This window comes from Simochromis diagramma, unplaced genomic scaffold, assembly GCF_900408965.1.
Source record: "Simochromis diagramma unplaced genomic scaffold, fSimDia1.1 OVJJ01000431.1, whole genome shotgun sequence".
In the NCBI taxonomy this organism is placed as follows: domain Eukaryota; kingdom Metazoa; phylum Chordata; class Actinopteri; order Cichliformes; family Cichlidae; genus Simochromis; species Simochromis diagramma.
In genome coordinates, this window is record NW_024387259.1 from 28,446 (window position 1) to 100,534 (window position 72,089).

Sequence of the window (72,089 nt, forward strand, 5' to 3'; positions counted from 1 at the left end):
TGAAAAGGTCCATTTTTTCAGTTTTGATGATCAAGGCTTATTGATCATAAAAAGAGTATATTTGAGTGTAAGTACATGATTATTCAAACAGTAAAAATACTGAACATCTCTTGTTCTAGATTACGGAGACGTTAACATGGGGAGGACAGCTGACTTTAATTGGCCCAGGAGAAGATCATTCACATCCTCTACAAAGAGGATAAACCACAGCTCTTTGGTGAAAAGCATTTTCATGGAAAGTTGAGTGGAACAGGAAAGTGGAACTCCGGGGATGGCCACAGGCTTCAAGTGAGTTCAGTTCAAGTTTGGTTATAAAGCACCAAATCGTAACAACAGTAGCCTCTGAATTCAGGTGTTTTCAGTCCCATTGCTACAGCTGGTTTGAACCATTAGAATGACTCACTGAGCCACAAATATTTGTGAAAGGCTAGATGGCTAAGTAGCTGAATGGTACGTTAACAGGATGGCACTGCTACATCAAATCAAGTGTAAGTGGTGAGCTCCAAACCTCCTCTAACATTAACAGTCAGTAGAAAAAACTTCATGGCAGGAGTTTCCATGGTAGCAGCTCCTGATGGTGTGCTATGTGACCCAGATCGTTGGGCACAGTATTTGTCCATACACTCTGTTAGACTGGCTTTTGTTGAAAACAGGAATCTGATGTAAACCTCGATCTTTTTGAAAATACTTGTTGTTATTTAAATACCTAAATTGTAACGATGTATTCGGTAGATAATGTGGCCATGAGGTGTACCGTGTCATTTTGCATGATCTACTGTAGACGTCCAGCTCAAACTAAACGCCTTCACTTCATTTTATTCAATGGTTTTGTATTTACAGCAGGTATGTGTGCTAAACAAAATATGGATAGTTTTGTGAAACAGAAATGTAAAGTGTAAAGTTGAATCACTGCTAACAATGAAAACCTCCACAGAAACAACAAAAATCACAGTGAGGAAAAAGTCATTTATATTTTTAACCCAGAATGAAAGAAAAACTTCTGCTGACAACAAGTGTTGATATGGGAAATGTGACAGAAACAGGTACGGTTTCCTGGGGTTCATGAGTCCAGAGAGTGCAGGCTGAAAGACCGTCATGAAGAAAGCAAAGGTGATTGCACACAGGAGTCAGACTGTTTCACTAATAAAACAGATGTGTATTGATGGTGGGGCTCAGTCTTCCTGTTAGTCATGTGATTTATTACAGTTACCATCTGATTTATTGACTCTTTGGTCAGTGGTTGGAGCGCTCTGAGGGAGTTTAAGATCACACACCAAGATTCTGTTGGCCTGTACAACACCTGTCATCAAAACAATTGTGATTCAAATGAAAACAATACTAAATACATTTGCAAATTAATCAAAACTTCTAATTAAAAATGGAAGCAACAGCAAAACACTGGAACCAGGTTCAGCTCTCTGTGAAGACTGGTGCCACTGGATCAACATCCTGTCATCTACCAAACAGTGCGGGGATTAGGGTTATGGTTAATATCATTCGTTTTACATGGAATTCCTCTGGGTTAGGGTTGACTTCTTTTTGGACATCATAAATACTTTGTCCTTCCATTGTTCACACTGCTGAATACACTGAGTCGTATCAGGCCCAGTCATGTGTTTGTTGGAGGAAGACACACTCCAGCCACGTCTTCACATTGCCAATCGCTGTTTGTTTTCTGTCTCTGCGTGGCTCACACTACAGCTCTTCTTTCCCCTGTAAAATGCAAAGTGTAGCATCACATACACTGGAGAGCGTTACGAGTTCATTCGTTTTCCACATAGTAACAGTATTCACAGTGAACTCAGGTCCTTTGTGTTGGTGCGATTGCCTGCTGCTATGATTGATTGAGGGTAATTTTAAAAAGCTATGGGATGTAACTTTGTATCTACACCAGCAACAGTTCCACAGCCTTCAGAACTCATCCATTGTTTTTCCACTTCTGTGACCTCTACTGTTGAACCTCCCTGCAATATTAACATATTTACCTTATTAACTTTATTTGTTTCCAGCCTCACTGTGCAGATCTCAAGAGCCTACTTACTGCAGAACACACGCTTTGTCAGCATGCATAATCAAGTTTAGAAATCATATTTTATGCAGCTGCTGAAGCTGATTTATTTTCTGTCTGCACAGAGTGGCACTAATTCTTGCTTTTTTTCCTTTTAAGTCACACTTTTGCCTCATCCATCACTTCTCTGTGAGACTGCTGCATCTGTCCTGTTTCTTTAGTTCTGCAGACACTCCCAATCACTTCTGCCAGACTATCATGAAGTTTGGAAAAGAAGAATCAGGAAGTAAATAACTATACCAAATATACATCCATCTTGTCCAATTCTGGGTCTTGGGTGGTGGTGCCTAACTCAGCTACAACAGGGTAAGAGGCAGGTACCCTGACAGATTGCCAGTTTGTGGCAGGATAACACAGAGCTAATGAAAAAAAAAAAAATCCAAAAATGACAAGTGATGTCTATTCTTCCTTCAAAGCTCTGCAATAGAGCAAACACCATTCCAAAATAAAAGCACAGGCACCAAAACAAACAGGAGGTTTAGATACTATAGCAGAAAATACACTTTTAACATTGGAATTTTGTAATGATTTTACTTTTTGCGGTGTAAATAGTGTAGCCCACCACATCCACTAAGCCATCATGAATGTTTTGTGGTTCCTTTTTTAAATTGTCATATTTTTTTGTGAAATGCAATGCTTTTATTTTGAAAAGAGAAAGTAGTACAAAAAATATGGTGTGTTGGAAGGACAGAAGAAGAACATCATGGTGAAAAAGGATCTTCCAAACAAAAGAAAGTTAGACACTTTTATTGCCATTATCACATCACTCATTCAAACATAACATTATGCTTTTATATCATATTGCGAACAACACTAAGTAACATTAACAAGCTTTAAGTGAGACTGTGTAAGCCAGCAAATAACTGCACAGGCGCTAGCCTAATAGCCTAATAATAGCTTCACAAAAAACATTAGATGAGTTAAAGTTACATTTCACATGTGATCAACTTATGGAACATTGTATTAATTACCTGTTTTCAGCTGTATTTATTTTAGTTTGAATGTTGTGGTGCATTTTATGACACGTGGGTTATTTATATATTTATTCTTATCTTTTTTTAATATTTTTGACAGAGATGTACTTAATGTAAGAGCAGGTTTAACAGTGTTTTCTCCCTATTTGACGACCTTACAGTCATTCAGTGTTTTGCAAACCTCACTCTTGCCTGTTGATGGGGACAGAGACTTGATTTGTTTACTGTGGATCCATAGAGCACAAAGGGAGTTCATGTTGGCCTCAGACTTGTGCTGCTTTTACTGACTGGATTCGATTATGTTTTTTTTTCTTCAGGTGGTTAAAAAGAGTTATAGACTGTGATCAGCCCACCCGTGCACACAGGCTTTACTCCATATGCTCATGAAGTGGACCTTTGCATTTTAAGCTAGTGCAATGCCGGGTGTGTGTTGGGCTTGTAACCCAAAAAATCCAAAATGTTGTTTTAGCGCCTATAACAATCATTTTTTAACACGTAAAATAAATGTTTAAAAAAATAAAAGCCCTCAGGACTCAGTTAAATTACTGGCATTTAAGATGAGCTAGCAGCAAGACAGCCTCACCAATTCTTCGTTTCAAACGATTTATGCTAACAGTGCTGTTACATGGATTTTATTGATGCATGTACACCCTGCACCACAAACAGACACTGAAGCCAACAAAATAACATGTTGTCTTTGTTTTGGACACATCTTATGTAGATGCCACTGAACCTTTGTAGATATATTATGATGTGACAAACACGATACATACAAAAGAATCATTTTGCTTTTGAATGTGTGATGTTTGTCTCAACAGATATTTGAGATTCCATTTGCATGTACGGTTCTCCCAAAGTAAAGCTGGGATTAGGGTTAGGGTGATGGCTTTGATGTCCGGGAGATAATCACATTATTACTCCTTCAAACCAACACGTATCCAGCTAACAACATTGTTTGGTACACTTTTGTTTTGACAATCAGAAGCAGAATTATCTTTATTTGACCAGGTTTGTGCTAACGAGGGATTTGACTCTGATTCACTGTGCTCTCTTCATTCATCTAGTCTCTTAAGTTTTATAGTCTTTATTATTTGGTAGAATAATTTATGAACGGCTGAGCTTTAAAAGCTATTAATGCTGTACATATAAAGATGATCTTATTCCAATGTCCACATTTAGCAGACACAGAAGAATAGCATTAACCTAGAATACTGTCTCTGGCCAACTAACGAATTTAAAGACTCTGCTTTGAGTAGGTTTCATTTATTTATTTGATTTCTTGACTCCTTAACAGTGTTTTGTGTGAGGTTCTTGAATTGATTCATTTTTGTATGTCAAATAATGAGAATCACTGAAGCTTTAAGTCAAGAAAGTCTTTTGTGTATTGTTTTCTTATCTGCACCAAAGTTCATCTTTTGTTTTGGAACTTTTTTGCAAAAAAAACCTCATAAAACTAATTAAAACTAATTAAATATAAAACTCATTATAATTTATCACATTATTAAAGGTTAATCAAAAGCATCTGAACAATACTTATATTCAATTAAAAACTGAAAGGATAAAAAAGCCTTTGCTAAAAATGTAGAGATGTATGTCTGTCTGAATGTAGCTGAAAAGTAAAACAACCGTTCTCATTCTGACAACCAACTAAACTTTGGTTCACCCCCACCATCCCACGGCAGCATGTGAACAATCACGTTCTTGGAGGTTCTTCAGTTTTAAACCAAATAACTCAATAACTCAATGACTGACTGGACAAAACATCCACTGAGGTCTGGCGCTGCTACCAAACCTCGGACATGTCACAATCCGTGTTTTTCTTTGTTTGATTCTTTGGTAGGTTTTGGATTTTCATTATTCTAGACTTTAGCTTATATTACGATTCTAGGCGAAGTTTTCTTATTGTTGGTTTCTGTGACTCACTATGACTATTACACTCATTTTGCTCTCTGCAGTCTTCTGTCCTGAGTTCTCCATGGCTGAGTTATTGCCTGTTTTATGTTATTCGGTTAGTGTCTCATGTTTTGTTTGTGTTGTGCTCTTAGTGTTACTTCTTTTATTGTTTTAATTAGTTTGTGTTGTGATCTTTTTTCTTCAGTGTGGACTGCACTTTGTTTTTTTCTTGGACTTCTGCCTTCAGCCAAATAAAAGTTTGTTGTTTTTCCTTACCCCTTCCTTATGTCAAATGACAGGATAATTCCAATTCTGATTTTGTTTTTCAATCTGGACTTTGCAATTCATTGCTTTCTTCTTTCTTAGGTTTAAGGCTTTTATGTTAGCATATTCTAATAGATATTTTAAACCAATCTGCCATGTGATAAAAGACAAATATTCTACTTGTGCACTGACTAAAGCCAATGACTCCGACAAACTCTTTCACCTGACAGTTGATTTACATCATGCACATTTACTGCAAGCAGGAATGATTCCTGTGTTCTGCTGTTTAAAAATACAGTGAAGCCTCTTACTTTTTCAGAGAAGTTAACTATCGTATAAAAGCTTGGTTTGGGTTTGTTTTGTTAAAATGGTGGAACATGGTGAGTAAAGCCTTATGATTATTATTGGATCATAATGTATTGTAACTCAGACCAGGTGCACTGAAGGGCAGAACATGACTCACCACAGCACACAGTTGTGTTCAGACGTTTACATACGCTCATCATTGACGTGCACGTCATTGTAATTTGAGCTTTTAGTGATTTCTTTGAACTGATGTGTTTGCATGCTGTATGGCAGATGTTTTTAACAACTTGGATTGGGTCAAAACTATACGTACAGGTTCAAATACGTGCTTACACCCCCACTAATATCTGATTAAATGTCACTGTAGCTCATTTACTAGCTCTGTGAATCTTGTAAACAAACATCACATGCTTCGCTTATCCAAGTTCGCTTTACTGACAAATGTTATATTTGCAGAGTTTGTACCCATTGCCACAATGAAACTAATTCACTATGAATTTTGACTGTTTTACTGTTTTTGATTATTGAGGAAGTGCTGGACTATTTGCTGGAACAGGGCTTAAGCTAGAAAAACTGAGATTGCCCATGTGAAGAAAGAAGTCATGTAACTTTAATAAAAGTAAAACGTTGATCTGTCTCGATGTCTCTGCTAAAATGATGGTTACAGAACAGCAGAAATAAGTCAGTAAAATATACATATTCGGCGTTGGATAACAAAACCTTTGTTTTCATCGTGGTTCTTCCCAACAGTCAATAGGTGCTTCAGTTGTTTTAAATGATTGACAGTTGTGTTTTTAGGTTTGGGGAAGAGTTATATATTTTTCACAGCAGACTGTGTGAGATTACATTGAAATGACCGATTTGTTTGGCTTCTAAACTGCGGCATTCACCTCATCCCCCAAGTTTTGATGTCATCCAGTTGCATCAGAAGAAAGGATGTGCCAGCTGTTGTGTCACCATGTTTATGGAAGTGAGGGAGCCACCCGGTCAAAAGTAAGATGTTCCCCTTGGAAATGGGTTAGCTGTCATCATAGCTGGTCTGTTGTTCACGTTACTTTAGGATGTGATGAGGATGTGGATGCTTCCTCCAAGATGAGCACATGATCATGCTCTGCAGGTTCCTGCTGCAGATAGTACACACTTCTAACTCAGTTCTTGGGTAATGCTATATCCATCTATTGGTGTCCTGGGCTGACAGAATTTAAGAAAACCTCCTTTGATGTTTGTGCTTCAGTAATTTTTCACTCCAGCTTCTTATGTCATATTACTGCAGCAGCTGCCAGAAAGGGGCTTTCACTTCTCAGCCTTCTCTTTGCAGCACTCACTTGGCAATGAAACGATGGCGAGAAACCTATAAGCCGGGCCCTTCGGCACTTTGAGCTACCAGTTCACTGCTCACATCCACTACAGAGCAATTCTGCTCGGACGATTTCCACTGAAAGCTACAGTTCAGGACACACATTTTCTTCTAGGTGAAAGCATTAGGAAGGATCCCACGCCATTTTCCGTGCCTGCTGTGTTGGAATAGTTTATTGAACTGAACACATCTCTGCTTCTACTTGGGTGGCTGCAGCTCACGCCCCATTGAAACTCGTGTCGTGGTTGAACTCATTGGGGTAAATGCAGATACGAGAGCGAATTGTACAAACATTTCTCGGGGGCAAACTCATTCCAGAGGCAGAAGTAATCTCATTAAGTGTACTGAAGCTCAGTGGTAAAAACCAAAGACGTTTTTGTGACTAAATACTGTAAAATAACACAGAAAACATTACAGCAAGCAGCAGAAAAAATGCTGTTTTATTTCATTTCATTTAGCCTGACTCTATTCAATTCAATTCAATTCAATTCAATTCAATTTTATTTATATAGCGCCAAATCACAACAAAAGTCGCCTCAAGGCGCTTCATAGATACAGAGAAAAACCCAACAATCATATGACCCCCTATGAGCAAGCACTTTGGCGACAGTGGGAAGGAAAAACTCCCTTTTAACAGGAAGAAACCTCCGGCAGAACCAGGCTCAGGGAGGGGCGGCCATCTGCTGCGACCGGTTGGGGTGAGAGAAGGAAGACAGGATAAAAGACATGCTGTGGAAGAGAGACAGAGGTTAATAACAGATATGATTCAATGCAGAGAGGTCTATTAATACATAGTGAGTGAGAAAGGTGACTGGAAAGGAAAAACTCAATGCATCATGGGAATCCCCCGGCAGCCTACGTCTATTGCAGCATAACCAAGGGAGGATTCAGGGTCACCTGGTCCAGCCCTAACTATATGCTTTAGCAAAAAGGAAAGTTTGAAGCCTAATCTTGAAAGTAGAGATAGTGTCTGTCTCCCAAATCCAAACTGGAAGCTGGTTCCACAGAAGAGGGGCCTGAAAACTGAAGGCTCTCCCTCCCATTCTACTTTTAAATACTCTAGGAACAACAAGTAGGCCTGCAGAGCAAGAGCGAAGTGCTCTAATAGGGTGATATGGTACTACAAGGTCATTAAGATAAGATGGGGCCTGATTATTTAAGACCTTGTATGTGAGGAGCAGGATTTTGAATTCAATTCTGGATTTAACAGGAAGCCAATGAAGGGAAGCCAAAACAGGAGAAATATGCTCTCTCTTTCTAGTCCCTGTCAGTACTCTTGCTGCAGCATTTTTGATTAGCTGAAGGCTTTTCAGTGAGTTTTTTGGACATCCTGATAATAATGAATTACAGTAGTCCAGCCTGGAAGTAATAAATGCATGAACTAGTTTTTCAGCGTCACTCTGAGACAGGATATTTCTAATTTTAGAGATGTTGCGCAAATGGAAGAACGCAGTCTTACATATTTGTTTAATATGTGCATTGAAGGACATGTCCTGGTCAAAAATGACTCCAAGGTTCCTCACAGTGTTACTGGAGGCCAAGGTAATGCCATCCAGAGTAAGAATCTGGTTAGATACCATATTTCTAAGGTTCTCAGGGCCGAGTACAATAACCTCAGTTTTATCTGAATTAAGAAGCAGAAAGTTAGCGGCCATCCGGGTCTTCATGTCTTTAAGACATTCCTGCAGTTTAACTAATTGGTGTGTGTTATCTGGCTTCATGGACAGATAGAGCTGGGTGTCATCTGCATAGCAGTGAAAATGTATGCTATGTCTTCTAATGATGCTGCCTAAGGGAAGCTTGTATAATGTAAACAGAATTGGTCCTAGCACTGAACCCTGTGGAACTCCATAATTAACCTCAGTGTGTGAAGAGGACTCTCCATTTACATGTACAAACTGGAGTCTATTAGATAGATATGATACAAACCACTGCAGTGCAGTACCTGTAATACCTACAGCATGTTCTAATCGCTCTAATAGGATATTATGGTCAACAGTATCGAATGCTGCACTAAAGTCTAGCAGGACAAGCACAGAGACGAGTCCACTGTCAGAGGCCATAAGAAGATCATTTGTAACCTTCACTAAAGCTGTTTCTGTGCTGTGATGAGCTCTGAAACCTGACTGAAACTCTTCAAATAAACCATTCCTCTGCAGATGGTTAGCTGTTTGACAACTACTCTTTCAAGGATTTTTGATATGAAAGGAAGGTTGGAGATTGGCCTATAATTAGCTAAGACTGCTGGGTCTAGAGATGGCTTTTTGAGTAAAGGTTTAACTACAGCCAGCTTGAAGGCCTGTGGTACATAGCCGATTATTAGAGATAGGTTGATCATATTTAAGATCGAAGAATTAATTAATGGCAGGATTTCTTTGAGCAGTTTTGTAGGAATGGGGTCTAAAAGACACGTTGATGGTTTGGAGGAAGTAATTATTGAAGTTAACTCAGAAAGATCAATTGGAGAAAAAGAGTCTAACTTAACATCAATGGTACTAAGAGTAGCTGTAGATAATATTACATCTGTGGGATGATTCTTGGTAATTTTTTCTCTAATGATAAAAATTTTATTTGTGAAGAAGTTCATGAAGTCATTACAAGTTAACGTTAAAGGGATGGTTGGCTCAAAAGTGCTCTGACTTTTTGTCAGCCTGGCTACAGTGCTGAAGAGAAACCTGGGGTTGTTCTTATTTTCTTCAATCAGTGATGAATAGTAAGATGTTCTGGCTTTGCGGAGGGCTTTCTTATAAAGCAGCAAACAATTTCTCCAGGCTAAATGATGATCCTTTAAATTTGTGACATTTTCCTCTCCAGATTACGAGTCATCTGCTTTAGGGTACGTGTTTGAGAATTATACCACGGAGTCAGGTACTTCTGATTAGAGACCTTAGTTTTCACAGGAGCTACAGTATCCAGAGTCGTACGTAGTGAGGAGGTAAAATTATTAACAAGATAATCGACCTCTGTTGGGGTAGCGTTCAGATAGCTGCTCTGCTCTGTGTTGGTACAGGTCATTGAAGATGATAACAGTGGGTGGATTATATTCTTAAACTTAGTTACAGCGCTTTCAGATAGACATCTACTTTGATAAAGTCTACTCTCCACTGCTGTGTAATCAATTATTGTAAATGTAAATGTTATCAGGAAATGATCAGACAGCAGAGGGTTCATCATCTAAGTCAATTTCAGTTGTAAGTGTTGCTGCATACCTGCACAAATCATTTCCTTCTGCCTGGCTTCATGTCAAAAGGAGAAGCAGAGCAGAATGGTATTAAACAAATATGTAAGACTGCGTTCTTCCATTTGCGCAACATCTCTAAGATTAGAAATATCCTGTCTCAGAGTGACGCTGAAAAACTAGTTCATGCATTTATTACTTCCAGGCTGGACTACTGTAATTCATTATTATCAGGATGTCCAAAAAACTCACTGAAAAGCCTTCAGCTAATCCAAAATGCTGCAGCAAGAGTCCTGACAGGGACTAGAAAGAGAGAGCATATTTCTCCTGTTTTGGCTTCCCTTCATTGGCTTCCTGTTAAATCCAGAATTGAATTCAAGGTCCTGCTCCTCACATACAAGGTCTTAAATAAGCAGGCCCCATCTTATCTTAATGACCTTGTAGTACCATATCACCCTATTAGAGCACTTCGCTCTCGCTCTGCAGGCCTACTTGTTGTTCCTAGAGTATTTAAAAGTAGAATGGGAGGGAGAGCCTTCAGTTTTCAGGCCCCTCTTCTGTGGAACCAGCTTCCAGTTTGGATTTGGGAGACAGACACTATCTCTACTTTTAAGATTAGGCTTAAAACTTTCCTTTTTGCTAAAGCATATAGTTAGGGCTGGACCAGGTGACCCTGAATCCTCCCTTAGTTATGCTGCAATAGACGTAGGCTGCCGGGGGATTCCCATGATGCATTGAGTTTTTCCTTTCCAGTCACCTTTCTCACTCACTATGTATTAATAGACCTCTCTGCATTGAATCATATCTGTTATTAACCTCTGTCTCTCTTCCACAGCATGTCTTTTATCCTGTCTTCCTTCTCTCACCCCAACCGGTCGCAGCAGATGGCCGCCCCTCCCTGAGCCTGGTTCTGCCGGAGGTTTCTTCCTGTTAAAAGGGAGTTTTTCCTTCCCACTGTCGCCAAAGTGCTTGCTCATAGGGGGTCATATGATTGTTGGGTTTTTCTCTGTATCTATGAAGCGCCTTGAGGCGACTTTTGTTGTGATTTGGCGCTATATAAATAAAATTGAATTGAATTGAATTGAATGGTGAACTCAATCTATTTTATTATCGTCTTCAACCCGGTCGTGTATTCACAACGCATTTCCAGGAGATTTGATTTCCTCTAACCAATCACAAAAGACCTGTGTCTTCCTGAAAATAACATCTTTTGAACTACGATGTCACTTTTTAAAGTTAATCACCCTTCCAAGATCCTCTCCTTACAGTACGTATGTTTGTACGTGGTTGAGTGAGTGTTGCCATCATGAACACATTAACAATAGCAACTAAAACAGAGAGGTGATGCCTTTAATGACTAAAAATTACTGACTGAGTTGGTGTTTAAGTAACATGTTAGCAGATTGCTAACTGACTGTATGTCTGTGGTAATTTGTTGAGAATGTGTGGACAATGTGGACAATCCCAGAATGAAACTGGGATCAATGCAGCATGTGTGTGTTTTTTTGGTTAGTTTTTCAAAGCTCTAATACAGATATTTCCTCTCATGATGTCTGTTTGATTACTTATGCTGGGCTTACACTGTGCGATTTTTTCAGCCGCGCGATTCAGCTCCTGCTCAAACTGTACGATTGACTCGCAGGGGTTAGAAGTTCATAGGTCACGATGCAGGGTCTCACACTATACGACCCGATGCTTTGATGCGACCTGAGTGCTCACACTGTGCGTCCATAAAATGAAGGTTATAACAGAAATTCTGCCGCTTGCTCTCCCTCTCTGTCTTTCACTCACACAGACACGCACACCACCACCATCAACTTTGCTAAATTGCTAATGAAAAACATTAATCAGGCAGCTGTGATTGAGCAGCAGTGTAGTTCCAACTATTTTCATGGTTGTTGTGGTCGTGATAATTTTGTGAGGCCACATCGAAAAGGCTTGGATGAGCTTTCCAAAGTTCTACAAGTTGTGCCTCCGTCGCTCGTGCCCAGATCACACGCTGCACAGCCGTGCTGCGCCGTCTTTTTCACTGACATTTGTGTTTGCGCGTGCGCAGTGTGACAAACTGCGGTGACACCCTCACGACGGTCGCGAGGATTTCAAACAGGTTTGAAATCCTCACGACCAAGCGATTGATGATCGGGAGCTGGTCGTGAGGTGTTAATCGCGTCTCGTTACCCCACGTATACTACACGATGCACGAGGCACGATGAAGGCCAAAATCGGGCCGATCGCCAAAACGGTCGCACGACTCAAAAATCGGCTCAAAATGGGCCAAAAATCGCACAGTGTAAGCCCAGCATTACTTTTTCCAAGGATAATACCTTAAAAGACAAGTAAGGTCTCTTGGGGGAAGTATCTCCACAATCCTTATTGTTATTCCTTTGTTTTTGTTATTATTCATGCTGAAACTCCTCTGAGCAGTTTCCCTTTAACCACTTATTTGCTCTGTACTACCAAGTTCAACACACCCAAAGGTATCTTTCTGTTACCTATATTCAGAGGTGGGAAGTAACAAAGTCTCCTTATTGTACTTAATAATTTTTTGTTATTTATTAGAGTATTATTCAGTATGCATCACCAATGCTTATCACATACAAAGGAATGAAAGAGGCAAAACAATTATTTATTCATAATCTATAGTGCTATACTCCGGGGTTGAAGTGTTTTTCCCATTCAGCAGTCAGGTCATTAGGTACCAGCATGAACTCCTTGGACCCACTATCAGACCCTGCACTCGTGCAGTGGGTCCTGGGTTCCTCCTGGTAAACAATAATGCCACATGTCTCATTTGGGGTATCTGAGTATGCAGACAGTTTCTGGAGGATGAAGCAATTGATGCTACTGACCCACCCCACGCTCACCCAACCTAAATCCAGTTGAAGACCTCTGGAAAAGTCCATCTGATGCCACCAGGTTGCCCCTCAGATGGTCCAGGAGCTCAGTGATGTTTGGATCTGGAGGAGCTCTCCTGGGACACCATCACCAGCTATATTTTAAGCGGCATAGAGGGTGGCCAACATATTTTTTTTACTTACCTTTAATAAAGCTGGTCGTGTAGACTCTCCGTGACTGCCGATTGTACAACTGCTTATGCAAGCTGATGGTATGGTGTTCCAGGGTTCAAATAGTGGGTAAGAGATAAGATAAGATAAGATAACTCTTTATTGTCATTGCACAGTCATACATAGTACAGTAGTACAATGAAATTGGAAAACTGTCCTACTTCGGCACTACATATAACACAACACGACACGATATGACACATCACAACGCAACACAAACAACACAACACAGTATATTAACTTAGTAATAAAAAAAGAAGAAGAAGTGTATGTGTATTGCACACTGTTATTATTGCACATTAATTATTATTGCACCTTGTTATAAATATTTATAACAAGGTTCGCACGCGCTTGGAAAGGTCACGCGAACTGCATTCATTTTTCTTGTTTTTTGTTTTTTTGCGCCTGGAAGTGGCCATGAATGTGTGTATACATATATACATATATATATATATGGGTATTGTAGGAATACAGCTGGAAATATGCTGAGGAAAGAAGAGTGTTTTGGGGAAAGAAATGATAAAGGGATGACTGATGACTATTATACCTGTTCGGAGGGGCAACAGGGTATAAAAGGAGGCCGTCAGGGCCGACCTGGGCATTCTGTGAGATGTTACAGTGAGGGTAACATGCAGACTGGCTCAGCCGCTTGTGTTTTGTATATAGATTTTTTTGTTTTGTTTTGAATTAAGTCAGTTGTTTATTTTCTTTGTAAATAATCTTTTGTGCACCTGGGAGGCCGGCAGAATAAACTATACACACTGAGTGCTTCCTGACTACGCCTGGATTTGTTCGGGAGAAGTTTAGGAGAGGAGCCCGCGGCGGCGATATAATACAAAGCTCTACAACAGCTATGAAATAAAGCTGAGGTTCTTTTCATACAGAATGAACTTCAGTGAAATAGTCTGTTAAAAATGCTTTCATAAAAATAAATAAAATAATGGTGATTTGATGGTGATTAAAACAATGGTGACTATATCCATTGGTGGCAATATCCACAGCCTGATCACCATCATGTCAGAGTGGCTAATAGTAAAACTGATCTAATCAGTATTAACTCTGTCTTGGCTCTGACAGGAATCATATGTGCTCATGCAGTAGTGCTATCAACCCTCCACACTGCATAGTGCTGCCAGTACTCAAAAACTACAACCAATACTGCAGGTGAGAGAGAAGCAGAGGGAAGTTTATTATCATACTATCAGCAGGAGAGACAGATGCATTGTGTATTTCACCAATTCAGCGCTTTTTGCTTATTTTGCACTTTCTTTTATTGAACAAATAGTTTTACTAACTATTACTATTGCTTCTAGCACTGCCCTCCTAACACAATGTTGTTAATGGTTATTTAAAATCAAAACCAGCTAAAGTGTGTTATTCCCCTGTGCCCGTGCCAACATTCAACATGGGCAGAGGTGTCAGGGTGAACTTGTGTTGCAATTGTTGGTTATATGCAAATATACTGATATTAAACAATAACATTTAACAGGACTCTAGCGAATGAATGCCTTCATGTGAAACTTTAATAGGCTTTATATATCTGCATGTAGAAGCTACGTATACATACCCACGGGGCTAATTATTGGACCTAAAAGTAACTAACACCCATTATGAGGCCTGAAATGGTACATACAGGGTCCCAACAGGTCAAAGGTTGATAATAAAATCTTGTTTCTTCTAAATAAATAAACCATAGCTTCAGTTGGAGTTATAGCAGACCAGTAACAGTTTTGGTCACTTCTGCATAAAGAGAACATTTTGTTGCTGATATTAAGATGAATGGAAAGACCATTTGTGTGAATATAAGATAACAACAAGATCAGAATAAATAGTTAAATGGATGTATAATAGAATAAATGGATTACAGATTTTATCATAGCCACACTTCCTGCACAGATTATAATTCTATATTGTATTCTAAACATGTTTGCATTAATCCTGACTGAACAGTCTACAGGCTAATATTTAGATATATAAAACATATAAATCAATTACTATTTCTCTATATAGCACCAATCACAGCAACAGTTACCTCACGGCACTGTGCAGTCATGTTGGATCAGGAAGAGGCCATTCCCAAACTGTCCCCACAAAGTCTGGAGAGTGAAGACAGAGAATCGTGATCGACTCCAGAGAACACGTCTCAGCAGCTCTGTATTCCACTGCAGTAAATGTATGTAGTAAAATGAAGAAGCTGGCATCCAACAGTCTGTGTCTATTTCCTGTTCCACATACTGTACAGTCAAAACAACTGTTCTGGAAGAGCAACTTTTTAAAAATGTTAACTTTTGTAAAACCCCAAAACAAATCAAAACAAGAAAGGACAAAGGCACAAGCCTGACTCCTAATTGCAGAATGTCCTTGTTATTATATTAAGTGCATAATTTCTTTTGTTGTCACTGTAGAGCCAAATGCCTTTTTTAAAAAAAATATCTGCTGCTTCTTTGTGTTCATATCAGCAGCGGCGTTTAACAGATTTATTGCAAACAGACAAAGCATCAGCTGACGCACATCAAGTGTGGGACTGAACATGAAAAAAACAGACGGGTTTCTATTCATTTGAATATTGTACCTTTGTGTACATGCTACTATCCATTTGTCTTTAAGAACAGGAACTGGGCAGAAGAAAACTATATTTCCAGGCAGTGAACTTTGTGTTTTTAATGTTTCCAAATGTGTATTTTCTGCTAGTGTTACACACATGTACTTATGTTGTTTTTATGCTTAGTAAAAGGACAACAAATGATTGGAAGAAGGGATTTTTTGAGGCCTCGGTCAACTTCAAGTTTCTTTTTGTGCTTCGTTACCTTCTTTGTGCACATTAACCAAACAACCTTTTTGACCTATCAAGAACTGCATTTATGGCATATATGGAGTGTTTCTGCCAGACACACCAGTATTCCTGACAGCTCCAGTCGGTTTAAACTCCGCAGCTTTCAGTGCTTTGGCTCTGCTTTCATACTGAAACTAATACAGTCTGGTGTTACGGTTTCCACTGACCCGTTTTATTTTTCTGGTCAATCAAACATGTGATTGTTGCAAAACATAAAGTTTGTTTAAAATGGTTCCAAAATAAAAGTTACTGTTGAGCCATCAGCACAGCACATTATGCAAGTCTTGGTTTCCAGAAAGAGGACAGTTTGCCTAAATGAAGGTTCCCCTCTTCTCGACCCGGAGTGGGCAACACGTTTAAGGGATTTAAATGTTTTACTTTGTTGTGTTCTGCTGAATTTATTGGTAAATGGACTGATTCTTACATAGCGCTTTTCTACTCTCCCGGAGTACTCAAAGCGCTCTATACAACATGCCTCATTCACCCATTCACACCCACTCATACAAGCATTTCTATACACAAGTGCAAACTAACCTGCATTCACTCGCATTCACACTCCAATGACACACAAAAGCCCCAAGGAGAAGTTAAGACTGCATGCTTTTAGTGCTGGACTACACTGATCTTTGTCATTGCCCTGCTGTGTTGTTTTTGTTTTTTGTCTGCAATTGCACTTGCTTGAAGATGTTTGTCATAATTGGAAATGTATTAAATCAGACACACGCTCGACCTTTCTCACCAGAATGTGGCTGAGGGGATATCATGTCCTTGTTTTTTTTGTTTTAGGCTATATGTTGATTTTATCAAGTCACCAATGACCAGAAAAATCAGCTGCCTATGTGGGGTAGTAGTTCTAATTTGTCTGTATGCCAAATTCAAATGGCACAATTAATTCTTTTAACTTTAATTTCACTCCTCCATGCATTTCACCTTCTCTGTGACACTTCATTTTGAATCTCACAATGAGTCACAGACTGTAATGAATTAATTTCCTCTATATCATTGGAAAATCTAAGAAAGCCATTACACAAATTTAATTCATGCATATGTGAAATAACCTGAAATGAACTGAAGACACAGTTCAGCCTGTGGCGTTAGCCCGTTAGCTGGCTGCCTTGTCAGACGTAATTAACTTTCCACAGTCTTTCCTGTCACTTTTGCTGTAATTTGATAGAATCATGGACAGAAGATTTGAGAAGGGGGTAAAAATGCTCCCAGAAATGAAAAAGAAATCCAGGTCACAGGTAGAATCTATTGCTGTGTAGATAAAGTAGAAACTGAGTAAAACTGGGTAGCCCAGTAGTTTAGTCGGTTCAGTGGGTTACTCCAAAAAGATACACAAAGCAGATGACATGTTTGACTCGATGCAATCACGGATCTTTCATTTGAATTGTATTTGGTATATTTATTTGCTCTGCACAAAACCCAGGATCAAGTGCATTATCAAAATGCTGTTAAATACAATATATGATAAAGCCACCCATTTATCAACTAAGACATACAGAGCTCAATACTAAGTCAGACTTTTGGGGGAGTGGTGGTTAGTGATGGGTCGTTCGCAAACGAAATGGCTCTTACGGTGTGTTCACACCGAACGCGATGGACGCGAATAAAACGCCCCAAACGCCCCTAATTTGACGCGTGTACATTCGCGTCTCAACGCGTGTCCAAGAAAAATCCATCGCACGTCAAAATATCATATTTTGGCGCGCGTGAACCGGAAATGTGGGAGGAATGTGGGAGGGAGTTGTGCCAGACCGGTATCTTTGCAAGATGGCAGCTGTCGAGCTAGCGCTTGAAGAGAGAGTCTCCCTTCTCTATGTACTGTGGAGAGCAGAGCAGCGGCGCAAAAGACGTCCTCGCCGTACCTGGGTCCATCAGGTCCTCCAGACGCGTGAGCAGTTTGGTGAGTTTCACCATTTGCTCCAGGAGCTGCGCCTGGATGACGGCAGATTCCAGCGATATCATCGTCTGTCACTCGGCCAGTTTGAGGACCTGCTTTCCCGCGTTGGTCCCAGAATCGCCCGCCTAGACACCAATTACAGGCGCTCAATCCCACCTGCAGAGCGCCTATCCATCTGCCTGAGGTTAGTAAAAGTGTTTAATACGGTAGTCCTTTATTGATACCTGTGCTAATATATGCTAAACCATCCATTTATACACTGCTAACATGGATGTGCTATAACAGTGAATGCTGTCGGCGTTTACTGATAGCATAGCACATCCATGTTAGCAGTGTATAAACGATAGTTCATACACTGCTAACATGGATGTGCTATGCTAACAGTGAATGCTCTCGGTGTTTACCGATAGCAAACTGGTACGAGACGACTGTTTATAATATTCCTAGTGATACTCAGACGGTCTCATCAAGTCCCGATTTAATTCGATTTATGCTGTTATCAGTGTTTGAATGATAGCATGGCTGTGGTGTCATAGGTATGCTCTCGGTGTTTGCTGATATCAAACTGGTATTAGGACCACTGTGGGTTAATTTTTGTAGTGATACTCACTCCTTTTTTTTTTATTTAGACCTGGTTTAATTCTGGGATAGTTGAATATTTGTATATGATCACCGCAAACTGTTTTGGATTATATCTAATATATATCATGTAATTATCCTTATAATTACAAAATGTTTTATGTAAGATTTATGTTTTGTAATTTGTAATTTTGGAATTTCAATAATGTCTTTTGTAACTGCAGTACACATAATACTCATTTTAAACAATTTTGTCCAGGTTCCTTGCCACTGGGGACTCCTTCAGGACCATCGCGTTCAGTTTTCGAGTCGGTGTGTCCACGGTGAGCCAGATCATCCCCCAGGTAGCGACGGCCATCTGGGACTGTCTAGTGGACGATTTCATGGCTGTGCCTTCAACTGAAGACTGGCGGTCCATCGCAGAGGGATTCCAGGAGCGCTGGAACTTCCCTCTCTGCTGTGGAGCTCTGGATGGGAAGCACGTCCAGACGAAGGCACCCCCCAACTCAGGATCCATGTTCCACAACTACAAGGGAACTTTTTCCGTTGTTCTCCTTGCGGTTGTGGATGCAGAGCATCGCTTCCGCGTCATTGATGTGGGGGGGTACGGGAGGACCAGCGACGGTGGTATTCTGGCCAACTCCACCTTTGGTCAGGCTCTTCGGGCTGGGACTCTCCATCTGCCTCCTGACCAGCCTCTACCTGGTGGAGAACACCGTGGAGCCCAGCCCCATGTCTTTGTGGCTGATGAAGCGTTCCCGCTGCGGCGTGAGCTCATGAGACCTTTCCCTGGACGCCTCCTCCCTTTAGAGAAGAGGATCTTTAACTATCGCCTTTCCAGGGCCAGGATGATAGTGGAGGGTGCCTTCGGTATCCTCTCCTCACAGTGGAGGTTGTATCGGCGTGCCATGGAGCTCCGTCCTGAAATTGCGGAGAAGTGTGTGAAGGCAACGTGTGTTCTCCACAATTTTCTGCGCTGTGTGGACGAGAGAGGGGCACCTGCTGTGAGGGGTGTGGCACCTGCTGTGGTGGAGCCGTTGCAAGGCCTGGGTCGTATGGCAGCAAACAACTCCTCCAGAGAGGCTGTCCTGTTGAGGGAGAAAGTTCATGGCCCACTTCTCGGCAGAGGGAGCTGTGTCTTGGCAACCAAAGGAGTAGCCTGTTTGAAGTCTGAGTGACTTCCCCACAACGGCTCTTTTAAGAGCCACCCACAAACCTCTAAAGAGTGTTCCTGTCTTTTTAAAATTTTCTTAATAAATGGAGCTCTACTCCAAAATAATCTAACCTCTTTTTACTCTCTTAAGTAACTTGTCTTCACTATGTTCCTATATACAGTGTGGTGCAAAAGTTTGGGTAACCTTATTAATAGCCATTATTTTCCTGTATGAATCGCTGTTACAGTAAAAAATGTCACTTACATATATCATATAGGAGACACACACATTGAAATACACTAAATATTTATGTTATTTCTCTTTTTGTGTTGCCAATTTATGCACCTGCTTGATTTAGTTTAAACAGTTATTGCACACTTTCTGTGAATCCAGTGAACTTCATTTCACTTCTCAAATATTACTGTGTGTGTCTCCTGTATGATGTATTTAACTGACAATTTTTATTGTGACAAACAACGATTTGTACAGGAAAATAATTACTTTTCACAATGTTTCCAAAACTTTTGCATCCCACTGTATTAGTATGTTTTGTAATTAGTGTAATATGAAATAAATTCTACTTGTGTCAAGTCGGGTGCCAATATTTGCTGTGTAGTAGAACAGAGACATTTGTCATTATAAATGTTTATTTGATGAAATATATAAATGCAGTGACAAAAACATTAAACATAAATATATGAAATTTAACTATTTACAGAGAGACAGGAATAAAAAGGACCCAGCTTGGAGTGGAAGAGCCTCAGGGAGAAGGAGGAGAAGAATAAGCACATTGTTTCTGCCCTGGAGAGCCTGCTGCCTCATCAGAAAACTACTGATCATTAGGGTCCAATGTTTCCAAATTTAACACAGCTGTGCTGTTTTCAAAAACTAATTTATAAATTTGAAATTTCACGAATTCTCGTGTCTGAGGCGGCATGCTCTCCAGAGCAGGAACAAGGCTGAGGAGGAAATACTCTGTTGGAGATGGGCGTGGCCTCTTTAGGGACTCCAGGATGGCCAGCTCCACCGCCGATGGACCGTCCTGGGACCCGTCCCTCGCCCGCCTTCGAGCTGTCCTCCTCTGTGGGCCTGTAAAACACAGCACAAAACACCACAAAGTAATGAGAAGGCTGCTACTAGATTTTCATTTTCAAAATTGAAAAAAAAACCAGGATATGAACAGATGGGTTGTAGATATTTAGTAAAGGTGATCATAAGGGGATTCAAGCAAGTAAAAAGCTATCAGTGCTTGATGTTCATACCTGTGGGTGCAGCAGGAGGAGTGGAGGGACCAGGGACTGGGGAGCCAGGAGAAGCAACAGGGGAGGACTCTGCTGCATGATTATTTGACTCTATCAAGACAATAGTCATAGAGAATATTATATTATTATATACTTATTATTATATACAGTGGTCTCTCATTTATTGCAGCACATGAACAGTAGTCACAGTTCTCACAAGTTGATTCTCAAAGTGCAAACCTTTGTCGATTTTAAAACGTAAAAGTATTATGCCGCGTTTTTTCTCCATCTGCGGCGCCACTTTTGTGCGCCTTTTTTTTCTCCCGGTGCAGGTGTCTATTTCCGAATGAGGGTCATAGTTAAGGGTGTTTTTGTGCTGTTTTTTTTTTTCTATTGGACATGATGGTTAACAACACCAAACATGATAAGTTTGGCAAGCGCAGGAGACACGACACGGAGGAGATTTGTCATTTGGGCTGCAGAATGCAAAGCGCATTGTTGAAAGCTGTACGGTGCAATAAAAAAAATCAGCGAAAAGGCGAGGCAGTGACAGATGAACAGCAGGACTACTGTATACTGTTTATTAATAAACAAAATATATTCCTGTATGACAACACGCATGAATTAACTGCCTACATTAATTCATTGTAAACATACCTTCTGACTGACACTCCCCTGCTGCCTCTTCGGGCTGTCCCTGGTCCTCGGGGGAGAAGTTCTCCACGGACCGCACCATATTTCCGCTGGTCTCCCGCGGGGTGAGGAAGGGGTCCAGAAACCCCATGACCGCGAAGAACTTCCATCTCCTCCCCGATCCTGCTGCAGACCCACTCCTCTTCTCCTTCTCTGTCCTCTTCTCCTTATTATAAGTGTCCCTGAGGCTCTTCCACTTTCTCCTGCAGATGTCCTCTGAATAAACGCATTATCTGGTTAGCGGAAAGGTATTTGTACAACAGTGGGAAAATCGCGGGACAATAGGCGGGCTTGCTAGCTTTTGCGCGGCTTCATCGGGTCAGTCTGAAAATTAAAAAGAAAAAGGAATGAACTTACCAGGTTGCCCGATCTCCTCACTTATGTGCCTCCAAGCTAGGTCCTTTTTATTCCTGTCTCGGTAGAAATAGTAGCTGGCATCGTACAGCTCGGGGTGATTAGCCACAGTGCTGATTAGCTTTTCCTCCATGCTGAATGAAGAATGAAGGGCTTTGGCTGGATCTGCCCCTTTGACCTAGGTCAGAGCCACGTCACCAGGCTCCTGATTGGTTGTCGCGGCGCGATTTGACGCTGGAGTTCAGCTTTTTCCAACTCGCGCAGTAGACACGAAACGCGGGTATGCACAAAATGCAACACAAAAACTCACGCGCGTGGTTTTATTCGCGAGTCAAACGCGCCAGACGCGCTACACTGACGCGCGTTTCACGCGTTTTGGCGTTTTCATGACGCAAATCTGCTTCCGAATTTTCGCGGGACCCGCAATCGCGCGTCATCGCGCCTTTCCATTGACTTTACATGTAAACCTGACGCTCTATTCGCGTCCATCGCATCCATCGCGTTCGGTGTGAACACACCGTTAGAGCCGGCTCTTTGACGTGAACGACGCGAGCCGGCTCCTTATTGCGAGCCATCACGTGGGGTGTTTTTTGTTTTTTCTTTCTTTCTCTCACCCTCTCTCTCGCACTTTTTTTCCGCTTCACTCCGCACGCGAGCCTTGTGCTTTACGCTGGGCAGAGGGGGGAGGGGCGGTAGTTACACTCAGTAGCACAGGAACAGAGCCAGAGGGAGAGAGAGAGAAAGAGAGCCAGGGACAACAACGTCACATTAGAAAGGTATAGTAATCATCCACAACTATTTTCAGTTGCAGATGATAAAGGATTCAGAAAGTTTATTCATGCGGGCCCATATGACAGAGAATATGCATGTTCTTTTTGTTTTCATATTATAATTTATATTTAATTGTGTTGTGGTTTGCAGTGTTTTGTGTTGTTTTCACTTTAAATTTGTAAAAGGAAAAAGCTGAAAATTTAAATATTTAAAAGTTGAAATGTGAATAGTTGATTTTTGTATTATATGATTTATTTATTACATTTTATGTGGAGTGAATAAATAAAAGTATATTTAAGGTGGCCCCTAGAGACAAAGCACATACAAACTTCAAATCACATACGAACTCTGAAGCACGTACAAACTCCAAAACACGTAAAAACACGTACAAACTCCGAAGCACATAAAAACCCAGAAGCACATAAAAACTCAAAACACGTACAAAACACAACAGAAGTGCTCCAGGATGCTGGCCGCAGTGTTGAGCTTTTGTTACCAAGCCAGCAAGTACCAACGACCGGATTTGGTGTGTGGTAGTAACGGGTAAATGAACTTTTTTTTTTAAATTATTTGAATATATATGAGTGCCTGTGTATAAATACACAAACAATACACACATTCTTTCAATTGTGTAATTTGAGTGATCTAGTAGCTCTGCTTTGGAAGTTCAGTTCATGCTAGAAATGTGTTTTGGAGTTTGTACGTGTTTTGTCTCTAGGGGCCACCGCATATATTTATATATAAACATATATAAATAAAACCACTTTTTTTTTTTACGTTAGTAATTCCTTTTGTGCATAATTTTATATTATTGTTAATAATAAATTAATTAAAGCAACAAAACAACCTGAAGAGCCGGTTTGGAGCCAAAAGAGCCGAGTCGGCTTTTAGTGAGCCGAACCGAAAGAGCCGGATCTCTAAAAAGAGCCGGAAATCCCATCACTAGTGGTGGTACAACCAGCGTATTTTCTCTGGACCATCCACTTCTAGTTTGCTTCTCTCACATTGGATTTTCTTTTATTCTTGGTGGACTTTCTCAATTTGTCTTCACAACTCTGCTGATTCCTCATCAAATAAAAATAAAAATATCTGTTTATCTTAAGCACACAATCATATGGGACCCACGGTTTCCCAGCAGAATATTGCCCAAAGCATCACACTGCAACCACCAGCTAGTCTTCTTCCCCTAATGCATCGAAGTGCAAGGTGTTCCCCAGGTAGGTGATGTACACGCATGCAAATGTGTGCATGGTTTATCAGACATGGCCGCTTTCTTTCATTTCTCCATGGTCCAGGTTTGATGCTCACGTGGCCATTGTTCATGCTTCCAGCACTGACAGGGCTCAGCATGAGCACCCGGACTGGTCTGAGGCTGTACAGCCACATACTGTTGGATCAGACCTCACAGGCCTTCACTCCCAGCATGCATCAGTGAGCCTTGGCTGCCCATGACCCTGTCATTGGTTCATCACTGCGCCTTCCTTGAACTGTTCCTTCCTTGAACTGTCCCTTTCTTAATACTGACCACTACAGATCAGAAAAAGCCCACATAACCCTCCATGACCAGCTGTCGAGTCATCAGAATTTTGCCCGAGTCAAACTCACTCGAATCCTTACACTTGCCCGTTTTTTCCAGTTTCTAACACATAAGCTTTGAGTGCTCTATCTTATTCATTAACAGGTGCAATGCTGACAGGATAATGAATGTTATTCACTTCACCTGTCAGTGTTCATAATGTTATGCCTGATCAATACATTTTTGGCCTTCAAAGGTAGCAAATAGTGACTTTGATAATTGGCCAGAGGTTGTTAAGTCATTACTCGACAACCGGATGAACTCACAGTGCTAAAGTCAGTGCACTCAAGTATAAAAGCATATACATCATACAAGAGGCAGACAGAATGGCGTCTGTATGTGTCGTGGTGGTAGCAGGTGAATGTCAGGGTGCAGCATGAAGCTTTCTGTTCCACTTTCCCCTGAATGTTAGACAGTCAAACCTGATGAGAAATCAAAGGTTGGTCAAAGAGAAGAGGTGGGAAGTTATCGATGCAATAATCCATTAAATGTGTGCTACGTCAGCAAGATGATGAAAAGCTAGACCTTTCCAAGCAACTGAAGCACGCCTATAATTGCAGAGAGCAGCTTGATCTGTTGGTGCAGAGACAGTGGGCGAATCTACAGAAGACACTAATGATATTCACAAGAGGACAGTGAGCCATTGAGTGGACACAGCCCCACTGCTGCTCCCTGTGGGATCAGAGCACAGGAAGGCAGTGAAGATCCACCTGATGGAGGATCAGCACAGCACCGCATGACTGATATGCTCCACTCACAGGTCACCAGCACATCATTTGTCTTACCTGTTCGGTTCAGCATGCCAGCCCCCCCCCCAAGGGTCACATGTTTCAAATGCAATAGTGCATTTGTGATTGTGTGATAGAAGCATGATTTCAAATCTTGGTTTAAAGCAACAGAGAATCTCAGCTTCCACAATAGTGTGGAAGCTTGGAATGCCACGCTACAGCATCAAAAATATATACACTACATTTCTAACTCAGAGTGGGTGAACGTGATTTATTAAGCTTAGACTTCATGTTTGTCCAACCTCATAATGACAACTCTTAAAAAAAGAAACCAGCCTGTATTATTTGGATGTAAATGTAGTCAAATGCATACGATTCATCCAGGTGAAATTCTTAGCTTACAAAGGAATTGTAGGGTTAAGATAAGACCCACCCCTTTTCTTTCATTTCACCTGTGTTATGAAAGCACAGCAGTGGGTAATTTAACTTACCGTATTTTCACGACCATAAGGCGCACTGTGCTAAAAGGCGCAGTCTCAGTTATGTGTGCCCTTACTGTATTTAACACACACATAAGGCGCACTGGACCATAGGGCGCATACAAGTACCGTATGCGTATTTAAAAATAAAGCAGGAGCAAACCTGAATTCGGTACCTTACTCCATTTCTATTGCGGTAATGTCATCATTAGGTGCTATTCAAAAAAAAGCAGCAAAGTACTACATTTGTATACACTATCCTCATCAACAAACACAGCAGACAATTGTGCGTATTAAAAAGTAAAGCAGGAGCAAACAAGTTTGGTACTCACATTTTTATCATCAATCAAACCCATCGAAGTCATCATCATTCTGTGTCTGAATTGAACAGCTGCGCTAAATCTCCATCAAACATTCCAGGTTCACTGTCTTCACCGTCAGAGTCACTTTCCGTGTCGTGCGGCTCCTCGGAAACGATGCCGGCTTTTGCGAAAGCTCGAACAACAGTGCCAGCAGACATGTTAGCCCAAGCATCTACAATCCATTGGCAAATTGTGGCGTAACTCGCCCGGCGCTGCCTTCCACTCTTAGTGAAACTGTGGTCTCCACCGGTCATCCATCGCTCCCAGGCCGCTCGCAGCCTTACTTTGAACGGGCGGTTCACACCGATGTCCAGCGGTTGGAGTTCCTTTGTCAGGCCTCCCGGAATGACAGCAAGCTCACAGTTCATTTGCTTCACAAGTTTTTTCACATCGGCTGTGAGATGGGCACGCATAGAGTCACAGATCAACAGCGATGGTGATGCGTGGAAAAAACCACCTGGTCTCCTTACATACACCTCCCTCAGCCAGTCTTTCATCATTTCCTCATCCATCCAGCCCTTTTCATTTGCCTTAATGATGATTTCTGCTGGAAACTTCTCTTTAGGCAAAGTCTTTCGCTTAAAAATCACCATAGGCAGCAGTTTCTGTCCATTAGCATGGCAGCCAAGCACAACAGTAAAAGAAGACTTTTCATACCCCGTTGTGCGTATCGCTACCGTGCTGGTCCCCTTCTTCTCCACAGTGTGACTCACCGGGATGTCAAAAGTGAGCGGGACCTCGTCCATGTTTGTGATGTGGCTGGGCTGGATGTTTTTGTCTTCGATGTGTTTGCTGCAGTAGGAGCGGAAGATGGCCAGCTTTTCCTTATAATCCGCTGGAAGTTGCTGCGCTACCGTAGTCCTGGTCCGGATGGAAAAATGGCACCGTTTCATAAAACGAAAGCACCAAGACGGACCTCCTTGGAAATGTTCAATGTTCATCTCTTCAGCTAGTGAAACTGCTTTTAGCCGAATGGTGACCGTCGAAACGCTTCTCCCGCTCGCTCTTTGCTCGATGATCCACCACTCGAGTCTTTCCTCCAACTCGAGCCACCTCGCCTTATGTCCGCGGAAACTCAGCTGCGTTTTCTTGACCTGCCGGAGCTTGTTTTCCAGCTTCCTCCATTTGCGAACCATCGATTCGTTAATCTTAAATTCTCTCGCCGCTGCTCGATTTCCATGTTCCTCCGCGTAGCTGATGGCCTTCAGTTTAAACTGTGCTTCGTAAGCGTGTCTCTTTGCCATTTTCAGGGTTGTTAAAACAACGATGTCCTGCATAATGCACATACCTGCACTGAAAAAATGGGAATTGGCAGGCTTTTGAATTTGCACAAATGAATTTAGTTAATGCTACACAAGCCTCTCATGTTTCTCTTATTTACATGATTAAATAAAGTACCATTTACTTGATTATAAACAATACTGAGACTACTCATTTTTCTTGCATTGATTTAAAGTGACTAAATTAGAATACTAAAACCATTGTAATCATGTTTGACCACAACCGGAAATGATGCAATATATTCAAAGACAACAACTAAATATGATTGGATAATAAGACCTACCTTATCCAATAAGACAACAACATAATTTAAGGAGAGCGCAACTGACCGCCAGATTCTGGAAGACTGTTCAGCCACATGCAACCTTTGGCACTGAGTCAGGCATAGTGAGAAGGTAAGTAATTTAAATACATTTGTTTTAGTTGGGTACGTTTTCACAGAATTGTTGTAGTGCATGCTATATGAAACGTAATCTGTAATGCATCTACATGTTGTTTTTACAGTGCTAGCTAAAGTTGGTATTAGCTTTGTGGCTAAAGCTGAAAAATATTAACAAATTGCACATAGTCGGGAGAAAGCAGCTGTTGTCGGTCAGATATGGAATTTATGCATGTGACAGAGAGCACTGACGTTTTTGATGGCTTAGCAAGTTAAAACGTCACTGAGAGAGCAATAGTGTTTGTGTTACTCGTGCTAGCTATGGCTACATTGGCTAATTAGTTTGGCTGTAACCGTCAGAGTTTCAGAAGCTGGGAGGGCCACAGTGCCATACCTTAATTCTTGCTGATGACATGCACTCAAGTTATAATAAGCATCCTGCCACCTTAGACGTGGGTTTGAGAACCTGTGCCCATAAATGCCAAATCATTTTTCCATTTAGTCATTGTTTTAGGTGAAGTGTCACTTGACTATTCTATCGGTCATGCCCAAATAATACAGCAGATATCTACAAGGAGATAAGTTTGTTCAACAGACTATGTCTTATTAAGTGATGTATTGTGAATTTTCCAACATCGGCCCAAAACAAATTAGGACCCTTTCCCCCCTCTTTTTTTCTACTTTGTGTAGAACATATGTGAGCTGCTTCTCAAAACATTATGTATAAATGAGAGAAAGATTGGTACTTTAAAGAAACCATTGATGCTCTTCTGGACTGGAATACCTTTTTTCAATTAAAATTAATTTTTTTTGTGATGGTGGAATTTTTACCTTTATGATTACAGAAGTCAAAACATCAGATGATGATAGCTTACCATCTAAACTCCCGATCTCTTGGCAAGTCTGAATTAGAGGGCTCAGCTGTATCGGCCTTTCTAGTGGATTTGCTTAAAGAGGAGATGGCTTAAGTCATTAGGTACATATTCCCTGACATTCTAGAGGTCAACCTTGCACAGTGTGTGACATTAAAGGGCATAACTTATAGAAATGGAATGGTACTGGCCCAAAGGACAGCAGGTGGATTGCCAGAATACTGAAAAACCATATCTGCATTGTACCACAGCATATTCTACATTGTCAGAGAGCTTGGTGGCTGGTACAGAGAGCACGACAGAGCTTTTGAGCTCCGCCCAGTATCCACAAGAATATTCACTCTCGCTTCACTCTGTGAACTCCTTGATACTTATCCATTGGTTGACTATGAGATTGGATCAGTCCACATTGTGACTTTAAAATGGCATATAGAAATAAAAGGTGTTCATGTAAGTGTAATAGGTTCAGTCGCATGTATTTCATTAGATAAATTCTTCTTTTTTATGTCTGATCTTTATAACTTTGAGTATTGGGTATGGATAGCTTTATGAAAACTAAACTGAAATGATTCTTTCTGAATGTCTGATATGTAATTCTTTGTTGCCTACAGAGTCCTATGGGGAGTCCTATGGTCCTAAAGACTGTTTTGGCTGACGGAACCTGTCGAAGGCTCACTCTCTGGAGCACCTGAATCAACTGAGGATCTCATCGTTGAAGTCAAGAGACAGTGTTGTCTTCAGGGCAGTTTCAGACTTCAGTTTATGGATTCCTTGTTTGGGAATGGGTTTCTTAACCTTACCTCAGTTTCAGAAGTAGCAGACAAGGGGACTCTTAAAGCTATTGACATGTCAAAGCCCACCACATGGACATAAAAAAAGAGTAACAGAGTTGGTGAAACTAAAGATGGAAAAGACTTTTTCATACAGAAGACATGAAGTTGTTCGTGATGCACCAATGGTGGAGGCTTTCATGGCAAGATGGCCTGCTCTATTTGATTTCCATGAGGTAAGGTTTGCCTCATACACGGTGTTCTTGTGGTATTAGCCTAAAATGGTTAAGGCACAGTTGTTATTTGACAGCCCATTTCTTCAGCATGAGTGATTGCGGCCTTCTTCCAGGTATTAAAACTTTGAAGCTCATTCCTCTGTGCTCATGTTTTCAGATCAACGCTGAGTTTAAGAGAATTGCCACCATCCCCCCTCAAACAAAGTTCCTGGCTCAGCTGGATCTCCACTTGGACAACCTGGTGAAGTTGGTCAACAGAAGAGGAGAGCTTGGACTAATACTGAAAAGAATTGTGGCATAAATGGATAATGTAAGTGATAAAGCCTCAACATTCACTTAACATGATCCTCTTTGGATGAAATTTTATAATTGTGGAAGATTTCAAATGTTTCCATGATAAATTCTCTCATTTTGTATTTTTACATCTGCTTGTTTTTTTTTAACCTTCACTTTGTCAACTTATTATTAATTGCCAGTAAACCTATTATTATTTGTGTGCCTTTACTTTAAAAACATTCATGTAAAGTACACTATTAAAACTTAAATGAAGGACAAGGGCTGAATGAAGATGCTAATTACATACATTTCATTTCAGTGTGAAGATGTTGATGCTGAGTGTGTCAAGGGAGTGTGTATCTACATGGGTGAAGACCCTGGCATGCTTATCCAGGAGTATGTGGTATGTACTTGTGGTGTGTGTTTTTTTTTTTTTTTTTTTTTTTTTTTTTGGACTTTCCACAGTGTGTCATATTACTTACTTGGAAATGACTAACATGGCTTCTTTTTTACAGGGCATGGAAGAACATGCCATCAGTGAGACTGTTGAAGACACCACTGTTTAAATTTATCTTCTTAAAGAGCAAGCTTCAGCAGATGAATAAGAGTTGTCCTTGCAGGCATCAGGGTGGCGAAGACTTTGGATAATGTTGCATTTGCTGTGATAATGCTATTTGGACTCATGTATGCATTAAACCTTGCCTACCCTGCGGACCTTCGCTACAACTTTGGCGTTTTCCAGAAGGTTTTCATGGAACTGGATGGAGCTAAACTCTAAAGTTCTTGCTTTCAAAAACCATCTGTTTCATTGAGAAGTCAAAGACTGCACTTCTGCAATTCTTTGCAGTTTTTCATTTTGTGTTCAGTAACGTTATACTGCTTATGTTTTTATTGTTTTCCCCTCATGTGACTGCAATGCAGGATGATTTTTCCTTTTGGTATCATGTTGTAAGAAATTTTTACTAACGATTTTTAGCAATATGTTCTAAGTCAACCTTAATGTCCTGCTTACATGTGTAAAATGAAGATTAAAATTCATGTAGGTGTTTGGTATTGTCTAACAATGTCATTTAAGGCTCAACTTAGTTGAAATCTTGTACAGGTAAATACATGTACAGAAGCTGAAACTGTTGTCAAATAACACACAAGTTATATTTGTGTAAATCTGTTTATTCATAAAAGCATGTTGCTTTTTTTCAGGTAGTCTTAATTTAGTTTACATTTTCAATTGTGTAATTAATACAAATGTTATATGTAAGAGATGACAGGATCATCTATAAGCACTTTCTTTTATTTGCTGCTAAGGTCAGTTTTTTGTGAAATAGTTTGAGAATATATATTTGCAAACTAACTTTTTCTTTTAGTTATTTCTGCAGGCTATCTTTAAAAATGTTTATATGGATGCGATTTTGGACTTGTTCATGGCAGAATTGCTGCTTTCACTGCTGTTACAGTTTAATAAAGGTGAATTGTTCAGTAGCACTCACAGTCTTTGCCTTTTTTGTCAATAATAATCAGTTAATATTTCAATTGAAAAAATTAAGTAGGATTTAAAGCCATAATTTGTGTTGCAGGAACATAATTGCAATGTTTACATTACATAATATCATTGCGTACCACTGGCAAATAAAAATAAGTTGGTGTTAAACATTAAAATATATTGACATTATGCAATACATTGATATTATGATAATAGATTAATATTAGTACATCAAACATGATTTTTTAAAGTAATCTGATGTAAATAAAATACTTTGATCTGACAAGCATTAATTACTTGAGGGAAAGTGGAAAATTAAGTCAGTCATACTTATTCATATTATGTGGGACCGATGTACACAATAAAATCAAGTAAATTGAAAGAACTTTTTTTTTTTTTTCAGTGTGTTCTTTTATACAGGTATGTGCGATTGTCCCGGTATATACGATCAACGCCCACACTTCACCCTTTAACGTTCTCATGGTGTTCTCTACTACGTCCTCCTTACAACACATAGGGCGCACCGCGCTATAGGGCGCGCCGCACTTTTTGAAGAAAATCTAAGACTTTTAAGTGCGCCTTATGGTCGTGAAAATACGGTAAACTTGCTTAACTTGAGAGCACTCAACCCAACTTTCTTTATGATGTCTGCAACGTTTTGTGAATTTCTATAAAATGTTCAGGCTTGTGTTGTGATAGTCTTATACAAGTGTTTTGGGTTTTTTGTATTATCAGCATATTTAAGGTGAACGTACTCTGTGGCAGTAGGGCCTCAGTGTGTCTCATTCTTTCCAGAATGTGCCGTTTGACTCTGGTTTTTTCAGTAGTCTGGTAACCTCAAGCAGTGTTTATTGTTATGACGATAACTGAGACATTTGAGTCTCGACATACTGCTCACTTTTATTTATAAATGCTTTGTAAGCACAATCCTCAATTTACACGAGGTCACACAAAATAACCTGCCTGAATTAACCATGATTTTTAATAATTAACACTTAATTCAGATAAAACTGAGGTTATTGTACTCGGCCCTGAAAACCTTAGAAATATGGTATCTAACCAGATTCTTACTCTGGATGGCATTACCTTGGCCTCCAGTAAAGCTGTGAGGAACCTTGGAGTCATTTTTGACCAGGATATGTCCTTCAACGCACATATTAAACAAATATGTAAGACTGTGTTCTTCCATTTGCGCAACATCTCTAAAATTAGAAATATCCTGTCTCAGAGTGATGCTGAAAAACTAGTTCATGCTTTTATTACTTCCAGGCTGGACTACTGTAATTCATTATTATCAGGATGTCCAAAAAACTCACTGAAAAGCCTTCAGCTAATCCAAAATGCTGCAGCAAGAGTACTGACAGGGACTAGAAAGAGAGAGCATATTTCTCCTGTTTTGGCTTCCCTTCATTGGCTTCCTGTTAAATCCAGAATTGAATTCAAGGTCCTGCTCCTCACATACAAGGTCTTAAATAATCAGGCCCCATCTTATCTTAATGACCTTGTAGTACCATATCATCCTATTAGAGCACTTTGCTCTCGCTCTGCAGGCCTACTTGTTGTTCCTAGAGTATTTAAAAGTGGGAGGGAGAGCCTTCAGTTTTCAGGCCACTCTTCTGTGGAACCAGCTTCCAGTTTGGATTTGGGAGACAGACACTATCTCTACTTTTAAGATTAGGCTTAAAACTTTCCTTTTTGCTAAAGCATATAGTTAGGGCTGGACCAGGTGACCCTGAATCCTCCCTTAGTTATGCTGCAATAGACGTAGGCTGCTGGGGGATTCCCATGATGCATTGAGTTTTTCCTTTCCAGTCACCTTTCTCACTCACTATGTATTAATAGACCTCTCTGCATTGAATCATATCTGTTATTAACCTCTGTCTCTCTTCCACAGCATGTCTTTTATCCTGTCTTCCTTCTCTCACCCCAACCGGTCGCAGCAGATGGCCGCCCCTCCCTGAGCCTGGTTCTGCCGGAGGTTTCTTCCTGTTAAAAGGGAGTTTTTCCTTCCCACTGTCGCCAAAGTGCTTGCTCATGTTCTCTGTATCTATGAAGCGCCTTGAGGCGACTTTTGTTGTGATTTGGCGCTATATAAATAAAATTGAATTGAATTGAATTATTTATAACACTTCTATTCATATATTCAGGCATTTTGTGCAACCAAAATCAGGATTTGAATGCACTGTGGTGCCAGACATATTTGCTTCTCCAATAAGAGCTCTGTACGAAGATCCTCTATGTGAATTAAGGAATTTCACTATTAAATGATGAAACCTAAATGATTAAACTGTGATGCAAAAAGGGATAAATGGACAAAAAAGTAATACAGGTATTGTCTAAAGGCCAGCACATCTGGGTCCCTTAAAAGCTCATTTTGATGACTGCGATTTTCTTGAAATGGATCTGACCCTATTAATGTGATACTTTTTCCTGAAGGACAGACAGACCTTCGTTTGTGCGATGGTATCTACACAAATCTGACGGGTTCAGCTTTGACGCAGGATGATTGTAATTATGACCAACCCTAATTACAGGTTCTCCTGCTGTGAATGGTGAGGAGTCCAATTTGTGAATAAGTACAAAACCAAAGGCTGACCTTTTCCTTGACATTATCAGAGATGTGATCACCACTTGCTGCCCACTGAGCTAAAATGAATAGTTAAGTTAAGGTGTTGAATTTCTAACTCTCCTTTAAAATACAAAGCTTTATAGTCATTGTAAGGTCATTATTTGGTTCCTAGTTGTTGCTTTCTGAGGGAAGAAGTTAAATTGTACAGTAACTATTGCAGCAGACCATAGACAACCAAAGCCACAAATAGCTGTTAGTATAGTAAGAAATACAAAAGATGTGCAGAGTGAAGAGTGTGTGAGGGGTGTGTGACTTTGACACAACATGACTTTGTGGATGCAGTGGGTGTAACAGGTGTCCGTGATGGAGGGAAGAGAGGCTCCAGTGATTCTCTCAGCTGCTCTCACTATCCGTTGTAGGGTACTGCGATCTGATATGGTGCAGTTACCGTACAGACAGTGATGCAGCGTTCACAACGCTCTCGATAGTGCCTCTGTAGAAGGTGGTGAGAATGGATGGAGGGAGATGGGCTTTTCTCAGCTTCTGCAGGAAGTACAGACGCTGCTGGGCCTTCTTAGTTATGGAGCTGGTGTTGAGGGACCAGGAGATGTTCTCTGACAGGTAGACACCAAGGAATTTGGTGCTCATGATGATCTCCACAGAGCATCCATCAGTGTTAAGTGGACAGTGATCTCTCTGTGCTCTCCTGAAGTCAACAATCACCTCTTTTGTTCTGTCCACGTTCAGAGACAGGTTGTTGATTCCACACCAGTCTGTTAGCTGTTGCAGCTCCTCTCTGTATGCTGACTTGTCGTTCTTGCTGATGAGACCCACCACAGCCATGTCATTGGTATAGGAACACTACACAGACAGTGAGGAAGGCTCTGCAAAGAGTCATAAAGTCTGCAGAGAGGATCATGGGAACAAAACTTGCCTCCATGGACCTTGCCTCCATGGACCCTGTACACACAATGCTGCCGAAAAAGAGCAGAGAGAATTATCAGGGACTCACACCATCCAGCTCACTCTCTGCTCAGACACAAAAACTGCACATACAGGGTGGGCCATTTATATGGATACACCGTAATAACATGGGAATGGTTGGTGATATTAAAGTCCTGTTTGTGGCACATTAGTATATGTGAGGGGGCAAACTCCTCAAGATGGGTGGTGACCATGGTGGCCATTTAGAAGTCGGCCATTTTGGATACAACTTTTGTTTTTTCAATAGGAAGAGGGCCATGTGACACATCAAACTTATTGGTAATGTCACAAGAAAAACAATGGTGTGCTTGGTTTCAACGTAACTTTATTCTTTCATGAGTTGTTTACAAGTTTCTCTTTGTTCACAGCCATTGACATGTCGAAGAGGTTAACACGTGAGGAGCGGATCAAAATCGTGTTGATATCTGGTGAACGCAGTAACCGGGTCATTGCAGCAGATTTCAATGCAAGACACCCTAAGAGACCACCCATCTCCCATGCTACAGTCAGCAAACTGCACATATGTGCCACAAACAGGACTTTAATATCACCAACCATTCCCATTTTATTACGGTGTATCCATATAAATGGCCCACCCTGTACAATCTCAGACACAACAAAGTGGACAGCATCATCACACACAGAACAAGATTCTTCAATAACTTCTTCCCCACAGCTGTCAGAATACTGGCAAAACAGTGAAATATTCACACAACACTGAATACGCCACAGTCGGACTGATGGCAAACAAAAAGCACCGAACACTTAAAATAACACACAACTACTTAACTCCACTTGAATGTATGATCGGGTCACTGACCAATGAGCAATACACTCACAACAGACTTGTGAAACAGATCTGTGTAACAAATGTGCAACACTGTGAAAAATGTGCAATACTATGAGTGCAATAAGAGGTAGAAAGCTACAAACTCTGACCAGTTTTTTCTTTTTCCTTGTATATAGAAAATAGTACGATTACCCCACTTCAGGCTTTATTTCTATCCTTCTGCTTTTTCTGTCTTTATATTGTTATTTTATTATATTGTTATATTGTTAAAGTGTGATTTGACTTGGAAAGCTCTGCACAAGAATTCCATGTACATGGACTGTTGGTCCTGTGTGCAAATGTCAAAATAAAAATCTTGAATCTTGAGTCACTGATGAACTTAATGATGTGGCTCAAACTGTGGATTGCTGCACAGTCGTGTCTCAGCAGAGTGACCAGCAGTGGGCTGAGCACACTCAGATAATGAAAAATGATTGTGTTGAATGTTGAGCTGAAGTCTATGAACAGCATTCGTCCATATGTGTCTTTATTGTGCAGGTGGCAAGATGTAGGGTGGTGGGGATGCTGTTATCTGTTGACCGGTGGGGCGACAGGTGAACTATGGTGGTCCCAGTGTGGGTGGCAGCCGGGCTTTAATGTGCCTCATGATGAGCACTTCATCATGATGGGTGTAAGTGCAACGGGAAGCTAGTATTTGAGGCAGGACACTGGGGATTTCTTTGGCACAGGAACAAAATCATTATCAAACATTATCAACATGCAACTCTAAATTTTGCTTGATATTGGCTGGATGAGTAAATGTGTCGTTGATGGTGATAATGTTTCTATATGCAAGAGCTGATAACATCTGTTTCAGTCTTTTTTTCATTGCCTCAAATGGCAAAGATCACACACTAAATGAAAACATTTTTGTTTAAACAAAAACTAATGCAGCACATCGTTTCTTTTCACAACACTTAAAAGGCTTTTAGGGACTGAAGACACCAAGTGATGAAGTGTTTCAGTTGTCATTTGTTCCCAGTCTCCAAACTTCTTCTGCAAACCGTCTTCTTGAAGGCAGCATATTCTGCTCCAAAATCTCCATGAACTTCTTAGCATTAACGGTGCCATCACAGAAGGGCAAGTTATCTTTTCCAAGGGCACTGACACGACCCCGTACCATGACCGACCTTGGCTTTTGGACTTGTTGCTGGTGACAGTCTGGATTAGGGATGGGTATCGTTTAGGTTTTATCCGATACCGGTGCCAAACCGGTACTTTTGAAACGGTGCCGGTGCTTAAACGGTGCTCAAACCGGTGCTTAAAGAATGGAGAACACAAAATTGGTCAAAAAACCTCTCATGTTCAGCTGTTTTTTTTTGTAAAAAGATAACAATGTTAGCCTTTTCTGCAGCTATAGGGCATATATGGCATCACTCTTGGCTGGAAGCAGTGCTTAAACAATGGAAAAAACACAAACTTTGTCCAAAAACCTCTCATGTTTAACTGTTTTCCACTTTTTCTTTGGTCATTTTAGCCTTTTTGGCCAGGGTGAAGGGAGTATCTGCCATCAAACAAGAAGACAGCTGCATGTAACTACGACGGTGTTTGCTAGTTCACCTTACATGCATTAATTTAATAACGTGGTTAGCCTACTCAACGTAAATTACACACGAACAACATTAAGCTACTCACGCAGAGAAGAACGGCTGCTGCTGCCATCATCATCCGTCATCATTTCTGCTACACTGGCAGGGCTAGGGGCCAGGACTCTACTCTTCGGGTTTTTGGGGGATGTTGCTAACTCTGGGTCCGATAACAGGCACCACACCCGCAGTAGATGCGCTCGGTGTGAGGTCTCGCAGCAAGCTATCAAATACGGCGCATTTTTCGGCTTTTAAAAAAACGCTATGCGTCGCCAGGTGTTTCATCGGATTTGAGGTGTTACCTCCTTTGACAGTATCACAGTATCACCTTAAAGCACTTGTTGCAGGCTGCTGAGTTTGCACATTTTGCTGTGAAGTACAGCAAGACTTTTGACCGCTTCGCCTTGGGCATTTTTAATCTGTAGCTCTGCTCTAAAAGAACGTACGTACCTGGACCCGCCTACTATCCTCGGAAACGTAAAATGATTGGCTAGAATTCAAAGTGTATGACATCTCAGGAAAAAAAAAGCACTGAAATAAAGCACCGAAATGTGCGCTGCTTTTCGGTCTGGTTACTACCGTTTATGTCAGAACCATACCGGTACCCATCCCTAGTCTGGATGATTCTTTTCTTCTTTGTTTTGGAGCACAGGGCGTCCATTTCTCCCAACAAATACCTGAAACACTGATTTGTGTGACCACAGTGCACGTTTCCACTGTGTGATGGTCCGTCCCAGATGCCCCAAGCCCAGAGAAGTCGACGGCGCTTCTGGACAGTGTCGAGTAGCACCATACGTAGTTACATCCACAAATGCTAGTTAAAACTGTACTTAGTTTCCTCTTCAGTTCATTTTTTGCCTTTTGTTTTCTATGTCAATTCTCAGCCTGCAATACACGGCTCACCTTCAGTTTAAATCATTCACGCCCCCTGTGGGACCACACCACGCACTGGCCATCAGGCCCCCGAAACTGGTTTGTTTCTGCCACTGGTCGCTCAGCCAGCCTTCTGGACTGTGTTTGGTCATGGACTCTCTGGTGTTAGACTCTAGTGTTTCAATTGTGTTTTCCTTTTGGTGTGTCTCACAGGTTTTGCCACCTTTAGCAGCGAGAACGGCAATAATTCATCTGCAATGACTGCCAACAACTCATATTGCTGTGGATTTGGAGTTAACTGATTGTCAGTTCTTGAGTTTCAAATCTTGGGGACCGTTAAGATGTTTTTTGGCAAATGAGTTTTCTGCTTAATTCATAACTTCTGTTTATCAAAAAGGAGAATCTTCCAACAATTCAAAGTAAAATTACTTTGACATAAATCAAGTAAAAGAACAAAAAAATTTGGAGCAAGGTCTAAAAACTGCAGAATACAAGCGAGGTGTATTGTTGCTTAGTGACTGTGATTTTTAGTAACATTGCTCCTGGCATTGTGTCTTTTATGCTGGAACGTTGATCATCAGGAAGAATGGACTGAAAACCATACAAAGGCATTTAAACATGCTTTCCTTGGAACTGGACTTTGTGTCTTTTCCTCCTTCAACTAAATATAACCTGAAGGAATTCAGTTTTTCTTTCTTTGATGAATAAAATCTCTATGAAAACCTTCAGCATAATTCAAAGGTTCAAGTATGTGGTGCATTTTTAGCTGTTTGGCTACTGTTGTTTAATAGTTCTCTACTGTGGGGGTAAAATGATGAAAGGTCTAAATGAAACTGAAAATATTAACATGGACTCTGAAATAAATGTACTGAAAATGTTTTTATTGAAAGTGAAACAAAAATCGACAGTGAAAAAAGATTAATTGAAACTCTAAATATTGACATTAAAACAAGTCAAGTTATCACAATGACATCTTTCTTTCACGCTGACACTGTTTTTCTTCAGTGCTGCTGTTCTTCACTTTCAGTTCGCTGTCATTGTTTTGGCGTCCGTAAGGATGTAACCTGTCTGGAGTACTGCACACGTAACTTTGTGAACAATACCTCATTAAGAATAATTCAGACTATCATTATTATTTTAGTATTTTTTTATTAGTCCTTCATTTATCCAGGTAAATGGCTGTAGTTGGTTTCAGTACATAAATTCTGAGCTTTGCTATTTGAATCAACAGTTAATGATTAATGAGGAGTTACTGAAGCACAAGCTTTTTTTTAGTTGCTGTTACTGTCCGTACAGATGTGGCAGGAGACAGAAAACACGCTGCTTTTTGCACATATTTAATAATCAGCTCTGCACAGGAGCTGAAGCAGAGTCCAGCCTGTTGCTCTTACAGTATAATACTCATAATAAAAGAACAGTAATGGTAGTTAGTTAGTGACTGAGCAGCTTTTGTCTTCTTTAGCCAGGTGCCCTCGCCCCAGAGGGGCAAACCGCACCTAGACCCAGGAGATGTTACCCTTTCCCCCGGGGTGAAGACAAGCAGACAACCCCCGGCCCCACAGTAGCAGGGAGGCCCCGCATACCAGACCCCAATTGGACGGCCAACACCTCCTCCCAGCCCCTCCGCCCCGGATGGCTAACAGAGAACGGGGAAATGTGAAGACCCCATACCTCCCTCCTCCCGCTCATATGTAGTGTTGGGGCATGTTGTCCTAAAGTGCATTTAAAACACGGCAGGACATGCTGCTCTGCCAGAGAGCAGCAGGTGTCAGCACGGCTCCTCCCGAGAACCCTCAATGTCTAGATGCATTTAAAATTGAGAGGTGGGCACCGGTGGTTTTGAGATTTACTTGTCCCATCCTACAACTGCATGTCATGAGAGTTGCATTTAGTCCCATTAACGCCAAACTGAAATAATAATCAAGTGTAACAATGAACATCTTCCCTCTAACAGTAAAATGTACATTAGAAAGTTACTGTGATGATTAATAATACTGTGCTGTCTTCTTCTTCTAAGCACTACAAACTGCTTAGAATGAAACACCTACACAAAGTCAGTGACCACTGTCAGTGAATTCATATCAGGACAGCAGTAGAAAAAAATACCTTTTCTTTTTTAAACTAACCTCGTCCTTGACACGTAAACCCAGCTGCCCACGCATACCTTGCAGCACCATCCCTGAAACAGGCACTCACGCACTCCTGTCGGCACCTGCCAGCTTGGATCGTCCCTGAGACATGTCAATCTTTTACAGGCTATGTGGGATTTATATAACACCCTATTAGTATTCACAATATGCTACACGTGCACCTGTGTGACTCCAGTTTGGGGACTGGAATACTTGATATAGCTGACATTTGTTCAGAAAACAAGCAGTGTTATTCTCCTATTGGCACTGTGTGCAGGAGAAGGGAATCCTGATATATCTGACATTTGTTTTGGTAGCAGAGGGAACTGCTTCGGAGAGGGTTTTTTGATGTTGTATATCAACTGAATACAATGTGAGTTGCAGGCAAAAAGTTCTTCCCGTATGAATATTGGCTCATGTAGACACTGAGTCATCCTGCCAGATAGACACAGTGTTTTCGCAATAGGCAAGAAATTAATACCAAAGTGAAAACCATATATACTGACATTTTGTATGAACTACTGATACAGCAACAACTGTTTAATTTTGCTCACATCTGTTTTTGATATCGCTCATATTATTACAGGAATGCAACATTTCTATTTTGATTTTAATTTATAGAGAAATAAAAATAAATCGATCTCAGTTTGTGTCTACCATCCTCAGCTATTCAACGGTGGAGCTGTAATATTCTTGGTATTACAGTAGTTCAAGAAAAAGCTTGCTATCACAATTTCAGTGATATACAAATATTACTAATATTGCAGAGTTTTTTTTTCCATTTCGATGGCTTGAATGGAGACTATTTTGCATCTGTGCCTTTAAAAAAGGTAAATCTTAGTTTAACACCATCATTCTAGTTTGTGCCTCTCAGAGCATACAGGGAGTGCAGAATTATTAGGCAAATGAGTATTATGTCCACATCATCCTCTTCATGCATGTTGTCTTACTCCAAGCTGTATTGGCTCGAAAGCCTACTACCAATTAAGCATATTAGGTGATGTGCATCTCTGTAATGAGAAGGGGTGTGGTCTAATGACATCAACACCCTATATCAGGTGTGCATAATTATTAGGCAACGTCCTTTCCTTTGGCAAAATGGGTCAAAAGAAGGACTTGACAGGCTCAGAAAAGTCAAAAATAGTGAGATATCTTGCAGAGGGATGCAGCAGTCTCAAAATTGCAAAGCTTCTGAAGCGTGATCATCGAACAATCAAGCGTTTCATTCAAAATAGTCAACAGGGTCGCAAGAAGCGTGTGGAAAAACCAAGGCGCAAAATAACTGCCCATGAACTTAGAAAAGTCAAGCGTGCATCTGCCAAGATGCCACTTGCCACCAGTTTGGCCATATTTCAGAGCTGCAACATCACTGGAGTGCCCAAAAGCACAAGGTGTGCAATACTCAGAGACATGGTCAAGGTAAGAAAGGCTGAAAGACGACCACCATTGAACAAGACACACAAGCTGAAACGTCAAGACTGGGCCAAGAAATATCTCAAGACTGATTTTTCTAAGGTTTTATGGACTGATGAAATGAGAGTGAGTCTTGATGAGCCAGATGGATGGGCCCGTGGCTGGATTGGTAAAGGGCAGAGAGCTCCAGTCCGACTCAGACGCCAGCAAGGTGGAGGTGGAGTACTGGTTTGGGCTGGTATCATCAAAGATGAGCTTGTGGGGCCTTTTTTGGGTTGAGGATGGAGTCAAGCTCAACTCCCAGTCCTACTGCCAGTTTCTGGAAGACACCTTCTTCAAGCAGTGGTACAGGAAGAAGTCTGCATCCTTCAAGAAAAACATGATTTTCATGCAGGACAATGCTCCATCACACGCGTCCAAGTACTCCACAGCGTGGCTGGCAAGAAAGGGTATAAAAGAAGAAAAACTAATGACATGGCCACCTTGTTCACCTGATCTGAACCCCATTGAGAACCTGTGGTCCATCATCAAATGTGAGATTTACAAGGAGGGAAAACAGTACACCTCTCTGAACAGTGTCTGGGAGGCTGTGGTTGCTGCTGCACGCAATGTTGATGGTGAACAGATCAAAACACTGACAGAATCCATGGATGGCAGGCTTTTGAGTGTCCTTGCAAAGAAAGGTGGCTATATTGGTCGCTGATTTGTTTTTGTTTTGTTTTTGAATGTCAGAAATGTATATTTGTGAATGTGGAGATGTTACATTGGTTTTACTGATAAAAATAAATAATTGAAATGGGTATATATTTGTTTTTTGTTAAGTTGCCTAATAATTATGCACAGTAATAGTCACCTGCACACACAGATATCCCCCTAAAATAGCTAAAAGTAAAAACAAACTAAAAACTACTTCCAAAAACATTCAGCTTTGATATTAATGAGTTTTTTGGGTTCATTGAGAACATGGTTGTTGTTGTTCAATAATAAAATTATTCCTCAAAAATACAACTTGCCTAATAATTCTGCACTCCCTGTATTGGCAAGAAACAGCCAATCACAGTGCTTGAAACTCTTTAAAAAACCCTAATATTACAGAAATAAGATGGATAAAATATGTAGTGAGGCAGCATAATGGTACTAAAGTTAGCACTGTTGCTTTAGAGCAGTGAACGTCATGTGGCTGCCCCGCCAGTTTTCCACCCGGCCCCGAGAATATTACTGCATTCAGGACTAGCCTAACGAGGAGGAAAAAGTATCTCTCATTTATCATTTCTTTTAGTGTTTCATGTGCTCGTGTTACCTACAGTTGTTAGCATGCTCAGATTATGATCTTTAGCAGTAGTGACAGTTTAGTTAAAAATCAGGCACACAGGAACAGTATTTCCTATGAATACATACTTATTGGGCCGTGCTTCATGAAAGCTGCAGTTTTCTGCATCAACCTTCCACTTAAGGCTCTTCGAGTGCCATTTTTCAGGCTTCAAATTGATTCAGAAAGCCTTTCTCCTACCAGTGTTCTCCACAAACTACGACACTGCAGTGATGGATAGCTTGACAGTCTCACAAATATGATTCCGAAAATAGTGCCCTCGCCCTGTAATTGCTTGTTGCAATACAGGTAATGTGCACCTGTTAACACTGACAAAGGCTAAGGAATAATATAAATTTGGAAGGAAAATTATTATAATCGAATAATAATATATTACCTACAATGCAATCTTAATAGCATTTGGTCATCACAGTGTCCGCTCAGAAGAATTCTGACAATTAGAAAAATGCAGTTGATGACCCCGGCCTTAGAGCAAGGACATGTGAGTCTATGTGAGTCTCACTGATCAAACATACGAAACATCCTCTCATCTCGAGACAGCTGACAGGCTGGCTCTAACAATAACAGCTAGCGATAAGCTACCATTATGCTAGCTAACGTTAGCCTTCCGTTAGTGTGCTAAATATCACACTTTTTCTCTGCTAATAGTCCAAGTCTGACTACATTAGATACACTTCATTCAAAGCTTTAATAACAGCAGCTAACAGCAGCAAAAACAGCAGGGCTGACTCAGCTTCACTGCTAACGGACAGAAGTGAGCTTTACTGCGTCATAGCGCCAGGCGTAGTTTATACAAAGTTGTACAGCCTCCTCCAAAGTCAAGAACTGTTCACAGTCTACACTGGTCATTTTAAAAAGCTTTAGTGAGCTAGTAAGCAGAGCAGCAAGCGAAAAACAGGAAGTTATTCAGTGTTAAATAATCCCTAAATTATAAGGTAATTTGCTGGCAAATGGGTTCTTAACTAATTATGTCAATTGGGAGAAATACTTTCAGTTTTCAAAGACTTTGAACTGAAGACCATTGCAACTTGTAAATCAGCAAAATTGCCCCAAAACAATACATATTTCAACCTTTATTTCAAACTTTATTTTGTCACTTGCTGCATTAGTCAGCTTTGAGTAATAAAGCAGAAAGCCGTTTTCTTTTTCTGGATGTCTGAAGTTGGAAAAAGGAATAAATGAAAAGAAAGTAATTAAGACAACTCGAGGTCCATTAAAAAGCATACCTTTTGTAACTGCTGAGTCACTGCATATTTTACAGTGTAAATTGAACCTTTATTTCTTCTAAAAACTCATTTCCAACCTGGCTTCAAGTAAAACATGGTATTATTTTAAAACATTACAGCTTAAACAACTTCTATTAGTCCCCTGCTGGTATGAAATTGACAAACTGACTGAAGATAATTTATAAAGGGTAAATAAACTCTGCATCGCATTAATCATTAATATTGCAAATACTTCCTGCCACCATTGAAAAAGTACATCAAAATACATCAATCATGCAGTAATGAGTTTCCTTAAAATTTCGCCTCTATTTTGTGGAATAATAGTACAGCCAGCTCCAAATGCAACTCTGTGAAGAACAACTATGGCAACTATGGAGTGTGTTACAAAGAACAAATGTAATTTTGTTTTATCTGCTCTACATCAGCTCTACCTGTTGTTTAAGACCCACAGCCCATTACAGATGCGGATATACAGACACCCATGTTCTTCATGCTGTGTGGTCACCTAGTTTGGCCTATGTGTCCTTCCCCTCCTTCACCTAATCACCAAACCTGCTTCCTCATTGATGACTGGTCTTCCTCTTAGTCTTTGCCTTGTCTGTTTTCCTCAGCTTGTTGTGATCATTGCAGACCTTTGTTTGCACTTTTTGGACTTAAAGGGTTTACTTGCATTTAAATCTGTCACGTTACACTGCATGAACATGGGTGTGTTTCTGCATGTTCATTTTTGGGATTTGAATTTGTCCTTATTGAACCCGAAAATTGGGGACCAAAGAAGGGGAACATCACTGATGGAGTCACAAGAGAGTGCTAAAACTAAAACTTAAATCTAGAAACAAAGAACAGAACTGATACACTAAGGGGAAAAAGGTACAAAAAAATATAAACCCCAAGAGAGCAAGAATCACAGATTTAGATAATTGAATGAAAAAGTGTCTTATGCTTAAAATCAGTAAATCATTGCACTCTCTGTTTTCTCTCTTTGATGCTCTCCCTCTGTGTAGGCTGGTGGCTGGTGGCTTGGTGGGGATTCCTCCTCCTGGGCCTCCACACCAAAGATGGCATCAGCAGCTGCTGCTTGAGCTCAGCTGAAATAAATGATTCCCGATCCTTAATCACCTGCAGTGGATTTTAGGTGTGATTCATTATATCGTTGTTACTCTAGTAGAGCCAATCAGGGCAGGACTAGAGCTAACTGTAAATACACTGAAAACACTTGAGCCTAAGTCTTGATTCTTGTTCTTGCCTTTAGGTCCTTTCCCATATGCGTGGCATTGGATTCACTGTCTGTTGCAAATGCGGCATTTTGGTAACTCTGCCCGCCTGACAAAGAACAGACTCATTGTGCCAGACTAACCTTGCTAGTCCATCCATCCTTTTAAAAAATAAAAAGGTTCTCGCCATTATAGCTACCAGCTTAACCCCATGTGACCATCATATACTCACATGTCCAACCACAGGAAGGGGTTGAAGATTCTCCAGTTGGCCCATCTCCTCTCTCCTTCATTCTCAGAATATGTACCTGCTCTCTGCCCTCATCCTAATTTATAACTGACAGGTACTTCCTGTTTGTTCATGTTGTTTTAAGACAAAATCCTTATAATGTGCGATTGCAGTCTGGGACTGTTCAGATCATGACATGGTCTTCACTTTTTGAGTGATGAAGCTTTGCCTCCATGAATTTGTTCATGGAGTTCCTACAACTGACTGCTTACTTTCACTTAACACACATTTACTGTACAACAGCTCTGTGTTGTATCAGGTTTAACAGGCAGTGGGTTTATGGTTCCCATGCTCTGCTCAGTCTTTCCAATCATCAGCCTTCTTTAGTGTTAGTTTGTATAGAAACAGAATGAACCCTCGCAAAACGTCTTTAAAGGACGTGCTTAATGAAACGGTCATTGTGGAGAAGCTTTTGTAAAGTTCCCAAAGCTCTGAGACCCTGAAAGGCAGCTTTTCTGTGTTTGTTCCAGTGCAAAATTAACATTATGGGCAAGTGGATAAACACCAAGGGAAACAATGCATCAGTCCTGCTGTCTGGTGCGTGACATTATTCTAAAGTGTTGGTAGAGTTCCAGCAAGAATTAGTTTGCCTCTTATCAATGCCTTGTTCCAATAGAAAGAGCGTATGCATGTTGACATAACGATAAAAGAAGAGTGAAAGATATGATACAAGTAACAAGAGAGAGGGGAGAAAAAGATAGCAAAAAGACACAAAGACACAGGGCAGAGCTCATCATTATTGGTGTCAGTACAGTCTGATTCATTCTGTTATCTGCCATTATCTTGTTCTGCTAGGAATTCAGACTCATCTGTATTGTCTGCTGTTTGATTACGAACAATGCCGGGGGCCAGTGTAAACACTCGCGCTGCATGCTGATCAGCAGACTGGTTTTTATCCTGCACACTGCTGATTGTTTCATTTGTTGCAATTTTGCTTTTTAAAACTCTCAGTGTACATCGAGGGTAATGGCTGCATTTTATTACACACATCCAGGGTAATTTTCTTCCATTACAGAAGTGAAAACATTTGACAGCTGACAGACCATAATCAACATAAAACTGAGACAATGTACGTTACTGAAAAACACTCACGTATCAGTTTAATCTCCCTGCCAGTCAAAACGCACTAATGTTGACGTTGTTTTGCAAGTCTGATTACTTGATGCCTGTTGTCTTAAAAGCTACCACTGCTTTAGCTGTACACGTTGACCTTGAGCCATATAAGTTACTCTGATTAGTCATTACATTGCGAGCAGAGATGGGCGTTGTAATCCAATTACTTTTTTCAAGTAAGGGATTACTATTGCAAAAACGGTAATTAGATTACCGTTACTTTCCCGTAGGAACGCTGCGTTACTAAAACTGTGAGTTTTTTGTGAGAATGTCTCATGACAGTGACATAAGTGAGTGCGACGTTAGTGACAACAGCTGTGTGCAGATCAACAGTGGATCATATATCGAGTGCGGAAGAGAGTATGAGCGTGCAGCGTTTAAAGCGTGGAAGTACTGACCTTATTTTGAGTTTGATTCCATAAAAAGTGACAAAAACATTGTGTCCGTTGTGCGTTGGAAGAAAACTTCTTTTTACAGCGAAAAGATCCCCTAAACTTCCAAGCAAGCACCGGGAGTGCACTACGACGTAATGGGAAACTCACAGAGAAACTCGCGGATTCTTCCACTGACCACTGCGGCACACCTGCACCAGGGTAAACCTCCGCCTACCCTACTCCTGCTTTACAGGTGAAAATAGAGCAAAAGGACCGCTGAGTCTTTGATTTTATTTATTTTCTGCTGTGTTTTACTTGCATCTATTTGAAACGATGAGTGTAAACACAAAAAATATATGTATATATATTTTATGTGCTGGAATGTGTAGAAAATAGGTTTAAATATTAAACAAATTTCTTCCAGTCAGAGAATGTTGCATATAATTTAATTTTTGCTTAATGCATAAAGTTAAAAGATTAAAACTAATAAAACAAGTTTTAAAAAGGGACTTTTCCATTTGATTACATTTTGTATGATGGATTGTAGAAAAAGTAGAATTAGGCTGAAAGATCTATCGCTTTATCACCTATTCAGGTTGTAAATTGTGTTTTTAAAAAGTAACTAACTAAGTAATTAATTACTTTTGAAAATAAGTAATCAGTAAAGTAACGGGATTACTTTTTTGGGGAAGTAATCAGTAATTACTTACTGATTACTTTTTTCAAGTAACTTGACCAACACTGATTGCGAGCAGTGTCAGGTAAAGCAGTCACATCTCCATCATGGTGCCTATTGTGAGATTATTATATTATTTGTATATGTTATGCCCCTAATTAAGGATTGTGAAGCTATTATGTAGCTTTAGTTTGCATTATTCTCCTGAATTAGAAGAAGGTGATAACAATTACATTTGTTAAACTGATTTGTATTACATTGGACTGCTGATTTATTGTAAATGAATGATATTGTTTTATGATGCATTATACTGCTGAGTTATAAGAAAGACTGTTTTCAGAGAGTCAGGATCTTGCTTTTTCTGATAGTACAGGGGACAGAGAGCACATTCCACGCGAGCTTCACTCCCACCGTTGTTAAAGGCAGACAAAATAGGGAGCAAAGGCCATAAGTCAGGCTCGCTAGGAGTTAGAAAAATGTGAATGTTTAGGCTTTTACGACTAGGTGGGGGTCAACAGTGGCTATAAGAATTTGAGTAATGCTCCACCATTTTGAGATTTACAGCTGATGCTGCAGCGTACATCTCCCACGCGTGCGTTCATTAAAATCATTGTTTGACCGACTCTCCTGGACCAATTGTTGTTTTTGTGCTCACCCTCAATATTTGAACCCGTAACATTTTGGGGGCTCGTCCTGTGACTTGAGGAGGGAGTGAGTTCGTTGGTTTGGACGGAGAAATCCGGGGTCCAGAGGGCGGTCAGACGCGCAGACACGATCCGGTGATCAAACTGAGTGGACAAAGGCCGGCCTATTTAAAAGGTGAGGCACATACCTGTTGAATTATTTCCAAAGTGTGCCAAATTGGACATTGAAATTAAAAGTCTACTCACTAAATTACTGGTAAATGTCTGTTGTGATTTTGACAGTTGAAATAAGTTTGAAAGGACAGTACTGAGTAAAGAGATAAAGAAATGAAAAGAGAAAACAGAGAAATGTTTAAGAGAATATAGTATAATAGGTAATTGGTGAACTGTTTGTGGCAATAAAGTCTCAATTGAATATAAAGCCGGGCTTGGGCATCAATAAAATTGCTTGTGTGATTTTGTGAGGTGTCTTCAAGTAATTAAATTTTTAGAACGGGACTCGGGGAGTTCTAAGAAGCGCATTGCTCAGAGGTAACGCTTGCCAATGCCACGGACGCGTAGGCATTGTCTTCTACGGGGGATAGTCAGTTGGCCACTGTGGAGCTTGGGGCACTCCAGAAAACTAGTGACCGGGTCACTTTTTACTGTCTGGGACAGTAGGTAGCGCTTTTTTGGCCAGCAGAAGTCGGACTTCGGGTGTGAAACCTTAACTTAAGACTTAGGGGAAAGCCTTGGCTGTGAAATGCCAAAAATAGAGCTTCAGGCAAAGTTTGGGTTGGTTGATGCTTTTAAATTGATTTGGGGCACTAGAAATCGGGCCACCGTCCGGGACGTATACTGGTTAAATTGATCGCAAAAAACTCAGGGAGTTTATCGGTTGGACCGTTACTTTAAATTTGTCGAAATTGTGTAGGTGTTAAAAGGCCTGACAATCTCTGCAGTTGTAATTATAAGACGTCTTTATAATATAAAATAAGAGACTTTTGTGTGAAAATGCAAATGAGGAGGCGGCGAAGGGCTTAGAGTATTATTGGCTTTATAAACACTGTTGCAAATATTGTCACATGCTTGTAATTAAGACGCTGGTTGTGCTGACTACAATATTACAAATAAAGTTTTGAGTTGTTGCAGTGGATGTATAGTAACTGAGTTTTGATATATATTGAGTGCACTGTAGATATCTATAGACCAATATATTACTTTCAATAGTAACCTCTCTTCAGCAATAAATGCTGGTGTGTTTTAGTTTTTCCATTTTTTGTGTGCTGTGAGAATTATTAGAGGTTTCAGTTGTTTTTCTTTCACTTGCTCTTTCTGATTCTGAAAAGCATGTTTGATAAAATACTCTTAGGAAAGCGTATTTTGAGTGATTCTAAGTGCGTGAATGGTGTGAGTACTGGAGTTGAATGATTCTGTGTGAGTCGGACTAAATAATAAATAAGTAATATTAACACTATGTGGGTTCACAGTAGAGTCCGCGAAAAAGAGAAAGTTTGAGAGAAAAGGCGGTGTGTGTGAGACGATTATGAAAGTATTGCATGAATGATGCTACACAACGGAGCTGAAAGAATGGTGATATGTCTGGAATTGGGCTTATTGGGCAATTTTCAATTTTCACAATTTTCAATTGGTGGTGGTGTCTGAGAGGCGGATGTTGTCGAAGATAAGGACAATGCTGGATAACCCACCCACTCCATGACGTGCTGGCCAGTCACAGGAGCACGCTCAGTAAGAGACTGAGATTACCGATAATGCACCACTGAATCATTCCTGTACAACTCCTCAATCTAATGCACAGTACACACTGCAACAGTGACCTTTTACACACGTCTACGAGGTTCACAGGTTAGAGTTAAATGACAATCATATATATTCCACCCCTGTAATATTCTTGATATTTATAATTGAGTGTTTTGTATTTATTAGTGCTATTCCCTACATTTGTAAACTCTGTAACATATTGTATTATTTAATTAGTTTTGTCTGTTACCGTCTTGGAGCAACTGTAACCCACATCATTTCCTCAGAGATTAATAAAGCCCTCTGATTGATTCTAAACTAATCATTTATTTCTGTTTCGGCGTATACGTTCTTTATCTATTACGCACATTCTGTCATTTGGTGTTGATACCCAACCAGTATCTTCACTTTTGGCCACCAACAAACAATAGTCCCATTTAGAGACCTGGAAATCCCCAGTGCTTTAGCTATGTCCTGTTTGTATTATGGTCACTTGTTTCATGCCTAACTGGTTAGATTTAGCTACTACAAACTACTTTAGGCAAGAGCAACCTTGAACAACAACACTGTCCTGCTCAAAAACAAAAACGTTGGGCGTGACAGACTTGTCTCACTAATGCCCAAACCTAGTGAGTCCTGACTTGTTTATACTCAACCCGTTCTCACTCCCAAAGCGTAACATTTTACGCTAGGTGACAAATCGTCACCATATTACGTTTTCGGCTACCCACCACGTTCCTAAATGACGACCTCGGAAAAAGAGGAAATATGAGAACCGTCTGGACTGAACCTACACATGTTCGCTCTTTTTCTTCAAATCGCTTAGAAACACGCTATTTAACATCATTAAAGTCCTGGTTAAGGTCAGGAATAAGGTTATGGTCAGGGCTAGGGATAAGGTTAGGTTTAGGGCTGGAATACAGGGCTGGAACGTCTACTACCGCGGGAGCGTCATTGCACTGGATTCCAGCCATAACCCGCCGCGTACCATAAGAACGCCGAAGGTCTCCTTTCGCGTTCCTCAGGAACGCCGCGGGACCTGACAAAACGTCGACATGTTACGCTCTGTTATACTTCCCTTTGTCATCATTGTGATGGACACTGAAAGTGATGTCACAACCACTGGCACGTCCTCCACTCTGATATAATTTCACTATAAAACATAACATATAATGAACATATTCACAAGAACAGCAATAATAAAGGAACTTGAGTCACAGTCAACATGCAAAAATAGCACGAACAATGTTACCTACTGATGCAACAAATCACATGCATAACCTTTCAATCATGAGTCACACTGAGTGAGTCACCTCTTCAACTCCACCCTGTGAGTCACGTTAACATTCATCATGTTATTTATTCAAATCAAATCCAGCTCATGTTGACCCTTTAATACAAACGGGACAGAACGCAGTAAATGTATGAACTTAGTATGTGTGTGTGCAGCAGCTGCAACTGTGTGGGCCCCTAAGTGTGTGTAACACAGAGTGCACACAGCTCTACAGAGCTCTTCAGACACAGACAATTTTCAAAAGGTGAGTTATTATCATGATGTATAATGAATAAAATTTGGAAAATCTACTTTAAAAAAAAACCCCCACATATAGGGCTTTGGAGTTGACGTCACGCCGCAATGCATTGTGGGAGCGCGGCACCATTTTCGGGGTCTACGAATGAAAACAAACACACTGTGTTGGAACGACGATTACAAGATGCTTAAAAGCAGCTCAAAAGAGAATGAACTGTATAGAGACCGATTTCGTTCAGAGGCGAAGCAGCAGTACTTGCAGAAAATAGCGTGCATTGGAAATGTGGACCTGTATGAAATACGGCCGTGGAGTAGAAACCCTGAAGACCAACCGCTATTGACCTAGCCTGACATATGTTCGTACCTTATCTGTGGAATCAGCGCGTACAAGTCGTCATTCAAATAAAGGTAAGTCAGCTCGAGTACTGCGTGTGAAATGCGTTTGATTTCCCTGCAAACATTCACATTAGTGCAGTATAAATTCATTCATGAGGGGAAATTACAGTGAGAACATGTGGAGGCTGTTAGAGGGATAACATAGTGAGTTCAGTGCATTAATGTGACATTGTCCTGAAGGATTTAGTTTTTCTTTATGGTTAAAGAAATTGCAATAATTTATTCATATTTATTATAAATAATTCTAATTATACATCTTGGTTCCATATTTGTATCTTGTGTCAAAAAATACATTTTATTTTAATTTTATACATTGATTAATGACCTGCAGAATCTCCTTATCATATTAAGTGATTCATAATTGTCACTTTATGCTTTCTCCATCTTGAAAGTGATTACATCCTTGCATTACATACTTTAGGTTCATTTTCTGCAGGCAGGTTTCTGACAGAGATCAGGCAGATTTACACTATAACATGCAGCGTTCTATAGATGGACACATAAAGAAATGAAAAATTACATGTATGTGCTAACTTTCTAAACACTTTGTTACATTTATGATAAAGTAGATTAAACACATTTACGTCGGCCTTGGCTCATAGTTCTTGTCTTTAAATTAACTTTGTCTGTGTGTGTTTCAGGTCCTGCACTCTCAAAGACTGAATGAACCAGCATTGCAGCCATGGGTCACTGTGAGCATCACAGGGAAGGTTGAAGCCGCCCACTGCACCTGTAAGGCCGGAGTCCTAGAGACCTGCAGCCATGTCGCTGCTCTTCTGTTTAATGTAGAAGCAACAGTGTTGATCTGTGGCATAAGGAGTGTTACAGATGAACCTGCATACTGGGTTTTGCTGGGTAATATGACCAAGATACAGTCAGTGGTTGGATATAAGATAGACTTCTCCTCTTCAGCTGCCCAAAAAAAGGCTCTGGATCAAAACATAAACAGACCATACGTATTGAAAGGTAAAAGGAGCCGTCCTCAAAAAAAGAAAAATCCCACCTGCTACTGTGGAGGAGTTGTCACTGCTATAATGCCATAATGTTTTATCTAGGGGTCTAGATTTATGCCTGTAGTGTACTGCCGTGTAAATAATTTGCATTTACTGAATATGTAATGACTGAGTCCCACTGTTCAAAAGTTGAATAAAGAAACTAATTTTTGCCTCTTTTTTTTTTTTTAACACCTTATAGAACATCACACCCGTTACAATGTAGAATCCATGTCATTTATAGTTTACGAATGACAAAATGTTTACATAAAATCATGACAGTGTTTACATGATATCACCCACTACTAACACTACTTTATTTACTGTATCTTTTGGAAAAAAAAATACTGCTATTTATACAGCAAAAGACTTAAGAATATTTAACAGGAGCAGGTTTCATTTTTCCCTGGTTTTATTATCACACTGTTCACCAAAACGCAGCAAACCTTCACCACCTTATCCTGAAGGGTCACCTCTTCACCCTCACATGGAAGAAGTCATCTGATTGGCATGGTGGTATGTTTGAAGCAGGTCCCTTGTGTAGCGCTGGAACCCAGTCATGATGTTTCATCCATTTCATAGGCTGGTTTGCTGCAATAATGCCAAATAATTAGCAACTCTATAAATAGAAGGTAGTTCTGCAAAATCACTCAGTAGGATGTTTGTTGACCTCAGAGTGCATCGAAAATAAAACTAATAGGCTATAAAGAGTGATATGAACATATTTAGAACTTACCGGAATGAAAATGTCTGGAGCACCAACAGATATTTGGAGATGGAAGAGAACTGGATATCAGTTCGTCTCACAGCTGATATTCAGGCTAGACGCCTTCGTTTGGTAACATCGATACACGAGCTGCCTCATGTTGCTTCCAGGTGGGGAAAGAATGAAAAGACAAACCCTTTTCAAGCTTATTCTCTTGCCGGTCGTGCGATCGAACATTGCAGCCGACCACACAGCAAGAACGAACCATGGCTGTTGTGTGTGCCTTTGCTCCTTTTTCGCTTGCGCTTTGTTTAGACCCCCAAAATGGCGGATCGGGCCAAAATCCTTTCCACGCCCACCCCCGTGACATCACGCTCCAAAGCCCTATTAGATTTTATATATTTTCCCTTCTTACACTTATTTTATAATTAACAGTGTTTTTGCACAAAAAAAGTGATTCCCAAAAAGACACAAACATTCCACATGTAGGCATGCTGTGCCAGAAGCTCTTTGAAGGTTTGAAGAAACTGGACCAAAAGGAGACAAACGTAAAATGTAAAACGCTAAATGTAAACAAAATGTGTCAAAAGCAATAGGAAATAAATCAGCAGTGACTGTACAAGAGACCTGAGAGATGGCGTCCAGTTGTTCCATCTTCTGTTTGCCAAAGTCTGATCACAAAGGGTGTAAATGGTCAAGTGGCTGTCAACAGGTCTTAATGAAGGGAAACAGTGAGAATAGGCTGAGTTATGCCAAACTCCACAAGAACTGGACAGGAAACTAGTGGTGAAAGGTCCAGAGACGAGAGAACAGAACAAAATGCAATCAACAAGAGATGTCCTCATGTAGGTCAGGGAATCTCATCACAGCAGTGGGACAAACTCATCCTTCTTTAGTCTCGAGCAAGAAAGCTTACCTAATGGAGTTCAGGCTGTGTTGGAGAATAAAGGTGAGCACACCAAATACTGACTTTCAAGCTGTTTTTGCATAATATAAAATTTTTTATGCAGCCATCAGATGTATTTTTCATCCATAGCTACAAGGCTTTCTTCTTTATTAAACTTTGAAATAAAACTGTCAGGTGCATAAATTTGTAACTAACAGTGAAACAGACGATAACCATGATGTTGAATTCATCTGCTTGTGTTCTGCCTTTATAAGAGCATTGCACCAAGCGAAGGACTGATGAAACTAATACACCAGTTCCTGCTTAAACAAAGTGACAAACAAAGATTTGGGAATTTGTGTGTGTGTGTGTGTGTGTGCGTGCGTGTGTGTGCGTGTGTGTGTGTGTGTATGTGTATCTGAGTCATGTGAAAGAGAACAAGGTCTGTCAAGTGTGTTAATGTGTGTAACTGGGTATTTAGTTATTAGCTTTCTTTGTTGCTCCTCTTAATTTGATTCTTCTTTAACACAAACTGGCCCGACACAGCGCTGCTCACTCCAGGCTCAATGTGCAATCAAGTTAAATGTACAAAATGTGAAGGAAATATGAAAGAGTATATAAAACACAAAGCCAAGAATGAGTATGCAAATGAGGCAGTGCAATGCTGGCAAAAATCCATGAATGCATAATTAATACACTTAATTGCTCCCATGAAATGGGTCAAGCTTTTAACTTTGCATATGTCAAAGCAGCTGCCTTACTGTAATGTTTGTTCCCATAGCCTGCTGACTGACAAAGTGATTGTTTTCTTCTATTTATTCTTTCAGATATTATAAATGAGAATACAGAGGAATATGTAATCGCCTACAGATTGAACACTGGGGACAGAATCACAAGATCCAAATGCTAAACATTAACCGTTATATGTGAGGTGACGTGTTTGTCGTATGAAGCCAAGTAAAAAGATTTGTAGGACTGAAAAATAACTTTGGGCTCCACACTTGTTTGTAACCCAGTGTTGATCTGCAGTACACCCCTGTGTTTCCACCCTTGGTTTAATTAGGTTGCTTCATTATTAGTCTGAATGCAAAAGCTCACTGAGAGTCTTCAAAAGTTGATTCTGTTCATCTGGACGTAGCAGAGGTTGGCACTTAACAGATGGTACATCCGTCACCATCTTACAATGCTATGATTGTAGCCATTCCCCAACTCTCTGTGAATGGTACTCATGACCATTGATCAATAATTGTTGATCAATGGTCATGAGAATTTGCATAATCATGATGAAGGAACTGACCTCCCAGCCCATTGTTCCTGCAGTCAGCTAAGACTGAAGAAGTCACCTGGATGAGTGACGAAACGTTTCTCCCACAAAACGCTACGTCCAGATGAACAGAATCAATGTTTGGAGATTTACTTACCTGGATGATTGAGAATGCATCAGGAAGCTCACTGAGAGGTGTAAGGCCTTCTCTTTCTTTTGTTTGTTCTTGGGCTCCCACTTTTCTTTCCTTCTCTGTATTTATGAAGAACACTACAGCCACTTTGTGGCATCTTTTACACTGTATACACTGTAATTCCAGCCGTGCAGGTAATATACAGACATAACATTTATCAAAAATATTAAACAATTTAACACTAAATTGCTCGTGATGTCTGTAAGCGTCTACACATGAACCTAAGATGATACACGATCATATACATTGGAAAAAATGTTTCTCACGATTAGGCAAATAAGCGAATGATTTCTTCGTGCTCCAAAATGTGAAGAGTCGTTGTTTTTGAACAGAGTGCTCAAAATTCTGCTTTCTTCCAATTAAGGAGAAAGTAAGTAGCATACACTGAGCCACCATTTGTAGAAGTGTGAATTGGGAACACACTACTAAATCTGAATTCATTCAAATGTTTACACCAGCAAATGAAAGCCAAATATTTGTCTAATTATCCCAGATGCTGTCTTGATCAACAGAAGGAAGAGACAAAGAGTGAGACAGCGAGACAGAAATGCAGAATAAATTGCATTCTTTAGTGATGCATGATAGATAAGCTTTTTTCTAAACAGTGAGATGACACAAATGTAATCTTCGTGAGATATGCTCCATGTGAAACGAACCATTACAAAGTTATAGCTAAGATATTTGGATAGAGAACACCCACTGATGCTTTGTACAATGGAAGAAATCAATATTTGATTGTTAATACATGTTAATATAAGTGTGTGAGTGCAAACATTAGTAAGACATGTAAAATGATTAGTTTTATCGTCATTTATAAATTAATTTATATGAATTACTTTTCTCACCTTTTTTCCATTTTTATCAAGTTTTCTTCTCTGTAAACACACAAACACATGCGTGGCCTTAAGTACGCACAAGATCATCAGATTTATTACTTTTTAAAATAACAATGACAAGTTCTCAGTTTTCATTATTGGACAAAGAGCCCTACACATTTTATAAGAACAGACTACACAATACCAAATAATTTTACCGTTAGTGTTTGAGAGCTAATCATGAAAGAGTCTGAAAACGTTTATTCTGTTACATGTTTGTTTGCCATAAAAAGAAAAGGCTGCCAGTGTGAATTCTCTTAGTGTGTTTTTGCTTTTCTTGTAGATAAAGAGCATGTGATGACTCCAAATGAAACCTGAATACCCCAATCAGACTCTGAGAAGCAATAATGTGATGATGAAAGGATTGCAGTATCAAAGCAGAAGTCAGAGTAGAGTGATTGGGGAGCGGGGCTCACTTTCTTAATCTGCCAAGGACTACAGTGCACAAATGGGAAAGAGGCCAGAGAAAAGTCACCAAACAAGGAACTAAAATGAAGAAAGATGGAGGCCTGAAACAGGGATAAGAAGGTGTGCAAACCAAAGCATGATCATAAGAAAAACAAAGAAAAATGAGTTGCTGAAGGCAGTTTCTACCTTTTTTAGATACTCTTTGGATATAGAGGTGTCACACTGATTTGTTTTGTACTGTACTCACGTTCGGCTTGACTGCTGATAAATCGTTCATTGAGAGATTTTGAATATCTTTGTGAGTCCTGAAACAACAAAATCGGTAAGGAGAGAAAAAGTCACCAAATACTGACCTTCACAAGTGACACTAGCATGATCGTCCCCTGATCAGGGTCGGCTGGAGGATCACACAGCAACAGCAGGAAGTAGAGCAGTGAGTGTAGGCTCTATATGACATATATAATTCTTACTGTGTTTGGGGATTTTTGTTAAGAGGAAAAAGCAGCAGGGTTTGAGAAACAGGGGCTCTTTTTTCTAGTTACAATAAGTCTAGACCTCGATCTAACTGGGCATCACATGTTCCAGGAGGGACACCAGAGGATTCCCAAGACAGCTGACAAACAGGATCTCGTTTTTTCTCTTTTCAGCTGTTCTTTGTTTTTTGTATGTTTGTTTTCTTATAGCTGCAGCAGTCGGCGAAGCACTTCCACTTATGCGCTGCCCTCATAGTTTTTTCATGTATTTTCTCCCCTTCGCTTTGTTCCTGCCTTTTAACACTGCATCACCATATTACACATACACTTACAAATAATAACAGAAAGAAAAAAGTAAAAACACAAACAAGAGGAGCCTTTACAGGGCTCATCTCGAAAAAAATCTCGAAAAAGCAAATATGTACAACGATCCACTCAGATCCTGATACTGACTGCAAGAGCTTCCAGGCACGAAGGCATTAAAAAAGTTGATTCTAATAATAAAGACAACCAGCCATTCAAGCGCTGAAGGTGAAAATGATGTTGAACGATTATTGTCTACATTTAGTCACTGAGCGTAGTAGAGCAAATAAATTAAAAAAAATCTTGACTTTTTCTTGATTTTTTGACCCTTTTAAAAACAAAGCTTTTTGTTTACAGCCCACCTAAGTGGAGACAATTTGTTGTTGTTTTTACAGCTGATCCATTGTAAAAAAACAAAAACAAACAAACAAATTTTGATAGATTATTTAAACAAACAGTAACGCTTTTGTCAATTCTTTATCTATTCCTTAATTACTCTGGAGAAGCAGGAACGGCTGTGGAGGAGGTCTTTATTAAAACGTAAAATACAGTTCAAAGTCATATATTTCTGCTCTCCTTCACATTTTCCAGCAGGCCAGATTGGAGTCCTTTTCTGTCCAGGTCTAGCACACTGGCCTTATGTTTGACACCCCTGCTACAAAAATGTCTTTTTGCTCAGTACGATGGCTCTCTGCATCCTGAAAGCTTTTTTAAGAAAGGAAGAGCTACACGAGTTTGTTGAACACCTTTATGGTACTGAGCAGGTACATGTTTTTATTTGAATAATCAGCAACCTTATTCTTCCAGCATGCCCAGAGGAACTCCTGCACTTCAACTAAAACTGTAAGGTTTTTTTTTTCCAATCCATCTGAGAAGAAGTTATGTGGAGACCTCCAGAGGCTACCAGAATGTTTTTGACTTTTGCTTTGCAGACAAAGGGCAAACAGTCTCTCATGTTCTCTGACAAAGACAAAGCCCTGCAACCAGCTCTGAAATAAGCCTAAAAATCAATATGAGATTCAAGGCCAAACACAGCAAGTAGCACATTCTGATTGCTAACAGTAATAATTCTTTGCACAGATATGCTTCGACTTCCCCTGACAGTCACAGAGACCGCGACGCCATGAGAACGCCACATCAATCCTCTGCTGTAAACATGTGGATGCACTGTTATTCCATTTTCTATATGAAGAATTCATTCCATTGCCCATACCTATGTGTCAGAGCAGCAGGGTTTATGCTGGTTAAGTGCGACTAGTTTAAATCCCCAAGTGAGCTGAAAGCTACAAGCAAAGAATGTGACATGAATAGCATCCATCCCTCTAAGCAGCTGCTGTGGAGGCGCTCGTCCTAAAGTTTAACATTAGACAGAAGAAGACTTCGAAATCTTGTGTTTAAGCGTTCAGATGCAAAAGACTCTAAATCTCTGTGGAAACAAAACAGAAAGTGATATCAGTCAATAGTGTTCAATTTTCAGATGTTTTTATGTGTAACTCTGCTAAATCGCACACTGAACCTTTTCCAACAGATGTTCTGTTGGCAGAAACCTTTGCGTGGCGCTTCCCTCTGTCAGCAAACACCAGAATGTCCACAGGGCGCAAATCAGATCACATTCAAGTAGTTCAAGTTTCATTTATCAGACTGTTAGGATGTTGCTGTAGCTTCATGCAGTACTTTTTTGACATGTGTCTTGACATCACCACAATACACGCTTTTCATTTATTTCAAGGGATTTATTTTGATACATGATATTATGTTAATATTGTTTTTTATCTGTTTAGCAATATATGCTATCATGTTGTGTCGCGGTTTAATGCTGATCAACTTGTTCAGTGTTTTATTCTGAATCCTGCTTTTATCATTTCTATCAGCTGCATCTTTACTGAAAAAAGCACAAACCATCGAACAAACAAGGACAAACAATCACATTTGTTAAACAAACAACGATTAACCCTGCAGTGCCCGAATCATGAAATTGCCAGAAAATCTTGAACCTGGACATTTTAATTTTGGGAGATTCAGGACTCTCGAGTACCTAGGAGGGGTGTGGTCCAAAGGAGGAGTCTGGGGTCCCCCATTCTTTGATTCTGGATTCCTTCATCATCGTCGACTTCAACAGAACAGTGAGTCCATTTAATCGCCTGAACTGAACCGTTGAGAGGAGGGTGCAGTGTGGCAAAGGCTTTCGGGTTGTCTGCTGTGTTTTAGTCTGCTGAATCCAGGTTGGGGTTCTGTTGAGTTTCCTCCAAGGTGCTTTCTGGGTTGCTGCTCTACAGCTGACTCACCTGTTTTCATCAACTTCAGTTGTATCTAACAACTGGTGCCGGTGCCAGTCTTCACATGATAGTCAGCTCATCTAGTGGTAAATAGGCTCATTATACTCAGCATTTTAACACACTTGTTTCAGATGACTTTTCTTTGGCTCCTGAGACAGATCACTCTTCCCTGCCACTTAACTTCTGCTTCTTAGTTTCTCCTTAGATTCTCGCTGCCTGCTTACCCGCCTGAAAGTGTAACTGAAAGTGTGAGGAGTGCCAGGAGGGCCACTCCTCACACTTTCATCAAATCTGCCACCTCCTCCCCAGCTGGACTAACCACTCCTCTCAAGTAGGCCTGATTGTTGACTCTCACAGCCTGCCTCACATGAGCCCCCTGGATTCCTGTTTTCCCAGTTCAATAACTCTCCTCTCCTCTTTTCTAGTTGATCTCACTCGTGGCCAAAGCTTAAACTTTCAGCGTGCTCCAGTGAATCAATACTGTTTATTTTTCCCTTTGGTTTAAATAAAGTGTCTAAAACTGCCTTTATTGTCTGTTTTAGTTTAAGACATGAGGAAAAAACCATGTCAGCACTATGATCGTTTGTCCAGTGTGTCTGGGGAAATCAAAGCATAAAAACCTGCAGTGACTAAAACAACAAACTATATTTTATATTAACTTACCAGGTTACTACAAGAGTTAAGATGCATTCTACTGATGAGAAAGAATAATGTATGGAAACCTACTGTATTTTCTACAACACATTGCTGTATTTATTATTTTTTAATAAAAAGGATTCTCACCAGTGATTGTTAAAGGGCTTTAATTTATCACGTTTGTATTAAAATCTTTTGTAATATTATTGATTACTGCTTTGCTTTTATTTCCAAAATTACAGCCACATATGTGCCATTACACAAGTTTAGGCTACTGTAGAAACACTGCAGTAATTTTTCGTCCATGCTTCAAAGGTTCTTCGGCCTTCTAATCCTGCACATACCTGAAGAAACTCAGGTGACGCAGGTGAAAACAACAGACGTGACAAGTGCACCCTGTCGCAAGAACATTTCTCTGATTTTGTCCGTTTATCTCTCAAAATAGTATTCATGCCATTTCAGCATGCCACACTTATAATCTTTAAGTTGAGTTTGACCTAACAGCTCCAATGTCACCTACGACCCAAACGCACAGTTAAGGACGGGTTAGGATTCTTTCCTTTACTTTTGCCAGATCATAGATGGCCTCTTTTTTTAAAAGCTTGCTGTACAGACATTTCAAAAATGAAGAAGCCTCATTGATGAGAGGTGAAATAGTTGATTGAGATCGACAGTATTTAACACCTACTGGGGTCAAGGATGTGGTCCGCTATAAATAATGTGTCATTAAGGGTCAAATGAGCCAAGGTGTGAGTGGGAGCTGAATCACATATAAAGACTGTATTGTAGGTGGCTGATGGTTGGTGTTGTAAACTAGTGAATGTTAAGACTTAAGTTTTAAAGGAAAACGAATGCAATGTCTTAACACCTACTGTACCCACAGAAATACCAACAGTGGGAGATCTGGGAAGTGAAACACTGCAAAACAACAGAATCATATAATAACCTTTTACCACCGTCCATCCATGCACTCACTTAAAAACACTACACAGGACTGCCAAGTTTCTAGACAAAAACAATGTGTTTTGCCTGTGCTAATAATTTATCAAAAGCTGAAAATCTGCCATGTCTCCACATTTGATAACTTTTTATAATGGAGAGGCCATTGAAGCACATACTGCAGCACATATACTGTTCCCCTGTGGGAAGATGCAACGCTTTTTTCCAAATTTTGTCATTATTGCTTTTCAGATTTCTCTGAGGAACGGTCTTCGAATAGGTGTTGTTTACTGATCGAGGGGAGACAAACAGAAAGCTAACTTTCTTCCAAACATCAGTAAGAATTTTCTGAGGTAACTGCTGCCAAAAGTAAAAAGCATGACAGAGAAGCACTTGTTCAGACAACTGCTTTTTTAAAAACTAATTTTCTATGCCAAGAAAGCTAAAGAATTTGTCTTGTATGCACTGTGGCATATTACACGTTACTGTATTGCACTGTTATTGCTGATGCATCTTGATTCATTCTCAATCATCCAGGTAAGTAAATCTCCAAAAGTTGATTCTGTTCATCTGGACGTAGCGTTTTGTGGGAGAAACGTTTCGTCACTCATCCAGGTGACTTGTTCAGTCTCAGCTGACTGCAGGTTTCAATTTTATAAACAGTACATTTGCATAATGACTGAAACCAGCCCACTGAGGAAAAATGGGCTGGGAGGTCAGTTCCTTAATCTTAATTATGCAAATTGTCATGACTATTGATCAACAACCACTGACCAAAACCCACTGATCAAAGACCACTGATCAATGGCCATGAGTACCATTCACAGAGAGTTGGGGAATGGCTGCAATCACAGGACGAAAAGCTGTGACGCAAAAAATTCTTGTTTTTGCAAACTGTGGAAGTAAAACATTTAAAAAAATTATCAATTGACTGGGATACATGTGAAGTTCAGAACATTGTTACTTTATATGTATATATATATATATATATATATATAGCATCTAAAAGTATGCATGCTTGTGTGAGACCATACCTTATATAGAAAAAGAACCAAACAAGAGAGACATTTCTCTGTTTTGCAGTCTGTGAAAATGACAGATGGTTTTGTGTGTTTGAATGCAATGTTAGTATTGATTAGTACACTGGATGTCACACTATCCTAATGAGAGTATCAAGCCAATTGATGCCATAGAAGCACGTGCAATAGTTCACAGAAACCTTTTGAAAATCTATTTATCAAGTTTTTCATGACAAAATTGATCTCTTTCTATTTATATAGGGACGTAAATAGTTAGCCTGTGTGTGTGGTGGATTAACAGAACATTTCATTGCTCAAGGAATATAATATTAAATGATACAATAAAACAAATCATGGACAACTCGGGACAAGAAAAGATAAGTTGTTGGTAGATTTGAGGAAACAACTGTTTTCTTTATTTTTACTAAAAGCTGTGAAATCTAGCCATCCTTACTGCAGGCAAAGCTATCTTACTGCCTACAAAAATCACACAGACTTTACATCCATGCTCATATATGGTGAATATGTGAAGAAATATATGCTGAAGGCTTCTGAAGCCGTCTGGCCCAACAAGCGGCGGGGTTATCAACATTAGCCTCAGAAGAAACTGTGGCAGATAGGATTTCAGATCTCGTTGGAGATTTGGACAGCCAAATGAGTCACTGCCAGCTGCAGTTGATGAGAGAACACAGATGTTGCTCAATTTGTCCTATTGATATGTGGTTTGACTATTTTTAACACTCTTGGATAACATTGAGAGTGGTTGTCCGAACTGTTAATTTCGGCAGAGGTACCTGAAAGACTCTCAGACAACAAGAAAACATTTTTGTGGTCTGATGAAACAAAGGTTGAACTCTTTGGCTTGAATGGCAAGCATCATGTGTGGAGGAAACCAGGCACCATTCATAGCCTGGTCAATACTCTCCCTACAGGGAAGCATAGAGGTGGCGGCATCATGCTGTGAAGATGTGGAAGCAGGAATCTTGAGATTAATCAAGGTCGAGTGACAGATAAATGGAGGAACAGCCAGCGATATCCTTTATGACAGCCTGATCCGGAGTGCTCTGGACTGCAGACTGGGGCGAAGGTTCATCTAGGACGCTAAGAGTGATCTGCTGCTGCTGCTACGGACAAAAAGCCCTACGATTGGAGACAATGGATCTCTATACTTTCTATATCTCTATAGTTTGGTCATAAGCCGTGTCATTCCACTTCAACTAGCCCAGATATCTCAGTCAAAAACAAGGATAGCACCTTCTTTTAGAACAGCGAAGGATAGCAAGTAAACTAACACTGTTGAAACTGACTTTTCTTTGCCTGAATCACGTGTAAGTTGCATGTCTCAATGGATAGAACAAGCTCTGGTTTGTATTTATAGTAGATTCATAGTCTATTTTTCACTATTTTTACAACCTGCATGCACCACTTGTTGCAACAAAGACACTGCTTCCTCGGCTGACATTGTTGCTATGGCTAGCTAACACTTACCCACTGGATCGGTTCTATTTTTAATTTGGTAATAGCTGGTCAACTTTTTTTTTGCTTTTTGCACTTTGGTAAATGCATTTTCCTTTCTTCCAGATACTAGAGAAATGTGTGCCTTGTCTGGGCTAATTTGGCACCTATAATTCAGGTCCTGCATAACACAGTGTTGGGGTGTGTGGGACCTGAAATGACTCATATAAAGTCGACCTGTGGCTGGATAGAGGCAGCCAGAGTTATTTTGAGTTAGTCAAGGCCAAACGTGTCCCCTACATATTGCAGTGGGTCACATTATTATTATTTGGGAAAGTTAGCTCATGGTGTGCTTGTTATAAATGTAAATGTATAGAGGAAGAAGAGGAAGATGAGGGCTTTTTTTGGTGTTCCAAGGAGGTTGTCATGCAAATTTCTACTGAGTGAAAGACATGTCAGTAGCAAGCAATGCTCACTGCACCTAGCCAGAAATACAAGGTACATCTGCCTACTCTGAGCTACTTTGGAATAGCATAAAGAAGTGATGATACGCCTCTCCCCAGTGCAGCCAGTCATTCACAGCCTATGCCATCATCCTAACCTCTGTCTCACTCAGGTTAAGGTGGATCTACCAGCCTCTTCGTCATTTGAGACACATGGAGACACATGTACGCTTTTACTGTATAGACACACACAGAGTCATATATCATCAGCTGTGGTTTAAATGACATGTCACTTTTTGTGAGTCTCACAAAAAACTCATCCGTCACCCTGTCACTCGCATCTGGCTCCAAATTCTCTCAGCTGCCTCTGAGTGTGTGAGAAACTTATATTGTTATCTCGACATACCTTAAATTCAATATTACTGGATTTGTGCGCTGTTTTCAAAGTGGAAGTGAGTAATGCCATTGTAGTCTTGGATAATGTAATTGAAAAACACATTAAAAAGTTGTGACATCAAAACTTAAATAGCCCATTAAAAGTTGTCAGCGGAAACAAAATGCCACAAATAGAGGTAGTTTTCCGAATAGTCTACAGTGAAGAAGAAGATCCCATTCTCACAACAGAAACATGGCATGTCAGCAGATATATTATTATGATTATTATTGTATAACTGCAGAGAGAGCCATGGCAGAGCAGACTTCAGCACTGGGTCAAGGCTCTAATCTTTTGAATATTGTGGTAACAAATCCTACTGATGCCTTTTTTTCTCTTTTATGTTTGTTTGTCAAGTTCTACCTTTTGTGGTACACAGAATGAATTTTCAGCAATGAAGTGGTTACTTTACTCTAAAATGCTACATTTTGTAGGATTTGTGTAGGTGCTTGAAATTCTTGAAGGTGCTTGCATTTAAATGTTTTTTCATGGTTTGAAAAGTGCTTGCATTTTACATAAAATGCTTGACATGTAACCTTAAATTTATCTGAATCAAAGGAATAAAACACTGTATATTATTAAAAAAATTAAAATGATAAAACACAGCAACCAATGCAAGATGATAAAACAAAAACACCAAGTTAAACTTGTCCATTTCCACCCTGTGACACATGCGTTCATGAAGTGGCTGTTTGGTCTCTCCAATGTAGAGGTCTGGGCATTCCTCTCTACACTTTACAGCTACACTACGTTGTTAAGTTTGTGTTTAGGAGTTTTGTGTTTGGGTCTGAAGTACTCTCCCTTTAAAAGAGCCAAGAGCTTTTCTTTCCACTTCCTTCATGTAAAGGTTGGCTACAATAGGTGACACCAGGCAGCCCGTGGCACAGCCATGTTTTTGTCTGAAACCCTCGTTGTATTTAGAATATGTGGTGATAAGGCAAAGGTCTAACAGTGTGAAGGTGCTGATCAGGGGTGAAGCTGGTTCTGTTTTCTAAGGAGCTGTCTTCTTGTAGTTGTTTCCTGACTGTCTCCACAGCCTCAGTTGTAGGTTTGCAACTTAAAGAAGTCCAAACGCTTTTCTTTACAAGCTCTTTAGACTGTCTCCTGGATGAATAATTCAGACAAACAAAAGCTATTGAAGTTTCTGTTGGGTCTGCACTTCAGCAGATGAGTTCAGAGACTCATCACTCATGAAGAAAGCAAGACAATGAAGGAACTGGGTTTTTACTTGCCAGCAAGGGAGGCTGGTCAGAACCCAAGCTCTTGGAGCTGAACGCTCCTCACCTGTCTCATAGCCAACTTCAAATAAACACCCTTCCTTGCAGCCTTTTTATTCTGTGACACACAGTTGTGTGTGTGTGTGTGTGTGTGTGTGTGTGTGTGTGTGTGTGTGTGTGTGTGTGTGTGTGTGTGTGTGTGTGAAGATATGACCCTGTGAAGGCCTCCTTAAAAAGCCAGTGCCAGGAGTCCAGCAGCCCACCTAAACAAAGGGCTCTTATACTTACACAGACACAGAGTAGGTGTCCTCCCATAGTATAAATCTGAAAGAGAAGGTACGACCTCTCTCATGACCTTAGGATGTGTGTGCATGCCAGAGCACTCTGGAAGTCCTTGCAGACTACTAAGGATCAAACCTCTATCATTATGTAATCGATTATACAACTCTAAGCATAAATGACAATCCAACAATATAAACCTAACAGTTTCTCATGTAAGAGAGGTAGTTCCTGGAGATCTATTATTGAATGAAATCAGTTGAAAGAGGTTGCTGTATCAGAAACCTCCCAGTGATTGGTTGCTAGCAGGTTACCACAGTTACGCACAGTTTTCATGTTTGCCTGCGAGTACTTCCTTCTTACTTGCCCACATTAGTAAAACTTTGTAACTTGGCAGTCAGGGGGGAAATTATTGCTAATGAATACCTGACGAGCTATTACTGGTTGCTAGAGGCTGATGGTGTTACACCACTCCAGGACAACTTGGTGTAAACAGCAAACCGAGTTTATTTGGGTACTCCAGAACCGTGGCTTTCACATACAGAACCCAAGAATACTCTCTTCTTTTTTCCTTTGATTTTTAACAGAACATTTTTTTTCCTTTTCTTTTTGCCGTGACTGCCCTCTACTGGTGGAAAAAATGTAGCAGCCAAAAACCCAAACATATAGCTGAATAGCCCAAATACCAACAGATTTATGCAATGTTTTAGACATATTTTAGCTTTACACTTTACCAAGTGCTACATTCCTCCCCTGCTAAATAAATGTTGTCCCAACATTGACAAAACATGACAATAAGAAACAAAAATAAACAGATATACTTCTTTTTTTCTTGTGACAATGTAGAGATGGCGTAAGTTGGGATAGGGTTTAGCAGTGCTTTAAGATCACTTTCACGATGCACTATTGAACCTCAGGTGACAGAATCACATGTTACTCGCTTACCAGATAAGCACAGACTTATAACAATGCTGAGTTGTTTCTAATAGTCCACATAGAAATATTACCCTCTAAGACATTACTATCACTTTATCACATGCTCTGGAGTTTGTCAACTTAGATAGTAACCATTTAATCACAATTAGCCTCATCAAACATAACACAATCCAATGTCTTACGCTACCATCCCAAAAGCATCAAATACTTGTGTCACCATACTGGTAAGACCTTGTAAATACTCATATATTTTTGAAAAATAACACCAGTTAAATTCAGAAAAACTCTTTCACAGTTCAATAATAACTAACTGGTACATAAGCTGGATAGTAAGGCATTTGTAGAGCTGCCCAAGGTACTCTTCTGTACATAGAATGGAGATGCTGTTGCACTGGCATACAATGGGTTAACACTGTGACCAATTACTCTTTGAACTGGTTGACCAAATGCATCATAAGTCAATATTTTCCGTGGACATCTCTCCCTTTGAGATCTTCTCGGCTGCAGTTCCGACAGTTCTGGGTTCATTTCACTGGGCTGATCTGGCGAAGCAACAGTGTCTGATGATGCTGAGATGTCATGTTCAGTGTTATCCTGTCCATTCACCATATCTGCTTGAAACTCTTCAGCGTCCACTCTAAGCTCCGTGCTCTTTTGCTTGAAGGTCCTGGTCAAGTTCAGTAGCAGGTGCAGACACCATCGAATCCCCTTGAGGCTGACAGTGGTGGTGCCTCACTCTCTGAGACCAATACTGCTCCTCATCATCTGAACTCTCTATATGGTTCAATGCATCTTGTAGGTCTCTTTGTTTTTGTGTCTGTGTAGTGCGGCTTCGTTCAGTTCTTGTTATTTTGGGAAGCGGTAATGCATTACAGGTCATTAACATGTTGCGGTGGAGAATACGGCCTCGTCCAGTACCACGCTCCGGCTTGACCTCATAAACAGGGCTATTTTCCCCCTTTCGAGAGATCACTATGTGAACTTGATCCTCCCAATAAGAGTGTAACTTTCCCGGGCCTCCCCTCTCTGACATGTTCCTGACAAGTACCCTGTCCCCAGGTGAGAGTACAGCACTTTGTCTCTTCTGGTCATAATGTGATTTTCCTCTTGCCAGAGTCTTTTTAATGTTTCTGGATGCAATGTCATATGCTTCTTTCATCTGTTGTTGCCATTTGTGAGCATAATCCTCATGTGATTTGCATTTGTTTGTCTCACTCAGTCCAAAAATTACATCAATAGGGAGACGTGGGTGTCTACCAAAGAGTAAATAAAAGGGCGAGTGTCCTCTCAAGTCACTAGTTGTGCAATTATAGGCATGCACAACTTTGTTTACATAGTCACTCCAGTTTTCTTTCTTTTCCTCATCCAGGGTCCGCAGCATTGACAGCAAGGTGCGATTAAACCTTTCCACTGGGTTCCCCTGTGGATGGTAGGGTGTAGTCTTTGAATTAGCTATTCCTGTGTACTTCTGCAGCTGTTTGAATAAATGGTTTTCAAATTCTCTGCTTTGATCATGATGTAATTTACCAGGAAAACCAAATTTCAAGGAAAAGTCATTAAAAATTTTATCTGCTGCTGTTTCGCCAGATTTGTTGCCTGTAGGGTAGGCTTGAGCAAACTTGGTGAAGTTGTCCTGTAACACTAAAATATACTCATACGCTCCCTTGCTCTTTTCGAGATGGACATAGTCTATTGAAACCATTTTAAAGGGCACGTGACACATGGGGGCCCTACGCTGAACTGTAGGTTTTTTCTGAATATTACATTTGCACACCTGTGTGATGAAAAACTCAATATCTTTGTACATAATCGGCCAATAAAACCTACTCCTTGCCAAATTCATCACACGGTCCACCCCCAAGTGACCCATTTCGCAGTGAAGGTGTTTGTACACCAGTTCTTTGTACGATTCTGGAATCAAAATCTGAGTATAAGTCACAGTCTTTCGTATCAGCAACCCATCATCTGTAATAAGCAGCTTTTTCCACTCATGTAGTAGCTGTTTTACTTTAGGATTTTTGGTCGCTGATGTTTTGTCAAAGCTTGCACCTGTACTCTTTAAGTTGAGAACATAAGCTACGGCAGAATCCTGCTTTCGAGCTTGTAATAGCTCCTGCGTTGTGATTCTCACATCTGGCTGAGTTTCTGTAAGTATTTTATTTACTTCTGGATTGCACGTTATAGCTGATATCCAATCCAGTTGTTTTTCTTCCTGTGTTTCAATGGCATTCAGTACTGCGCTTAACACTTCAGGCGAACACAGCTCAGTACATTCTATGAGTCCATGCTAGAAGGTGTTCTGGACAAAAAGTCTGCATCCACGTTACTTTTTCCAGGTCGGTATTTCAGTGTTATGTTAAAATCAGCCAGCTCGGAAACCCATCTGTGTCCTGTCGCATTCAGTTTAGCTGTGCCTAAAACATAGGTTAAAGGGTTGTTGTCACTGTATACTGTCACTGAGGGAGCATAGAACAAATAGTCTCTAAAGCCCATTTTAGTGCCAAAAACTCAAGTTTCCCTGAGTGCCACCAGTAGTTCTTCTCAGCCTGTGTTAATGTTCTTGATCCATATCCAATTACTCTTAATTTACTGTCCTGCCTCTGGTACAAAACTGCACCAAGGCCTTCTTCTGTTGCATCGATGTGCAGAATGAAGGGTTCTTCAAACTTAGGATAAGCCATCACGGGTGGATTAGTCAAAACATCCACCAAATAGTCTAGTGCTTTTTGGTGGCTGTCACTCCATATGATTTTTTGGGTGGGTGCAGCATGCCCCGCCTTGGCTGACCGCGCTGGTGTTTGGGTGTGGTCAACTGAGAGTAAATCATATAGGCTCTTTGCATGTCTTGAAAAATCTTGTACATAGCTTCGGTAGTATCCTAAAAATCCTAAAAGCTTTCTCAGCTCTTTAATGTTTGTTGGTGGGTTGTCCTTCAAAGTTCGTACTGCTTGTACCTCTTTTTCATCCATTTTGTAACCGTCTGCTGAAATGATTTTGCCCACATAGCGGACCTCATTTTTAAACAAGTCACATTTATCAGGTCTTAGTTTTACTCCCCAAGCCTGCTGATGTTTGAGAACTGATCTCAAATCTTCAATATGCTGCTCAAATGTTTGACTGTACACTAAAACATCATCTAAATATGGAGTGCATATTTTGTCCCTCAAGCCTTCTAAACTTTCCTCCATACTACGTTGGAAAGCTGAAGGCGCATTGGTGAGTCCAAATGGAATTTATTCCATTCATACAGCCCCCAGGGTGTTGTGAAGGCGGTATATATTTTCGAGTCTTCGCTGATTTCACCTTGATAGTACGCTTTGCCTTGGTCAAGCACACTAAACCATGTATTGCTGCCAAGTCCATCAAGGATTTCCTGTATTCGTGGAATAGGGTGTCTGTCTGGAATGGTCTTTTTATTGAGGCCCCTATAATCGACACACAGTCTCAGGCCTCCATCCCGCCTCCTCACACACACACACTATTGGAGAGGCATATGGTGAGGTTGATTTGCGAATAAAGTCTTTTTTTAACAAGTCCTGAATGTGACTTTTTACTTCATCATAGAGAGCACGTGGGACCGCATTATCGGATATGGCTACAGGAATCTGATCAGTGAGTTTGATATCCATTTTTAGATTTTTTATGTAACCAACTTCCTCTTTGTGTTTAGCAAATGCACCTGACTCCTCCCTTAACATTTCCATGACAGCTGCCTGTTGTTCTGTGTTAAGGTGGCCCAAATTGACAGGTGGTTCCCAAGGCTCTTCTGGTAAGCTAGGTGAGTTCTGATTGTCTTTTTCTACAACCGAACCTATCTGAGCTTCTTTGAGATTCACAGGATAACTGTGTGTTACCCTCTCTATGTTACCTAGAAGGGTTTTAGGTGGCAAAACAATGTCATCATTGCCTAATTTGTCTTAAACGCCCCGTGGCCTTCCCAGGGGGTTGGGAATTGCATCTGTAACCGGAAGGTCGCCGGTTCGATCCCTGGGCTCTCTGTCCTGGTCGTTGTGTCCTTGGGCAAGACACTTTACCCTACTTGCCTACTGGTGTTGGCCAGAGGGGCCGATAGCGCGATATGGCAGCCTCGCTTCTGTCAGTCTGCCCCAGGGCAGCTGTGGCTACAACCGTAGCTTGCCTCCACCAGTGTATGAATGTAAGAGTGAATGAATAGTGGCATTGTAAAGCTCTTTGGGTGCCTTGAAAAGCGCTATATAAATCCAATCCATTATTTATTATTATTATCATGTTTGGTAACATTAGTAACATAGATATTGACTTTGCGGGTATTGCCTAATACAGACAGCAACTGGCAGTTAGATTTCAGACCCTCATCTAAAGACAGGTTTTCATCTGGCTCAAAAAGCA

The 72,089-nt window shown here is 40.4% G+C and overlaps 1 protein-coding gene and 1 long non-coding RNA gene across 2 annotated transcripts; one reads left to right on the forward strand and one right to left on the reverse strand.

Moving 5' to 3' along the window:
* Window positions 1-20,103: 20,103 nt before the first annotated feature.
* Window positions 20,104-22,342, reverse strand: LOC120715311 (transcription factor Adf-1-like). Its single transcript, XM_040002227.1, has 4 exons — window positions 21,866-22,342; window positions 21,473-21,724; window positions 20,837-20,926; window positions 20,104-20,663 (listed from the first exon to the last, which is right to left on the reverse strand). Exons 1-4 carry the CDS (start codon window positions 21,993-21,995, stop codon window positions 20,404-20,406), a joined length of 732 nt encoding a protein of 243 aa, XP_039858161.1. The 5' UTR covers window positions 21,996-22,342; the 3' UTR covers window positions 20,104-20,403.
* Window positions 22,343-27,072: 4,730 nt separating this feature from the next.
* Window positions 27,073-30,659, forward strand: LOC120715316. Its single transcript, XR_005691591.1, has 5 exons — window positions 27,073-27,454; window positions 28,922-29,316; window positions 29,474-29,626; window positions 29,912-29,995; window positions 30,108-30,659. It is a non-coding gene; the product is annotated as an uncharacterized LOC120715316 (long non-coding RNA).
* Window positions 30,660-72,089: the final 41,430 nt, after the last annotated feature.

What these genes read in the sequence shown, in the direction of transcription:
- LOC120715311 (XM_040002227.1), bottom strand. Translation starts at nt 21,995, where the DNA reads ATGGAGGAAAAGCTAATCAGCACTGTGGCTAATCACCCCGAGCTGTAC. An exon ending in AGGGGAGTGTCAGTCAGAAG is followed by an intron (nt 20,927 to 21,472) that starts GTATGTTTACAA and finishes TTGTCTTGATAG; the next exon opens with AGTCAAATAATCATGCAGCA. An exon ending in TCCTCCTGCTGCACCCACAG is followed by an intron (nt 20,664 to 20,836) that starts GTATGAACATCA and finishes TGTGTTTTACAG; the next exon opens with GCCCACAGAGGAGGACAGCT.